Source organism: Oncorhynchus gorbuscha, linkage group LG24 (assembly GCF_021184085.1).
Source record: "Oncorhynchus gorbuscha isolate QuinsamMale2020 ecotype Even-year linkage group LG24, OgorEven_v1.0, whole genome shotgun sequence".
NCBI classification, from domain to species: Eukaryota; Metazoa; Chordata; class Actinopteri; order Salmoniformes; family Salmonidae; genus Oncorhynchus; species Oncorhynchus gorbuscha.
Window position 1 is genome coordinate 32,679,387 of NC_060196.1, and position 72,089 is coordinate 32,751,475.

A 72,089-nucleotide genomic window follows, 5' to 3' on the forward strand; every position below is an offset into this window, starting at 1 on the left:
ATCACATTGTAGGATTCTTAATGAATTTATTTGCAAATTATGGTGGAAAATAAGTATTTGGTCAATAACAAAAGTTTATCTCAATACTTTGTTATATACCCTTTGTTGGCAATGACAGAAGTCAAATGTTTTCTGTCTTCACAAGGTTTTCACACACTGTTGCTGGTATTTTGGCCCATTCCCCCATGCAGATCTCCTCTAGAGCAGTGATGTTTTGGGGCTGTTGCTGGGCAACACAGACTTTCAACTCCCTCCAAAGATTTTCTATGGGGTTGAGATCTGGAGACTGGCTAGGCCACTCCAGGACCTTGAAATGCTTCTCACGAAGCCACTCCTTCGTTGCCCGGGCGGTGTGTTTGGGATTATTGTCATGCTGAAAGACTCAGCCACGTTTCATCTTCAATGCCCTTGCTGATGGAAGGAGGTTTTCACTCAAAATCTCACGATACATGGCCCCATTCATTCTTTCCTTTAACAGGGATCAGTCGTCCTGGTCCCTTTGGAGAAAAACAGCCCCAAAGCATGATGTTTCCACCCCCATGCTTCACAGTAGGTATGGTGTTCTTTGGATGCAACTCAGCATTCTTTGTCCTCCAAACACGACGAGTTGAGTTTTTACCAAAAAGTTATATTTTGGTTTCATCTGACCATATGACATTCTCCCAATCTTCTTCTGGATCATCCAAATGCTCTCTAGCAAACTTCAGACGGGCCTGGACATGTACTGGCTTAAGCAGGGGGATACGTCTGGAACTGCAAATCCTGCGTCCCTGGCAGCGTAGTGTGTTTCTGATGGTAGGCTTTGTTACTTTGGTCACAGCTCTCTGCAGGTCATTCACTAGGTCCCCCCGTGTGGTTCTGGGATTTTTGCTCACCATTCTTGTGATCATTTTGACCCCACGGGGTGAGATCTTGCGTGGAGCCCCAGATCGAGGGAGATTATCAGTGGTCTTGTATGTCTTCCATTTCCTAATAATTGCTCGCACAGTTGATTTCAAACCAAGCTGTTTACCTATTGCAGATTCAGTCTTCCCAGCCTGGTGCAGGTCTACAATTTTGTTTCTGGTGTCCTTTGACAGATCTTTGGTCTTGGCCATAGTGGAGTTTGGAGTGTGACTGTTTGAGGTTGTGGACAGGTGTCTTTTATACTGATAACAAGTTCAAACAGGTGCCATTAATACAGGTAACGAGTGGAGGACAGAGGAGCCTCTTAAAGAAGAAGTTACAGGTCTGTGAGAGCTAGAAATCTTGCTTGTTTGTTGGTGACCAAATACTTATTTTCCACCATAATTTGCAAATAAATTCATAAAAAAATCATACAATGTGATTTTCTGGGTTTTGTTTTCTCATTTTGTCTGTCATAGTGTACCTATGATGAAAATTACAGGCCTCTCTCATCTTTTTAAGTGGGAGAACTTGCACAATTGGTGGCTGACTAAATACTTTTTTGCCGCACTGTAGGTTTATTACGGGTTGTAACGTTCGTCGTTGGGAGAAAGAGAGGAGGACCAAGGTGCAGTGTGGTAAGTATTCATTATGCCTTTTAATGAAAACGAATACTCAAACAAAACAACAAAAAAACAATAAACAAAACAGTTCTGTATGGTGAACATACACTACAGAAAATAATCACCCACAACTCAAAAGTGAAACCAGGCTACCTAAGTATGGTTCTCAATCAGGGACAACGATTGACAGCTGCCTCTGATTGAGAACCATACCAGGCCAAACACAGAAATCCCAAATTATAGAAAAAAGAACAGACTGCCCACCCCAACTCACGCCCTGACCATACTAAAACAAAGACAAAACAAAGGAACTAAGGTCAGAACGTGACACGGGTGCTAGCTACAGAACTCACCACTGTCTTTTATATAAAAATGTAGGTTGGACTTCGCTGTCCATGAGACGAGAACAACATGCTCTCGTGTTTGTCTATAAAGCACTTCTGAATAAGCTACTTTCTTATTTATCATCACTCATCAACATTAAAATTATAATTCCTAAAACCAGGTCTCAAGCATGGATTACACTTGAGGCCCACAGAGTTGCGTATGGCTGCCTTTTCCTGTTACGCTCCTTGCTTATGGAATAGCCTACAGACTAAACTTAAACTGGATACTCTTGTCCCCTTTGCCCATTTTAAATATTTATTGTAGCATTTTTATTTTTGTATTGCTTGTAACTGTTTCGGGTAATGCAAGTTCTTGTGCTGTTAGTAGAATAACCTGTGTGTAAATTAAATATGTTGCTGTATTTTTGTTTCGTTTTTTTGTATTATCTGTGATCGTTTTGTTTGTCTTGTTCAGTTTTTAAAATCATTGTACCTCATGTCAACAACTACAGACCAGTATCCCTTCTTTCTTTTCTCTCCAAAACTCTTGAACGTGCCGTCCTTGGTCAGCTCTCCCGCTATCTCTCTCAGAATGACCTTCTTGATCCAAATCAGTCAGGTTTCAAGACTAGTCATTCAACTGAGACTGCTCTTCTCTGTATCACGGAGGCGCTCCGCACCGCTAAAGCTAACTCTCTCTCCTCTGCTCTCATCCTTCTAGACCTATCGGCTGCCTTCGATACTGTGAACCATCAGATCCTCCTCTCCACCCTCTCCGAGTTGGGCATCTCCGGCGCGGCCCACGCTTGGATTGCGTCCTACCTGACAGGTCGCTCCTACCAGGTGGCGTGGCGAGAATCTGTCTCCTCACCACGCGCTCTCACCACTGGTGTCCCCCAGGGCTCTGTTCTAGGCCCTCTCCTATTCTCGCTATACACCAAGTCACTTGGCTCTGTCATAACCTCACATGGTCTCTCCTATCATTGCTATGCAGACGACACACAATTAATCTTCTCCTTTCCCCCTTCTGATGACCAGGTGGCGAATCGCATCTCTGCATGTCTGGCAGACATATCAGTGTGGATGACGGATCACCACCTCAAGCTGAACTTCGGCAAGACGGAGCTGCTCTTCCTCCCGGGGAAGGACTGCCCGTTCCATGATCTCGCCATCACGGTTGACAACTCCATTGTGTCCTCCTCCCAGAGCGCTAAGAACCTTGGCGTGATCCTGGACAACAAACTGTCGTTCTCAACTAACATCAAGGCGGTGGCCCGTTCCTGTAGGTTCATGCTCTACAACATCCGCAGAGTACGACCCTGCCTCACACAGGAAGCGGCGCAGGTCCTAATCCAGGCACTTGTCATCTCCCGTCTGGATTACTGCAACTCGCTGTTGGCTGGGCTCCCTGCCTGTGCCATTAAACCCCTACAACTCATCCAGAACGCCGCAGCCCGTCTAGTGTTCAACCTTCCCAAGTTCTCTCACGTCACCCCGCTCCTCCGCTCTCTCCACTGGCTTCCAGTTGAAGCTCGCATCCGCTACAAGACCATGGTGCTTGCCTACGGAGCTGTGAGGGGAACGGCACCTCAGTACCTCCAGGCTCTGATCAGGCCCTACACCCAAATAAGGGCACTGCGTTCATCCACCTCTGGCCTGCTCGCCTCCCTACCACTGAGGAAGTACAGTTCCCGCTCAGCTCAGTCAAAACTGTTCGCTGCTCTGGCTCCCCAATGGTGGAACAAACTCCCTCACGACGCCAGGACAGCGGAGTAAATCACCACCTTCCGGAGACACCTGAAACCCCACCTCTTTAAGGAATACCTAGGATAGGATAAAGTAATCCTTCTCACCCCCCTTAAAATATTTAGATGCACTATTGTAAAGTGGTTGTTCCACTGGATGTCATAAGGTGAATGCACCAATTTGTAAGTCGCTCTGGATAAGAGCGTCTGCTAAATGACTTAAATGTAATGTAAATGTATGTGTAAACATGTACATGCAGGGCCCAGCTGTAAAAGAGACCTCAGTCTCAGTCTGTGTTCCTTGTTGAAATAAAGGTATAATAATAATATACCACACCGCCTCGTGCCATATTGCTTATATATATACTACAGTAGACCTATTATAATCAGCATTGTTATTTCCAAAAACCTAGATATGTGGAACAAACAGAGTGTCAAGTAATATGTCTGCCAGAATGCTCTGCTGACGTTAGTAGTGGATGATACTAGTAAAAGCCAGAATGGGCTTTAAAGTTGACAAAGGCATTGAGAAAAATGTATTAACATTAATTGTAATGAAGGGAAAATGTAATGATGTGACCACAAGCAACATAGTGGATTTGATCTGTATAACCTATAATATTGTGTTATCAACAGCAGAGGATAATACAATCTTTGGTTATAGTCTTACCGGTTTCCACCTATAGATGGCGCCTGTTGATCAAGAGAGATAGTCTACGATAATCTGTTGATCAACCGTGTGTTCACTTTGCTGAGCGGAGGCCATACAATTATATGGGAGGAGGCAGGCCAGGCAGACAGGCGTTTTTTCCACTGGGAGCTCCAAGAGCAAATGTTTACGGTCAGCGGTTTCCTTTTGTGGGCACGACTTATTTCGTTCGGAAGCGAGAGCAGAGCTTGCTACCTGAGCGGCGTAAACTACTACACCAATCCAGCCTACCTGAACGCAAGGGTGCGCTGGATAGAACAACGCCGGGAGAAGACACGCATAAACGCATTCCGTGAAGATACCTTGTTCTTTGCCCTTTGAGATGTAGGTAAGAACACTGACGAGTAGGCACTTTTAGTAGGCTTTTTCTATTGATTTGCAGTAGAGCACGTTAGATAGGCTAGCTATGTACTTTAAATTAGTACATTTGAACCAGCACAACCACTTAACGTTGTTAGCCGGAACATTGTTGCTAGTTCAGCTTTTCATTCAGTGAACGTTTTGATTGTAAACGGCCCATGTTACAGCCAGCATAACGTTGCTTTCGTGGTAGCCTTCATATGTTTTGTCGAATTTGCATTGTGAATGGGAACGGAACAAAACAAGATTTGTGATAATACACGCTTGTATTTTGCAAACGATTCTGAATGCCTTTTGCGCGCTGGGTGTTGTAAACCGGGAGAAAGCAACAATTATGGGATGAACTTTGGAAAACACGTGTTTTCCTCTGGCTGACTCGCGCTGTGGAATGTTTTGGGAGTGGAATGTGGGGATTGTTTTCCATTTGTCTTGTACTTTTGTTGTTTTTACTGTTATGACACTCAGTTGCAGCGTTCACTCTGGAATCCAATGTTTGTGGGTGTCGAATAATATCAGAAGTGGAAAAATAAGCTATATTCACTAGTTCATAACCTTTGACTTGGTTGTCTGTCTGTGTTTGCCCAGCGAAGTTGGCCAACCAAACTCCTACAGCTTGGTGAAACTTTTCAGTTGTTGATATAATGACCAACCGTATCAGACCTAAAACACTCATTAGCTAGTCTGTTCATTTTCAAGCAGTTAGGCCGATTAACCTGTGACCCCCCCAGCACATTGATTCTGTACCGGTACCCCCTGTATAGCCTCACTTCTGTTATTTTACTGCTGCTCTTTACTTATTATATTATTTACTTAAATTATTTTTTCTTAAACGTATTGTTGGTTAAAAGCTTGTAAGTGAGCATTTCACTGTAAGATCTACTCCTGTTGTATTCGACACATGTGACATATAAATCAATTTTATTTGACTGGGTCAATAACATCTTAAAGATGTAGGTTAGGATTGTCTACCTCCTGATTCCATTGTCACTGCTGCTCGGAGATGGAGAATGCAGAATACCCATGCAATATAGGCTAACCCATGAAATGGCTACATTTGTGTTTCAAAGTGATTTTAATGCATTTTTGTTATTCTGTGACAGATCTAATGCCAACGGAAAGCCATGCTTTGCTGCAAATATGAAGGAAGTCGTTGACTGACTGTTGTCTTTGTGGTAAAGGGATGGAGAGGGAGGGTTGTCTTGCTCTTACCCACTCAAGTGGAAAATTGGATAGATGGTTGAAGTGTGCATCAGAGGCGCACAAACTAATTATTCTGTCTAGGGTTGGGTGGTATCCAGATTGTCGTAGTTATACCGCTTCTGTACCATAACAGGATATACTGTATTACCGAATGTGCGCACAAGGGGTGCTATTTCACAAAACAAAAAAAATTGGACACACACACAGAGACAAAGGCATGAGGGGATTGAATGTCTCTGCTCTAACCAAGAAGCTTGATCTTGACATCTAGCCTCGTAACTATCAAGTTAGCAAAGCAAATGCATAGCTGGAGCCCTGCGCTGGATATAATTTGTGTGACACATTTTATATATGCCACATGACCTACAGTTTGTGGACACCTGCTCGTCTAACATCTCATTCCAAAATCATGGGCATTAATATGGACTTGGACCCCTCCCTTTGCTGCTATAACAACCTCCACTCTTCTGGGAAGGCTTTCCATTAGATGTTGGAACATTGCTGCAGGGACTTGCTTCCATTCAGTCACGAGCATTAGTGAGGTCGTGCACTGATGTTGGGTGATTAGGCCTGGTTTGCAGTCAGCGTTCCAATTCATCCCAAAGGTGTTTGATGGGGTTGAGGTCAGGGCTCTGTGCAGGCCAGTCAAGTTTTTCCACACTGATCTAAGTTGGAAGCACAGAATTGTCTAGAATGTCATTGTATGCTGTATTTGTATTTGACAAACAGATTTGTTGTGAAGTTGACGGTGCCACGTTGAGTCAATGAGCCCTTCAGTAAGACCATTCTACTGACAATGTTTGTCTATGGAGATTGCATGGCTGTTTTAAATAACTGCCATCAACGGGTGTGTCTGAAATAGCTGAATCCACTCATTTGAAAGTGTCTACATATATATATTTATTACACACACTATATACTTTTTAAAAATGGTATTGAAAATCATACCATCTGTATTTTGGGGAAAAAACAGTGTATCGCTCAAGCCTCCTTCTGTCATTGGTGGAGGATCTCCACAGCTCTTGAAACCAAAGCCTGCACAGCACAATCATCTTGTTTGAAGTCAGCTTCAGCCTCTGGACATGCTGATGCTTTATAGCCTGGCTGGTAGTCTGAAGTTCTCCAACCCTTTCGTCTGACAGTATTGTTCATAAATGGGGGCTTTTCCCTCAGATCTTCATATCATGAGTCAGTGAGGAGTATGTGAAAACAGATAAAGGTGCGTGGTAGGCAGAAGTGCAGGTGTCTAGTGGTTTCTGTCTATTGAAGAGGCTTTGTATGGGGGGGGGGTGTGCTATTGCAGCCTAGTTAATTGGCTTGTTCTTGGAAAAACAATTGTGCACACACACACCGATACACGCCATTAGACATGCAGATAAACACACTCGACCTCAGCTAGACACACGCATGAACGCATGCATACCCGCACACTCAACTAAAACCCCAAACCCCTCGTCAGACCTGGTAATAGAGTGGTGAGGAGGAGGAGTCTGCTGTGTATGGAAGTGACTTTGCCATTTCTTTAATGTTTTCAGGTTCACTTAAACATAATTTGAAGCTTTGTTTGACTGACAGTTATGTGCGCCCAGCTATATCCTGTGCCAAGCTTGTTTTCCTTGGCTGGCTAACTGAACTATGCTAATTTTCACCCTCATTGCTAAAGGTCATAAATACTGCACCCTACACTTCAAAACTCTGTTGCTAGGTATAAAATCATGTAACCAAGAAATCTGCTGGAAAGAAACTTAAGTGATTTATTGAAATAGTCATGACTGGTTTGGGGTATCTGTCGTGTAAGACAATGGCGGAGAAGGATATCATTGCTCCTTAACACAAATCCAAGTTCGGTTTTGATATACATAGTTGTAAGGTTAGCTGAAAGTTTCTGTCTGTTCTTGGAACTGTGGCAACGGGTAGCCTCTTACCGCTTGGCTCAATGGGATTTGTAGTGATTTTGCCAACACAGCCAGATATGTAAACAGTATTGTACACTTAATCTTTTTTAAACGCATCATATTTGTTGCGGACCTTTTTAGTTCAATGAGTAATCCAGTAATGGCACAAGTTAATTGACATTAACTTAATTGATATGAGGGTCTGCGGAGTTGCTCCTCCTCGCCATTCTACGCTCCGGGCTGGTCAGATCTGCTGTAGTCATGGCAACCCCACGGGCCTAGGGGGATCAAAGCTTTCGCCGGAGATTTGCCTTTGTCTTTTGCCTCGCTCTCGCTTGCTCTTTCTCTCTCTCTGTCCCACTCTCTCGATGTCACATCTGTAGCCTGGCTTGGACAAAGACGAGTCTTCTCTTTCTTGTCTTCTCCTCTTTCTTTGCAGCTGGGGTTACCCCTACCACAATGAGTCCTAGTGACGTTTTCATATAACCCTAGTCCCCAATTTTGTCTCTGATTATACCGGGCCAGGACTTTGATTTTGACCCGCGCATTTTTACATTATAACCATATGAACGATTGTCGCTGTGGACGCAACTCGCATTCTTAATGAAGCAGTTCTCACACAGAAAAGCTTTGCTTCTGTTTGCTTTGCTTATTCACCTCATCCCTTTGTTTTGGTGGCTCTGTTTTGCACCGTTATCGTTTGACTGATTTGGGAAAGCTGCATACAAAATGTATTTTTATTTAAAGATAAAGTTCTGCTCGATTTTTTAAATATATTTTTATACACCTGTCAGCAACGGGTCTGGCTGAAGTAGCCAAATCCAGTAATTTGAAGGGGTGACCACATATTATTGTATGTGTGTAGATATATCTATATCTATATATATATGTGTGTGTGTGTGTGTGTGTGTGTGTGTATAAACGCAACATGTAAAGTGGTTGTCCCAGGTTTCATGAGCTGAAAAAAAAGATCTCAGAAATGTTCCATTAGCACAAGCTTATTTCTCCATATTTTTTTGCACAAATTTGTAGACATCCCAGTTTTGCCACAAAACACAATGCCATAGATGTCTCAGGTTTTGAGTAAGCGTGCAATTGGCTTGCTGACTGCAGGATTGTCCAACAAAGCAGTTTCCAGATAATTGAATGTTCATTTCTCTGGTCTGCGGCCTCACAACTGCAGACCACGTGTAACCATGCCAGCCCAGGACCTTCACATCCGGCCTCTTAACCCTCGCGATCGTCTGAGACCAGCCACTGGGACAGCTGATGAAACTGGGGGTTTGCACAACCAAAAACTTTCTGCACAAACAGTCAGAAACTGTCTCGGGGAAGCTCATCTGCATCCTTGTTGTTCTCACCAGGGTTTTGACCTGACTGCAGTTTGGCGTCGTAACCGACTTCAGTGGGCAAATGCTCACCTTCAATGGCCATTGGCACTCTTTAGAAGTGTGCACTTCACCGGTTTCAACTGTACCGGGCAGATAGTGTGTATGGTGCCATGTGGGTTAGAGGTTTGCTTATGTCAACGTTGTGAACAGAGTGCCCCATGGTGGTCATGACAAGACCCTGATGTCCGTTGTCAAATATTCAACCCTTTTAATATGGCAAGTCTACATATGTTTAGGAGTTAAAATGGAACAAAAGGAACATTTGTTGTCTAACTGGGAGTTTCGTGAGTGAAAACATCCAAAGATCATCAAAGGTAAACGATGAATTTGATTGCTTTTCTGATTTTCGTGACCAAGTTACCTGATGCTAAGTGTACTTATTGTTTTGTCGAGCGATCGATAAACTTACACAAACGCTTATTGCTTTCGCTGTAAAGCATCATTTCAAAATCTGAGACGACAGGTGGATGAACCAAAGGCTAGGCTGTGTTTTGCAATATTGCACATGTGATTTCATGAATATGATATTTTCTAGTAATATTATTTGACTGTGGCGCTATGCTATTCAGCGTTGCTGATGACAATTATACCGGATCCGGGATGGGTGGTTCAAAGAGGTTATTAATCAAGGTATTTGGGCTTCTCCAAGCTCTGTTGCTAGTATTTTCAAGTCATCAGTAGCCTACCAAACTTTCTGACTGCCTGGTACTCAACACTCTATTGTCCCTCTAAATCACTCATTCACATAAATGCAAATGTTTTCAAAAATGTTATCAAATACTTCACGAGATCTCATGTTGCGCAACATTTCTGTAGGCTATGCATTTCCGTGAGAAAACAGAGTGATGGCCTCTACTAGAAAGAGGATCCCATCAGCTAGGCTTAGTGTATTTATTTTTCAACTTTCCTATAATATTAAGCACATTGGTTATTTACAACCAGAGTATAGCCTACCTGGCTGGCATGAAAATGAACCACGGGAAAAGTGTCCTCCATTTGCTATATAAGTGTATAGGTCACATATTTTTTTTCCCCGCTGCACCTGTATCGAAACAGGTGCATCATAATAGTCCATTCTAAATCAAAACAAATTTCTCACACACGTGTATATTTATTATATGGTATATGTAAAGACAAGATTAAATCAAGAATAGTCTGATGGGTGACTATTTCCCTATCGCCTGTGAATGATATATTATCAATTGAGAATGATGCCCAGCATTAGAAACAATGCCCATTTTTCTCTCGATTTGTCCAAATCATAGTCGCACACCTCATGTAGCCTCACCCATAGGCCTATATTTTAATAAGGTCTGTATCACAGCTAAAGTGGCCAAATCACTTCTTAAAATTAAGCACATTAGGCTCTACACACCTTGTAAAGCTGATTAACTGGCATACAGTACCAGTCAAAAGTTTGTAGTTAACCTCTTAGGTCGACCCGACACGCAGGCGTCCCATCTAGACGCCTGCGCTAAATGCTAATAGCACTCGTTAAAACTCAAACTTTCATTAAAACACACATGCAGGGTACTGAATTAAAGCTACACTCGTTGTGAATCCAGCCAACAAGTCCGATTTTTAAAATGCTTTTCGGCGAAAGCATGAGAAGCTATTATCTGAGAGCATGCAACACCCCTAAAGACCCGCAGGGGACGTAAACAAAATAATTAGCATAGTCGGCGCTACACAAAATGCAGAAATAAAATATAAAACATTCATTACCTTTGACGATCTTACATTTACATTTAAGTCATTTAGCAGATGCTCTTATCCAGAGCGACTTACAAATTTCTTTGTTGGCACTCCTAGATGTCCCATAAACATCACTATTGGGTCTTTTTTTCGTTTAAATCGGTCCATATATTGCCTAGATATCGATCTATGAAGACTGTGTGATCAAGGAAAAAAACAGCGTTTTATAACGCAACGTCATTTTTTTAAATTAAAAAAGTTGACGATAAACTTTCACAAAACACTTCGAAATACTTTTGTAATGCAACTTTAGGTATTAGTAAACGTTAATAATCGATCAAATTGATCACGAGGCGATGTATATTCTATAGCTCTACGTCTTGAAATAATGTCTGGATAAATCTCAACCAAAATATTTGGTCGGAGACCGGAAGAAATGGGCTGTCTCTTCTTCGTTTGACCTAGAAACAAAGCCTAGGCAATTGACAAGACTGGTGACATCGTGTGGAAGCTGTAGGAATTGCAATCTCTGCTCCAGGTAATGTGGTTCCCATTCAACAATACATTCAAGTGGCGCATTGATATATTTTCCAATTTTCAGTGATCAGATTTTCCTGCGCTTTTCGATGAAACGCACATTCTGTTATAGTCACAGCCGTGATTTAACCAGTTTTAGAAACGTCTGAGTGTTTTCTGTCCACACATACTAATCATATGCATATACTATATTCCTGGCATTAGCAGGGCACTGAAATGTTGCGCGATTTTCAACAGAATGTTTGAAAAAGTAGGTGGTAGGATCAACAGGTTAAGGGGTTTTCTTTATTAGTGAAGACATCAAAAATATGAAATAACACACATGGAATCATGTAGTAGCCACTCTTTTCCTTGATGACAGCTTCGCATTCTCTTGGCATTCCCTCCCAGCTTCATGAGGAATGCTTTTCCTACAGTCTTGAAGGAGTTCCCACACATGCTGAGCACTGTTGGCTGATTTTCCTTCTCTGTGGGCCAACTCATCCCAAACCATCTCAATTTGGGTTGAGGTTGGGTAATTGTGGATGCTAGGTCATCTGATGCAGCACTCATCACTCACCTTCTTGGTCAATAGCCCTTACACAGCTTGGGGGTCTGTTGGTTCATTGACCTGTTGAATAATAAATTATGGTCCCACTAAGTGCAAACCAGATGGGATGGACTATCGCTGCAGAATGCTGTGGTAGCCATGCTGATTAAGTGTGCCTTGAAATCTAAATCAATCACAGACTGTGTCACCAGCAAAGCACCATCACACCACCACCTCCACACATGTGGTCTACAGCTTATCATGGGATACTCTACTTCAGGCGAGCAAAATCCAGAGACTTCCTAAGATTTGTCCAATGATTGTATGTTGGCAAGTAATTATTTTTATTTTATTTAACTAGGCAAGTCGGTTAACCTGAAGTGACATCCCATCCCGTGAACGGGACCATTGTCATCATCTGACACTAATTAGCATAACCCAACAGACATAAATCTTCCTAGAAAATATTCCTATTCATGAAAATCACAAGTGAAATATATTGGAACACAGCTTAGCCTTTTGTTAATCACCCTGCCATCTCAGATGTTCAAAATATGCTTTACAGCCAACGCTAGACAAGCATTTGTGTAAGTTTATCATAGCCTAGCATAGCACTATGCCTTGCTAGCAGCAGGCAACCTTGTCCTGGAAATCAGAAAAGCAATCAAATGAAATCGTTTACCTTTGATGAGCTTCAGATGTTTTCACTCACGCGACTCCCAGGTAGACAGCCAAAGTTCATTTTTTTTCCCAAAAGATTATTTTTGTAGGCGAAATAGCTCCGTTTGTTCTTCATGTTTGGCTGAGAAATCGCCCGGATATTGCGGTCACCCATATTCCAAATTAGCTCCATAATATCGACAGAAACATGGCAAACGTTGTTTTAGAATCTATCCTCAAGGTGTTTTTCTAATATCTATTCGATAATATATCCATCGGGACAATTCGTTTTTCACTAGGACTGATTTGGAGTAATGGCTACCTCTATTTTACGCGAGAATCTCTCTCGGGGCCACCATGTGACCACTTACGCAATGTGTCCGCCTACGGCTATTCTTCAACAGAAATGCGTAAAACTACGTCACAATGCTGTAGACACCTTGGGGAATACGTAGAAAGCGTAACTCGTTGATGGTACGTTCACAGCTGAACAGGGAGTCATTGGAACGCAGCGCTTTCAAAACCTGGGGCACTTCCAGATTGGATTTTTCTCAGGCTTTCGCCTGCAACATCAGTTCTGTTATACTCACAGACAATATCTTTACAGTTTTGGAAATGTTAGTGTTTTCTATCCAAAGCTGTCAATTATATGCATATTCTAGCATCTTTTCCTGACAAAATATCCCAATTAAAACCGGAACGTTTTTTCCCCAAAAATGAAAATACTGCCCCCTAACACCAAGTGGTTAATTAAGAAAAAATTCTTATTTTCAATGACGGCCAGTGGGAACAGTGGGTTAACTGCCTGTTCAGGGGCAGAATGACAGATTTGTACCTTGTCTGCTCGGGGATATGAACTAATATATACTGTTAAAAAAAATAAAGGGACGCTAAAATAACACATCCTAGATCTGAATGAATGAAGTATTCTTATTAAATACTTTTTTTTCTTTACAAAGTTGAATGTGCTGACAACAAAATCACACACAAATTATCAATGGCAACCAAATTTATCAACCCATGGAGGTCTGGATTTGGAGTCACACTCAAAATTAAAGTGGAAAACCACACTACAGGCTGATCCAACGTTGATGTAATGTCCTTAAAACAAGTCAAAATGAGGCTCAGTAGTGTGTGTGGCCTCCGCGTGCCTGTATGAACTCCCTACAACGCCTGGGCATGCTCCTGATGAGGTGGCGGATGGTCTCCTGAGGGATCTCCTCCCAGAACTGGACTAAAGCATCCGCCAACTCCTGGGGACAGTCTGTGGTGCAACGTGGCGTTGGTGGATGGAGCGGGACATGATGTCCCAGATATGCTCAATTGGATTCAGTTCTGGGGAACGGGCGGGCCAGTCCATAGCATCAATGTCTTCCACTTGCAGGAACTGCTGACACACGCCAGCCACATGAGGTCTAGCATTGTCTTGCATTAGGAGGAACCCAGGGCCAACCGCACCAGCATATGGTTTCACAAGGGGTCTGAGGATCTCATCTCGGTACCAAATGGCAGTCAGGCTACGTCTGGCGAGCACATGGAGGGCTGTGCGGCCCCCCCAAAGAAATGCCACCCCACACCATGACTGCCAATCGCCAAACCGGTCATGCTGGATGATGTTGCAGGCAGCAGAACGTTCTCCACGGTGTCTCCAACTGTCACGTCTGTCACCTGCTCAGTGTGAACCTGCTTTCATCTGTGAAGAGCACAGGGTGCCAGTGGCGAATTTGCCAATCTTGGTGTTCTCTGGCAAATGCCAAACATCCTGCACGGTGTTGGGCTGTCAGCACAACCCCCACCTGTGGACGTCGGGCCCTCATACCACCCTCATGGAGTCTGTTTCTGACCGTTTGAGCAGAAACATGCACATTTGTGGCCTGCTGGAGGTCATTTTGCAGGGCTCTGGCAGTGCTCCTCCTCGCACAAAGGCGGAGGTAGCGGTCCTACTGCTGGGTTGTAAGACCTCCTACGGCCTCCACGTTTCCTGATGTACTGGCCTGTCTCCTGGTAGCGCCTCCATGCTCTGGACACTACGCTGACAGACACAGCAAACCTTCTTGCCACAGCTCGCATTGATGTCCCATCCTGGATGAGCTGCACTACCTGAGCCACTTGTGTGGGTTGTAGACTGTCTCATGCTACCACTAGAGTGAAAGCACCGCCAGCATTCAAAAGTGACCAAAACATCAGCCAGGAAGCATAGGAACTGAGAAGCGGTCTGTGGTCACCACCTGCAGAACCACTCCTTTATTGGGGGTGTCTTGCTAATTGCCTATAATTTCCACCTGTTGTCTATTCCATTTGCACAACACCATTTGCAATTTATTGTCAATCAGTGTTGCTTCCTAAGTGGACAGTTTGATTTCACAGAAGTATGATTGACTTGAGGTTACATTGTGTTGTTTAAGTGTTCCCTTTATTTTTTTGAGCAGTATGTGTGTGTGTGTATGTATATATGTGTGTGTGTGTATGTATGTATATATATATCTATTCAAGCCTATTTTTATTTGTCACATGCGCCGAATACAACAGGTGTAGGTAGACCTTACAGTGAAATGCTTACTTACAAGCCCCTAACCTACAATGCAGTGTAACATTTTTAGGGGATTCCTCTGACATCGCCTGGTATAGAGGTGGCTGGAAGCTTGGCCCCGGTGATGTACTGGGGGGGGATGACGTCATCGATGCACTTATTGATGAAGCCAGTGACTGATGTGTATGCCTCAATGCCATCAGAAGAATCCAGGAACATATTCCAGTCTGTGCTAGCAACACAGTCCTGTAGCTTAGCATCTGCTTCCTCTGACCACTTTCTTTTATTGACCTGAGTCAGTGGTGCTTTCTGCTTTCATTTTTGCTTGCAAGCAGGAATAGGGAGGATATAGTTATGGTCAGATTTGCCAAATGGAGGACGAGGGAGAGCTTTGTACGCGTCTGTGTTGTAAAGGTGGTCTAGTCTTGTTTATTTTTATTCTCTGGTTGCATGTTTAACATGCTGGTAGAAATTTGGTAGAACGGATTTGTTTCCCTGCATTAAAGTCCCTGGCCACTAGGACCGCCACCTCTGAATGAAAGGGGCATACCTAGTCAGTTGTATACCTGAATGACTTCAACTGAAATGTGTTTTCCTGTTTGATTATGGTGGTATGCAGCTCATTGAGTGCTATCTTAGTGCCAGCATTGGTCTGTGGTGGTATATAGATAGCTACGAAAAATACAGATGACAACTCTCTAGGTAGATAGTGTGGTCTACAGCTTATCATATGATACTCCACCTCAGGTGAGCAAAACTGTTTACAGCTGTTTACAAATATACATAGACCACCAGCCCGTGTCTTACCAGAGGCGTCTGTTCGGTCCTTCTGATACAGTTTAAAACCTGCCAACTGTATGTTATTCATGTTGTCGTTCAGCCACGACTCTGTGAAACATAAGATATTATAGTTTTTAATGTTACGTTGGTAGTTTAGTCTTGCTCGTAGGTCATACATTTTGCACGTTGGCCAATTGAACAGATGCCAGTGGGGGTTTACTCGCTCTCCTACGAATTCCTAGGAGGCAGCCCAACCTCCGCCTCCCTTTTTTTTCTCCGTCCTCTCTTCGCGGAAATGACAGGGATTTGGTGTTGTTTCTGGGAAAGCAGTATGTCCTTACCGTCAGACTCATCATTAAGTAAAAAGCTTCTACCAGTTCGTGGTGAGTAATTCCTGTTCTGATGTCTAGAAGTTATTTTCGGTCATAAGAGATGGTAGCAGCAACATTATGCACAAAATACGTTTTTTTTATTTTTAAAGATACAAATATCGCAAAGAAACTAACAAAATAACACTTGGTTAGAAGCACATACAGTGGGGCAAAAACATATTTAGTCAGCCACCAATTGTGCAAGTTCTCCCACTTAAAAAGATGAGGCCTGTAATTTTCATCATAGGTACACTTCAACTATGACAGACAAAATGAAAACAAAAATCCAGAAAATCACATTGTAGGATTTGTAATACATTTATTTGCAAATTTATGGTGGAAAATAAGTATTTGGTCACCTACAAACAAGCTAGATTTCTGGCTCTCACAGACCTGTAACTTCTTCTTTAAGAGGCTCCTCTGTCCTCCACTTGTTACCTGTATTAATGGCACCTGTTTGAACTTGTTATCAGTATAAAATACACCTGTCCACAACCTCAAACAGTCACACTCCAAACTCCACTATGGCCAAGACCAAAGAGCTGTCAAAGGACACCAGAAACAAAATTGTAGACCTGCCCCAGGCTGGGAAGACTGAATCTGCAATAGGTAAGCAGCTTGGTTTGAAGAAATCAACTGTGGGAGCAATTATTAGGAAATGGAAGACATATAAGACCACTGATAATCTCCCTCGATCTGGGGCTCCACGCAAGATCTCACCCCGTGGGGTCAAAATGATCACAAGAACGGTGAGCAAAAATCCCAGAACCACACGGGTTCCCAGAACCACACAGGACCAAAGTAACAAAGCCTACTATCAGTAACACACTACGCTGCCAGGGACTCAAATCCTGCAGTGCCAGACGTGTCCTCCTGCTTAAACCGGTACATGTCCAGGTGTAACGGATGTGAAACGGCTAGCTTAGTTAGCGGTGCGCGCTAAATAGCGTTTCAATCGGTTACGTCACTTGCTCTGAGACCTTGAAGTAGTAGTTCCCCTTGCTCTGCAAGGGCCGCGGCTTTTGTGGAGCGATGGGTAACGATGCTTCGAGGGTGACTGTTGTCGATGTGTGCAGAGGCTCCCTGGTATGCGCCCGGGTATGGGCGAGGGGACGGACGTGAAGTTATACTGTTACACAGGCCCGTCTGAAGTTTGCTAGAGAGCATTTGGATGATCCAGAAGAAGATTGGGAGAATGTCATATGGTCAGATGAAACCAAAATATAACTTTTTGGTAAAAACTCAACTTGTCGTGTTTGGAGGACAAAGAATGCAGAGTTGCATCCAAAGAACACCATATCTACTGAGAAGCATGGGGGTGGAAACATCATGCTTTGGGGCTGTTTTTCTGCAAAGGGACCAGGACGACTGATCCGTGTAAAGGAAAGAATGAATGGGGCCTTGTATCATGAGATTTTGAGTGAAAACCTCCTTCCATCAGCAAGGGCATTGAAGATGAAACGTGGCTGGGTCTTTCAGCATGACAATGATCCCAATCACACCGCCCGGGCAACAAAGGAGTGGCTTCGTAAAGAAGCATTTCAAGGTCCTGGAGTGGCCTAGCCAGTCTCCAGATCTCAACCCCATAGAAAATCTTTGGAGGGAGTTGAAAGTCTGTGTTACCCAGCAACAGCCCCAAAACATCACTGTGCTAGAGGAGATCTGCATGGAGAAATGGGCCAAAATACCAGCAACAGTGTGAAAACCTTGTGAAGACTTACAGAAAACATTTGACCTCTGTCATTGCCAACAAAGGGTTTATAACAAAGTATTGAGAAACTTTTGCTATTGACCAAATACTTATTTTCCACCATAATTTGCAAATAAACTCATTAAAAATCCTACAATGTGATTTTCTGGATTTTTTTTCTTCTCTCATTTTGTTTGTCATAGTATAAGTGTACCTATGATGAAAATTACAGGCCTCTCATCTTTTTAAGTGGGAGATCTTAAACAATTGGTGGCTGACTAAATACTTTTTTGCCCCACTGTATAACGTCAGCCATCCTCTCAGGCGCCGTTCTACCATTCATGGAAATACTTTGGAACAGATTTCCAACATTTTAAAAATATATATTTTTTAAATGCTCAAACTTCGGGCGCCAAATCAAAGCACTGCCAGTTGGGGCACCCTGACTTAGGACATCAAATGTTGTTTTTCTATTAAAAAAGTATGATTTTTTTTTAAAGAGCGAATGCCTGAATACAGGGAAAAATCTAGAACCTGGAAAACAAAGTGGAATTAGGCAAATATGAACTTTGTTATAGGTCCTTAATTAGCTTACACGATGGATATCAGTGAACATGTTGGTAATACCTTTCCTTTGATCAAAAGGTTCATATTGTTGTGAGTAGCAGTCATTTCAACCTAGAGTAAAGTAGTTATCTGTATTTCTCACTGAATCTCCATGATGTTCCTTATGTCAAATAGAATTTCAAAGTGATTGTTAAGTGATATCAGTTTGTCAGGTGTTTCTCTAGTTGTTCCCGAAATGATTTCACACTGCATGAATCATTCATTTAATTAGGGTTTTTCCTTGAGGTTTCTTGTAATGTTTTTTTTTCGCTGAACAGCCTGTGCAGGTAGGTGGTGCCTACTTGTACATGAAATATACTAGTCCATTAAGTAATTCTGGGATATCCCAGAAGTTATTTGTTCCTCTTAGTGCAGACTTGGGAAATTAGTCATTCCTTTGCTGGCAGGTTTTCTGTCCACCCACAACTCTACAGTGCCAAGGGAGTTCTGCTTTTCTCTCTGACCCTCCCTCCCCTGACTCCATCTCTCTCTCTCCTCTCTTTTCTCTCTCCCTCAGATGCGATGACGGCTGGCTCCAGAGACAAGAGGAAGTGGCTTTTGCCTCTGTGCTCCCCCGACAGAACCAGTCTTTAACACAGACAAACAACGGACACTTTTCGCCAGACGCTTTCTCCCAAGCACTGATTTTGCTCTCCTCCCTCTTTGGGACATCATGGAACGCCAAGGCCCACTCCCTATAATCGTGGTCATTCTAGGGGTTATGGGTACATGTTTGGCCAGGCTTACCCCCCGGGTCTCGTTTCCTATGGGTAAGTCAAACACTTTTTATGATCCTGTTAGCTCCTCGATTATGAGTATGAACTTTTGAAATCCAGTGATGCATTCCAAGACTTTCATTTAGCCTCGCTGTCTTAAAGTGACAGTGGCTTAAAGCAAAGTACTTTTCAGCTGTGAATACTCTCCAGTGACTGTATCTAGCTATGGATTATAAAATATATATATTTTTAAACTTAAGAACAGATCAAAAAGACACTCTTGGTGTGAATGCTTGTCTATCATGCCCTGCTTGGGCTGGAGAGACCCACCCATTCCACAGACGTTTGTACATCCAATTGAACTATGCTCCTATACTCGGTATCATGATATGAAAAATGACAATGACTTGGAATGGCACGGTAAGTATTGTTCTCACCATTGTAGCTCTGTTAGTAATTGCATCCCTAATATGACTAGATCGAGGTTCAACGGGACCAACGGAAGGGTCAGAAGTGCAACAGCGCTAACAGGGGGGAAATGCGACCGTGAGTGACAAGCATTGCTAAACATTGCTCTAACTGGGTGAGGCCGATTTCAGTGTTGAGTTTGTTTTCAAGAAATCACTTACGAATGATCAATGCTCGTTGTATTTAACCTTTATTTAACTAGGCATGTCCGTTAAGAACAAATTTGTATTTACAATGACGGCCTTCTTGTCTCTGAGCAGAGATGATTACTTCAGACCAAAATACACATCTTTGCCATCTGTATATGGTGACGCTGTCATTATGTGCACGTTGTATAGTTGGTTCCAAAGTTGTCTCACATGAGCCTTTCACAGGCTCACATGGCATAACTTTGAGTGGTCTGTTGCCATCCATCATTTGTGGATATTCTGGAGAGGGGAATGAAAGTTGAGCTGAACCGATGCGCTGTTGTCTCTCTCTAGTACAAAGCACTGCTCTCTGCGGTCGTAATAAGAAGAGCTCCCGAGTTTTGCCCCAACTAACGACGTACTAATGAGACGTGCATTATGGTTAACGAAGCAGCCAGCGGATGACATCACAATGATTTTGAACTGTTCGGTTGCATGGTCTTCAAAGCGTGTATTCATTACTATTGTTAAAGTGGAACTGACAGCGTTTGAACTACTTTTCAGATATGAAAGGTTTTTATTAGGTTTTATTTACTGCAGTGCTTTCCCACACTATATTGCCATAGAATATTCACAAATGCCTTACACTGTCATTCCCAAAAATTCGATGAAAATGTGAAAAGGAACGTACAGCGCTCGCTTTTCAGGAAATATAATACAATAAAAAGGTATATTCTTCCAAGGTGGTTATTATGAACAGATTTTAATAAGATTTAGTGTGGCTAAAACGCTGTCAGTTCCACTTGAAGGGGCTGGGCAGTAACATAAAAAAACCCGGAATGTTGTAATATGGTTTTTAAACTTTCAGTTTGTTTGCTCCAGTTGGAAGTTGTAACAAAGTATATCCAACGTTGGCCATTTGTTTGTATAACACTACGGTTCCTGCCTTAGTTTGCACTGAAAATGTCTCCATTCCTGCTCAAATATCACGCAAAGCACAGTTTCCAATAGAAATGTAGCCTATCCTCTAAGCTTCTAGTTCTTTCAGCTGTTGAATCTATGTTTGGAATTTCAAACTGTATTCCTTATGTTTAAGATGCAGATAACCTCAAGGGATTGCCAGAAGGTTTCAGTTCAATGTCTCTTCAGTGTTTACTGTGCAAATTGCTGAACCATTTTCACCTATCTCTGCTTTGCTTTTCCTATGGCCATTTCAGTGGCTTGTGTTTTGTTTAAAAGCTGTGTTGGCAATTGAGTCCGAGGCCCTAATGGATTTATACTTAACATCGGAAGTGAGTTACGAGAACTACTCAGTAAAACAGGGTAATAGTCTGCAGTGTCATCAATGGATTCGAGTAGGCCCCTGACTTGCAAATATTACGGGGTAAGACGAGGACACTGGCACCATTTGGCAGACTGTTTCAGGTCCTATAATAATGTGCAGTTCATAGGGCCCTATCATATGTTTTTGTTTTTTGCCTGATTACCTTTTAGTTTTTGCCCAAATTCTGTTTTCTCCCATTTTTGTTTTTCTTTGATTCCATTTGCATCCCAAAAATGCAGGGGTTTGCTCAAAATCCCACTTTTTTTAAATAGGTCAGCCAATGTTAGGGATGCACCGGTATTACATTTTTGGCCAATACAGATATCCTAAATTTTCCTTGCCAAAAAACCTGATACTGATAACCGGTATTTAACATTTTTGTGGCCTTCTAAGCACTCTAGTACAGTTAAATAGTTGAAACACACACACACGGACCAAAAAGTCCCCATCACCAGTAAAACATAATCAAAACCTATTTCTTTCATTTACTTGCTGTGCTGTTTCGTTGTTAATTTGTTCAGTCGTTTCATTAGCAATCAGGATTTCATCATACATGTCAAGCAGTGAAGTTTCAGCTCTGTCTGTGGCCTGTCGTGGGTCCTCTTCTTCTGTGCTTCACTGTCACTGTGTCCATTTCTATCTTATCCAGCTGTGTCTAACATTTCACATAAACCCTGTTTCTTGTCTGCATCAAAGTAGCGGTCCTTGTACCTAGCATTGAGCATGGTGGCGACATATTAAAGAGGCTCAGAGAATGCCACCGAATCACTTCTTTACAGTAGAGGTCCCACCAATTTAATTGGAATGGCCCATTTTAATTAGGGCCAATTTCATGTTTTCATAACAATCGGTAATTGGCATTATTGGACGCCGATAATATTGCAATCCACGAGGAGACTGCGTGGCAGGCTGACCACCTGTTACGTGAGTGCAGGCAGCAAGGATCCATGGGAAGTTATCTATCTTATCTTATAAAAAAACAATCAATCACAGCAGAGCAAGTAAGGGAAAGAAATAGGTTTTTGATTATGTTTTACTGGTAATGGGGACATTCGTAAATGCCAACAAAATAACTTGTTGGTGTGTGTGTTCAACTATCTAACTGTATATCGGGTATGGGGTAAAAATGGCATATCTGTGCATCGCTAAGCTACGTTATATAGGTTTGCACGTAAGCATTTTTAGCTATCGGCCAATTCTGAGATATTGTGCATCCCTATCCAATGTAGTTGCTTTTCTAAGTCCACAACATTGCTTAAAAACATATCAGGAGACTACTTTGGAAGTCTGGGCAAAATATTAGTGCATTTAGATTGTGTGTGTAGTTACACTTTTAATGCCAGTGCACACCAACAAGACACCGTTGTTTAGTTAGCAATGTTGCACACACGTGATTGCAGAGTTTGCAAAACAAATGGCCACTGGATTGATGCAAATAATCGTATTCTGCCAAATGTAAACGTTTCAATGAGAAGGTTTTTTGGAAGCGCCTCCATCTCTACCATAAGAAGGTTATCATTAGCATCATCGCTAATGGCTACACCAGTGTTGACACACACACAGACCGAGGCATTCCTGTGCCTGTTTCAGAAAGTTGCAGAAAATACCATTTGTTCATGTCTTATTATTAACTTGGGAAAATGAATTCTAATAATTTAGCTTAATACGTTTAGTTGATGTCTTAAGTTAAATACATTTTTGAAAAGTGTTGAATTCTGTTTTGTCTGGATTCCGTGATTTCGTCCGCAACACATATTTTATAGGGCCCTAAATTCACATTGAAGAGGACTCGCTGTATAACACAAACGGAAGCCCAAACTGTGTCTGACTAGAAGAACAGGAAGCGAAGATGACCTGATTGAGAAAAATACACGTGAAAGCGGATACATTTGCAGACTTAGGTGAAGCCTTTTTGTTTTGATTCCTCTCTGTGGCTTTGTCCTGTTTGGGCACAGTATCAGATTAGGTTGCGTGAGTGTTTTTCGTATGTTTTGCTCAGGAATAGTACCAATGGGGTCACTCACCCTTTTTTTTACAGTTTTGTGCCGTCCCAAACTGTTTTATTTTTCCTGGCTCGGATGCATCTAATCACATTGTCCTTTTTCAGCATGGTTTCAGCAACAGGCCATAGCAGTACAGCTAAGCTCGGCTCAGTAGTGTGAAAAGGGTTAACTTTAAGGCTTCCCCGGAAGCCTGGATTGAACTACTGGAAAAATGTCCATCCTCTTAGATGATGCCAATACCCCCTTCAAGATCCATTTTTTCCCCACCCTCAATGAAACAGCACAAACGCTAAGTTTAAAGTTGACAACACTTCCTCCAACTCGGGACCCAAGATCAGCATCTCCAATAATGCTTATTGTTTAGGGTCAGAAGGGATTGGGGTCTGGGGTGCTGATCTTCTATAATTTTGGGAGAGGTGAAAGTAAACACAGCTGCTCCAGGGTCTTTTTCCTTTCAGAGCTCACTTAAGGAGTGTTGGAGGCAGGCAGGGAATTAGGGGACTTAATAGAAGCCCGTGGTGTTCCCGTCCTCCCATGCAGCTGATGCCTTAAAACCTGCCTGCCGCTTTAAAGGTTTGTTGTAAGTCCTATCATTTTCTCCCAATAACATTGCGTTATTTGGAGTTTGTGTTCGGGAGTCGCCTAACTTACAAAAGGAGTTTGTCTTATGTTAGACCAGTGGTCAGACCAGTATGCTAGGTCATTAATGTTTTTCTTCCAGTTTGCCAGGCATAGCCTATTGACCTCAGTATCTGGTCTAACTTTGCTGTAGTTGGATACATTAAAAAAAAATATATAATAATAATGATGTTTTACAAATGCAGGAGAATTGCCTGGCTTTAAGAATGTGGTGTAGAAATGTTTTACCTCAGTTTCTGCACCGGCCCTGAACACCTAAGTTGTGAAGAATGTGCTTTCTGCTCACGGTTTGTTAGCAAAATGAGTTTACTCTTTTCTGATTGAGACAGATGACCATTTTTGCGTGTTTACAAACTAAACCGCTCGTGACTCCATTCTGTGCTGTTTAGAATTCCACAGAATAGTGTTTGAGTTGGCCATGGACGAGGACCTAAACCGATCACTTTTCATTAAGCTTTACAGAACTCGCTCATTTTCGTTATGCTGACATGCGGATATTTGGAGTTCCTCGTCTCATTGGTTTTGAGGAAGTGTCCTCTGGTAGCACATTTCTGCCTTTAGCAAACTCTCACATCCCCATTTCCAGCAGACTTTAGTTAACCACTCAGCCTCAGGCAGTGGGGCCTCAGTCAGCTGGAGCCAACCACTAAGATGGTTGGCGTCATGCAACATGCACAACGCGAGTTGTGTACAAATGTGTGCGCACACACCCACACACATTTTCTAGATCCATACTTTTTAATGAATGAGTGACGCAATGAATCACACGAGTGTCGATGTCATTACAAATGGATGGCCGTTATGGTAGTTATTTAGATTCAAAATGACATCAAATTGCGGTGAGAAAGGCAGAAACATATTCACAACCGTGTGAGAATCTCTCAGGATTAACTTCCACTGAGGTCTCTTCATCTCCTCACTGAGATGAGCCTCAACCCCGTGTGTGCAGGCAGCGGAGGGATGATGACGCGCGCTGACAGGTACGGGACGGGATCCCTAATCCCCAGGATGGCAGGTTTTATCTGCCGTGTTGCGCAACACCCACCCATCCCCCACTTCACCTTCTTTCTAAATGGACGACTGCTCACACAGTAGCCCAGTCCGTTGCTCATTCATGAGTAACCCACCCATGAGACATGACCCATAGAGCCACACCGTAGTACGGAAATGCAGTAGTCACTCCCTCTGCCAAATGTCTCACATGGCCAACTCTATGGTGTGAAGTGTCTAAACTCTAATCAACGTAAGTGTGTACTAGTTTTTCATTTTTTTAAAATTCACAGTTGAGGAGCTGAGAGGTTTTGGGCTTCTCTGTTTTTGCCAGCACACTTGCCTTGACACAAATGTTGGATCTTTTACTATTTCGAGCGAAGTCTTTAAACTTAATTCCTCGCTTTAGCCCTGTCTTCCACTCCAGCTGTGTTGAGTTAAAATACTGTACCTGCTCCCCCCTCGCCGTGGCATCTGATATGGGCTCTGAGTGCTCAGTTCTGGTTGAGCCAGTCAGAACTGGATTCAGGCCAAGTCATTTGTCTTCCAGATCTGTGTTCTAAGTGCCGTCTACACACACACACACACACACACTGAACATTTGATCAGCACCAAACATCAGATATAATATTATTAGTCACATGTGCCGAACACAACAGGTGTAGACCTTACGAGCCCCTAACCAACAATGCAGTTTAAAAAAACAAAGATAAAAGTAGCACTTAATTAAAGAGCAGCAGTAAAATAACAATAACAAGACTATATACAAGGGGGTACCGATACAGAGTCCATGTGTGGGGGGCACCGGTTAGTTGAGGTAGTATGTACATGTAGGTAGAGTTAGTCACTCAGAGTGGCAGGGGTGTAAAGGGGGGGAATGCAAATAATCTGAGTAGCCATCTGACTAGATGTTCAGGAGTCTTATGGCTTGGGGGTAGAAGCTCTTTAGATGACTCTTGGGCACAGACTTGGCGCTCCAGTACCACTTGCCGTGCGGGAACAGAGAAAACAGTATGTCTAGGGTGGCTGGAGTCTGACCATTTTTAGGGCCTTCCTCTGACACTGCATGGTAATGAGGTTCTGGATGTCAGAAAGCTTGGCCCCATTGATGTACTCGGACATTCGCACTACCCTCTGTAGTGCCTTGCGGTCAGAGGCCGAGCAGTTGCCATACCAGGCAGTGATGCAACCAGTCAGAATGCTCTCGATGGTGCATCTAAAATCTTTTGAGGATCTGAGGACCCATGCCAAATCTTTTCAGTCTCCTGATGGGGATATGTTTTGTTGTGCCCTCTTCACAACTGTCTTGGTGTGCTTGGACCATGTTAGTTTGTTGTTGATGTGGACCCCAAGGACCTTGATGCTCTCAACCTGATCCACTACAGCCCTGTCGATGAGAATGGGGGCGTGCTCGGTCCTCTTTTTCCTGTTGTCCACAATCCTCTCCTTTGTATTGATCACGTTGGAGGTTGTTTTCCTGGCACCACACAGCCAGGTTTGACCTCCTCTCTATAGGTTGTCTCGTTGTCAGTGATCAGGCCTACCACTGTTGTTTCATTGGCAAATTTAATGATGATGTTAGTCATGCCTGTTAGCCGTGTTTAGTCACAACCAATGGTCTCTTCTATGGCCTTGCCTGGGAGGATGAGATCAGTGGTTCCCAAACTGTTTTTGCCCAGGACCCCATTTTGATAACAAAATTATTTTTGTGTAATTTTTACCCCCCGTTTCTCCCCTATTTCATGATTATGACCATGTCTCATCGCTGCAACTCCCCAACGGGCTCTGGAGAAGCGACGGTCATGTCATGCGTCCGCCAAACCACGCTTCTTAACACCCGCTCGCTTAGCCTGGAAGCCAGCTGCACCAATGTGCCAGAGGAAACACTGTTCAACTGATGACCGAATTCTGTCTGCAGGCACCCGGCCCGCCACAAGGAGTTGAGCCAAACCCCTCCACTAACCCGGACGACGCTGGGCCAATTGTGCACTGCACCTATGGAACTCCCGGTCACTGCTGATAATGAGACAGCCTGGGATCGAACTCCAGACTTCTGTGACGCCACAACACGGCAATGCAGTGCCTTAGACCGCTGCGCAACTCAGGAGGCCGTATGTCTCTCTTATTCATTCACGTGTATTGACATACACACATTTCCTGGAGCAACCACTTGCGTGATTGAGCAAGAAACCCAGTGGAGGACCATATCCCTTTTTGAAGCACAGGCCTCTCAGACCACACTCATCACTGGGCACATCTCCCTCTCCCTGGGGTGGGCAGAAAGCACACTAGGAGATTCTCCCACAACCTCAAAGTTCATCTACACTCAGATCGAACATTCACACACCCGCACACCTGCACAGTTTCTTCTGACTCACTGGGGTGGTTATAAATGATGTCCGTTGGCTGATATCCCTCACAAACCTTGAACACAAACACGCTCTTGCACTCTCTCACACCCCCATGCATGGCCACATTAATCGTCAGACTTAACACCCTTGCAGGCCCGCGCCGAGACGTAAACTCTGCAGAGCACAACTTCACACAGATCAAGTCTCATGAGGTCCGAAAGAGTGAAGCAAACAGTCCTTGGCAACCGTTCAAGCTAAATGTGGTCAGCAACTCCTTCTAAGCTTGGCACGGGACACACGGGGTTCCTGAGTAAGGCTGTGTAGAGAAGGCCTTGCCCAGACAAACAAGCAACAGTTTGATTTTGACGTTTCACGTCCCCCCCACCAACTCCTCAGCTGATGTGGTTTTCTCATGACCTCTGCAACAAAGGAGCACTGTGTCTCCATGGCCTGGAAAGAGCCACTTCATAGGTGGGGTGGGCATGGGGGAAAAACAATGACCTTTATCCCTGAGCCTGCACTTTTGCGAGATGTCTCCCGCTAACAGAGCTTTGAGAAGGACTAAGTGGAGTGGTGAAAGGTGACTTTCCACACAGTGCAACTGGTGTTAAACTAGAGAGGGATGGCAAAGCTCCTGAAGCAATCTAGGGCTGCCAAGTTAACCCACTGGATGTTACATCTGGGTCGTCAGCGTGACTCGACCGCACAAGTTCTTTTTGATTTAAAGAATTGGCATTAGCAGTTACCACTAGGAGCTTGCATGAGTCATCAATTATCAGTCAAAAGTTGCAGACACAAGCTTAGTATTTTGCCTCAGAGTTCCATAGTTATCTTTCACTTCCTCTGCAGCAAATATTGCGGCTAAGGAACATCAACAGTTTGCTAGTCACGGCACCAATGTGACTGATCATTTAGGGCTGTTGGTGCAAGTTCAGAACCTGTTAGTGTGCTGAGCTGTACTTGCATTGAGTTACTTTGCCCGAGGCCTAAAGACAGGTGTTGACTACCTTTGCTACACTATCACAAACATTTTGAAGTCACACATTTGTCATGGTCTGTTCAAAACATTTATTGGCTGAATACACAACTAATTTGCTTAAATTATTAAAATTGCTTTACCATTTGTGGACCCAGAGTTTGTCTTCAATGCAAGGGAATTCAAATTTAAAGACGAGAATACTTCTCAAAAATCCCTGCATAATTTTAAACATCCTTATGATTCAGTCGTATGATCATCGCACTGATTCTAGGGTGATAAGTATAGTGGCTGACGTAAATGGTTCCCCCAAACTCTGTTTCAATTTCACAAACCAGTTCAACATCGCACTATTTTCACTGCAACTCATATATAGTAAACCATCATTTGGTCAAACTTTGGACTGTTCCCTTAAAAGGTTACTATATATCACGTACTGAATCAGACACTGCTCTTTAGAGTTCAAGCAGAACTAGTCTTGTCCGCCAGTCATGTGTCTGACAACTGTGAACCCGGCAAGCCAGGCAAAAGCAGAACAAATGCATTCACAACTCTTCAAAAAGCACAGTTTCTGTGAAAAGTGTGAAATGGGCCTAATCAATATAATCAGTTTGGCCGTTGACTGGTTTTGAGGAATTTCCTAGTTCTATTAATTTGGTTCACTCACGGTCATTACTTTTCAAGTGTCATTTAATGTTGTCACTGTTTTGTTATCTAATGTTGATGGTGTACTAGGGAAATGTCACAATGTTTCATTCATATCCAGCACCACCCCATCATTGACATATTTGAAAATTTAACTTTTTTTTTTTTTTTTTTTTAAAGATTGTCATTGTAAATACTTAAATCATCAACCAATTAGTAGGAAATACCTATTCATAATTGGTCAAAAATCACACAATACCACACAGTTGTCATTGGAAACCATTATCTTCCGCTATATTTTTACCTCAAAACATAGAAACGCACTATTTTCACATACTTTTGGCCATGTAGTATGCTCGTTGAACATCTCATTCTAAAATCATGGAAATGATTATGGAGTTGGTCCCCATTCCAATTCATCCCGAAGGTGTTCGATGGGGTTGGCACTATGCATTCAGGCAGGTAGTGTTCTCCCGGCATCCACCAAACCCATGATTCATCACTCCAGAGAACGCGTACCCACTACTCCAGAGTCCAATGGCAGCAAGCTTTACACCACTCCAGTCGACGCTTGGCATTGCGCTTAGTGATCTTAGGCTTGCGTGTGGCTGCTCGGCCATTGAAACCCATTTCATGAAGCTCCTGGCGAACAGTTCTTGTGCCAATGTTGTTTCCAGAGGCAGTTTGGAACTCTGTACTGAGTGTTGAAACCGAGGACAGATGATTTTTTTACACACTTCAGCACTCTGTGGTCCCGTTCTGTGAGCTTGTGTTGCCTACCACTTTGCGGCTGAGCAGTTGTTGCTCCTAGACGTTTCCACTTAACAATAACAGCACTTACAGTTGACCGGGGCAGCTCTAGCAGGGTAGAAATTTGACTAACTGACTTGTTGGATAGGTGGCATCCTATGACGGTGCCACATTGAATGTCATTGAGCTCTTCAGTAAGGCCATTCTACTGCTAATGTTTGTCTATGGAGATTGCATGGCCAGAGCATCAGGTGAGGCTGAAATAGCAGAGTCCATTAATTTGAAGGGGTGTCCACATCATTTTGTGTTTATAGTTGATGTGGAAATTATGAATATGAAAGTGAAAACTGTAGACTGACCTAACTACTGATGCCCTAGGGCTTATACGTTCTCTCTTGACAGGAGCAATGTAACGGATGATAACAGCAGTTTTCTGTGGTCAAGCAGAAGTTGTAGAACAAGTAACGCTGTACTGATGTACTTGTCAGGCATCCACACATACACGCAATGTATACAGTGAGGTATTTAAATCAAGGCCTGTGTGTTAAATTTGAGTCCATTTTGTGGGCCTATGCATGTGTGCATACACCTCTGTTTTATATAGTGCATTCGAAGTATTCAGACCCCTTGACTTTTTCCACATTTTGTTAGGTTACAGCCTTATTCTAAAATTTATGAGGAAAATATGTAATTCAATCAATCTACACACATTACCACATAATGATGAAGCAGAAGTACATTATTTACATAAGTATTTAGACCTTATGCTATGAAGCTCGAAATTGAGCTCAGGTGCATCCTGTTTCCATTGATCATGCATGAGATGTTTCTACAACTTGATTGGAGTCCACCAGTGGCAAATTATTTGGAATGGAACACACCTGTCTATATAAGGTCCCACAGTTGACAGTGCATGTCAGAGCAAAAAAACCAAGTCGAAGGAATTGTCCGTTTAGCTCTGAGACAGAATAGGATTGTGTCGGGCACAGATCTGGGGAAGGGTACCAAAACATGTCTGCAGCATTAAAGGTCCCCAAGACTCACTCTCTCTACCGCGCGTGCTGTCTCGAACTCTGAATGCTCGGCTATGAAAAACCAACTGACATTTACTCCCGAGGTACTGACCCTTTTCCCCCTCAACAACCACTATGATTTTATTATTTGACCCCGCTGGTCATCTATGAACCTTTGTTCCTCAAGATGTTCAATCTGGCATTAAATGGCCACATACTCATCTCCCCCTGTCACAGCCAGAAGAGGACTGGCCACCCCTCAGAGCCGGGTTCCTCTAAGTTTCTTTCAAGGACCCTGCTTTTCTAGGGAGTTTTTCCTAACCACCGCGCTTCTACATCTGCATGGCTTGCAGTTTGGGGTTTTAGGCTGGGTTTCTGTATGGCGCTTTGACATCTGCTGATGTGAAAAGGGATTCTAAATCAATTTGATTGAAAACAGTGTTTGGAACGACCAAGACTCTTCCTAGAGCCGGCCGCCTGGCCAAACTGAGCAATCAGGGGAGAAGGGCCTTGTTCAGGGAGGTGACCAGGGCCTGATGGTCACTCTGACCGAGCTCCAGAGAACCTTCCAGAAAAGCCTTTCTGGTAGAGTGGAAAGATGGAAGCCACTCCAGTAAAAGGCACATGGCAGCCCGCTTGGAGTTTGCCTAAAGGCACCTAAACGACTCGAACCATGATAAACAAGATTCTCTGGTCTGATGAAACTAGGATTCAAATCTTTGGCCTGAATTTCAAACATCACATCTGGAGGACACCTGGCACCATCCCTACGCTGAAGCATGGTGGTGGCAGCATCATGCTGTGTGGATGTTTTTAAGCGGCAGGGACTTGAAGACTAGTCAGGATCGAGGGGGAAAATGAACGGAGAGAAGTACAGAGAGATCCTTGACAAAAACCTGCTCCAGAGTGCTCAGGACCTCAGACTAGGGCAAAGGTTCACCTTCCAACAGGACAACGACCCTAACCACACAGCCAGACAACATATGAGTGGCTTCAGGACAAGTCCCTGAATGTCCTTGAGTGGCCCAGTCAGAGCCCGGACTTCAACCCGAACGAACGTCTCTGGAGAGACCTGAAAATAGCTGTGCAGTGACGCTCCCCATCCAACCTGACAGAGCTTGAGAGAATCTGCAGAGAGGAATGGGAGAAACTCCCCAAATACAGGTGTGCCAAGCTTGTGCCAAGAAGACTTGTGGCGGTAATCGCTGCCAAAGGTGCTTCAACAAAGTAGTAAAGTAGTAAAGGGTCTGAATACTTATGTAAATGTGATTTGTTAAAAAAAAATCTTAACCTGTTTTTGCTTTGTCATTATGGGATATTGTGTTCAGCTTGATGAGAAGTTTTAATCCATGTTAGAATATGGCTGTAATGTACCAATGTGGAAAAAGTCAAGGGGTCTGAATACTTTCCGACTGCACTGTATGTGTGGTCGTGTTTTTAAGTATGGCCTGTGAATGTTTCTGTGCACGTAGACAGTAGCTCCTATAATTGTGCCGCGGTACACCGATGTTTCCGCTGTTGTTATCGCATCACTGTAAATGTCTTTATCGCATTGCTTAGAAAACCCAGAGATCTCATCTCTCTAGCGATACTGCCTCAAGCAAGGAAGTGGCTTTGTTCATTATTCATCAGCTCACAGGCACCTTTCACAATCACTGAACAACACAAAGCTGTCAGTGTAGGTCTGTGCCCATTTTAATATCCAAGCACAACCCATTTTTTTTGTGTCCCCAATGGTGCCACGGGTATGGAAACCATAGCGACAGCACAGGATTATGCTCGTCATGTGCTCATGCCCTCTCTGTAGAGCCTCTGTCTAAAATTCTGCTGCCAAGTCTTGATTAGACGAAGAATCACACCATCATAATAAAATGTATAATTCCAGACAGTCCTGCTTGCTGATTTTGATTTGGTAGCATTTGAGAAGTAGCCAATATTCTGATTATGAGAGAGGTTAGGTTGATTGTTGTGCTTTTTGCCTCCAGCGAACAATCTGTTCAGAACAATAAAACATTTCAAACGTTTGACAATTTCTCTGACCATGTTTGTTTGATTATGCTACACCAAAATGTCGTCTTTGCTGTCGTGTTGCCCCATATCATCTTAACTGTGTTAGTCTTTGATGTGACTAGTAGGGGTTACAGAAAGTCAAAATCATGACCTTACAAGGTCACACAACCTGCCATCTATTGAGTCTCTCACTCACTCGCATATCCCCATGTTGGAAGGGAATTCAATCATGACAACCCTGTTCAGTGCTCAGAGGTTTTTCCAGAATATTCCTACAGAGTTTGAAATGGCTCTACGTAATAGGCAAGTGGGTTGATTTATTGTAATTGGTTAAACGCCATGGGGATGGTCTTTAAGAGTTTCTGGGCTTTCTTCAGTACTATGTGCGTGTGCATGTGCTTTTTCCCATCTTTCATAGCGCCCTGCTTGAGGGCCTCCAGTCCAAATGAAATTGGAGAGTGGAACGAGGGGGTGACGCCCCCTGTTATTGTATGGAAAATGTCAGTTCTGTCTCGACACTCCATCTGAGCAGGTTAATGTAGGCTAATTATTACGCCAGTATATTTCATGTCGTCGTGTGAAAATAGCTGCAGTTGTTCAACATTGAACCATTGGAGTGACACTTTTTCCATTTTACTTTCCCTGGATTAGACCTAATCCTAAATCTTTCTAAATATTCTGCGCTGAATAATGATTTATTCAAAGCTTAAAAATATGTAGGCTTTTTATGTAGGCTATGCTATAAGGCCTACGTTCAGTGCCAAGTTTGCCCTCTTGTGGTTAGAGCAGTTCAAAATATATTTTTCTGGGTGTTTGGATGCTGGGTGCGGACTGTATTGGGATATTAATCATATGTAATCTATATTAAGTCTATTTTAACCTAACCCTTAATCTAGTGTCTTTTGAGGACCGGTGTATTGTCATGTTTTTAAAAGCCCTCTGTTCAGAGTCGTTTGAGTTTTGTTGCGTTTCTGCTGCTGAGAACGTAAGCCTATGTGAATATTATTCACTCCAATCCAACATGGATAGTTTATGCATGATTCAAACCCACAACCTTTGGTGTCGACAGCATGTTCCAACTATCTGAGCCGAGTAATACTCGTTGCTTTGTGTGGAAGTCCGCATGATATGAAGGTTCAACTGTATCTTTATGCGCTTTATTTTGAATGGGAAAGGGAAACCTAACGCCTGCCACTTTAATGTCTTGCATAACAGGTACACCCGGGAGGTCTCTCAGCCACTTCGACAGCTCGGACGTCGGCAACACCACCACACTGTTGCTAAGCGACAACGGAGACACGTTGTTTGTGGGAGCGCGGGATGCAGTGCTCTCATTGGATGTCAGCCAGGAGGATGTCATTGTGATGAGGAGCAAGGTGGGGTGGTTGGGTTGACCTTTTACCTTTTTAACATTGACATTTACATCCATCTCATCACAAAGTTGTTAATGAGTATGATCAGCTTTGAGACTTCCTGAATCTGTATAAACCCTGTAAGTTCCTGCATAAGACCACCAGATTTGGTTGGAAAATACCTAAGCACTACATTTCATACAGGCTGTATTGGAAATATTAAACACTGGAGAAAATGTCCCCCTTCCAGTGGTTTAATTCAGCGGTTGTCATCTGAAACACAAACACAGCTGGTTCAACAGTCGTAACACTGACCTCTCTCCCTCCATTCTTCTCCCAGTTGGACTGGTCCCCCTCAGTGAAGGACCTGGATGAATGCTCCATGAAGGGCAAGAAAAAGGCAAGTTAACCCTAGCTCAGCCAATCCACTCATTAGCATTATTAATGCCGCATGCTGCCAGTGTTTCCCCTAGATTTGATCTTAGACGGGCAGTTTAGGCCCCTGAGTCAATATCTGGGGCTTCCGTTGCAAAAGTTTTCAATAGCACTTCATTTGAACATCGATTTATACCTTAATCCATTAGAATAAGAAATTAATACAACTACACAAGTAGGTGGGGGGATAGGATGAGGCTGTGCACGGGGGTTCTGGTCTGTCTAGTAATTGGAGGAGAAGCATTACTTACTGGAGGCACAGCTGTCACTGCATTCCACCAACAGCCACCCCACCAAGACTGTAATTCTCTAATGGAATTGTTTAGCTATTTAATTGGAAAACTTTAACCGTCTTTCTGGCCGTCAATGTGCCAGCGATACAAAAGGAGGAAGTCGATACCAGATGGTCTTATGCCAATCGGGATTTGCAGACCTACAGAATGGGCCTGTACCTAGCATCCGTGGCAGTGGGTTTAGCCACATTTGAAGCATCTTCAATTCGAAACGCAATGGCGTGTTATGTTTTGATGGACACGTTTTTAAAAAGAGCTATTTTAATTTCTCAATCTCAACTCGTAATTCAAGTATGGGGTATTGCGTGTAGATTGAGGGTGGAAAAAACAATTGAATACATTTGAGAATAAAGCTGTAAGGTAACAAATTGTGGATTAAATCAAGGGGTCTGAATACTTTCCAAGGGCACTGTATTGAGGAACTGCTTTTGGCTTGTGAGCGCTACTTTCACACCTACCGGCTAAAAGTATACAAAAGTACCGGAGAGTCCCTTTAATGTAATGTAGGCCTCCCTTGATGTAAGCCTCCACGTGTGGCCCCATTTAAAACTAAGTAATGAGATCAGGGTTACCAGAGCTATTAGCTCACCGGTGCTAACGGTGCTCCCTCCCCCTGACCTGCTCTCTCTAGACAGACTGACCCAAGCTTTTCTGCAGGGTCACCCAGTTCTGGTTCTGAAGTTCATTGGATTTTGAAGGTTTATTTATTAGGTTTGGCTTTCACCTATCAAACTTGGCAAAACGTTTATATTCTACAATTCCTAGAACATGAGTATTGTTTAGACTGGAGTGACCAGCTGTGTAGCACACAGTGTACCTCAAGGACCAGGATTAGGAAAATGTTTTACAACACTGTCTACCCGCTTTCTCCATCTCGCCCTGCACCCACATTTCTAAGGACGATACCTAGTTATTTGCACCGTCTTAACACGTTCTCTGTCTTGTGTTCCCTCTCTTTCTGCCCCCCCCCTCCCCTTCAGGCGGACTGTCCCAACTTCATCCGGGTGCTGCAGTTCTTGAACTCCACGCACATGTACGCCTGTGGAACCTTCGCCTTCAGCCCACGCTGCACCTACATCGTAAGATGCGCTTCTTTCGAAGCAATCCTTTTCTCTTTTCACGTTTCTCTTACTGTAACTAGCTTTTACTGGCATGACATATATTTGTACAGTGTATTGGAACCCACACCTACATAATATTATTTCCTCAATACTTTTCTCATACTCCATATTCAAATAAAAAACGAGCTTTATCGTCACCAAATGTATGATTCAGTGTACTCAAGGACAAATACAGTGAGGACAGCAAGAAATGAACATGTTTGTACTGTTCCTCCCACACAATCTTACATTTATCACTCTAACTTGTTTTATTGGTTGTTTATCCCTATTTGCTCTCTCCTTCTGTGACCGCCTCCCTCAATCCTCTTTGTATTGTTTTTGTTCCATCCAGCCCTCTGAGTATCTTCTCCAACTCTGTTAAGAGGGTAATGGTGCTTGGTCATGGGCTGTACAGTAAACCCATATTAGATATTAGCTATCCAACGGCGCAGACATTAGTGTCAAGCACATCATGGCAGTAGGTAATTTTCTTGGCCCAGAAACGTGCTTCACACGCGATTGATCAATTCTTGAGCCAGTTATGTGCGGTACTGAGCTCAACGACCAGCCCCGGCAATGTTTTCGTACTCTGCTGGCTCGTCCCCTTCGTCTGATGCCCACAGGCTGAGAGTGTGTGTGTGTGTGTGTGTGTGGAAGAGCATTTCTGTGTGATGATTAAGAAAATGGATCCTCAAGTAACCCCCAGTCAAGCCTGTGTTAACTCTGGTCATGTTGATGCTGACAGCTTTATTGTACTACTCACATAGCCAACGCCGGCCAGGCCACTCAGACAGGACATCCCTCACATATAATGATGCCCAAAACAGGGCAACACCTGTATGTGTCTGTGGTATAGATGATTGAAAACATATATACTTTATATACTTAGCTAGAACAAAGCGTACTTTAGCCTCAGATGCCTGTCTCTGTCTTTAGTAACCATTTTACATTTGGGCCCATTTTACATCGAGGTAATGATCTCGAGCAGTGTAGCACTTGCAGGTTTTTAGCTGCTACATTGGAAGTGTATCCCCGAGGAAGTACAAGCCACTTAATCAAGTATTTACCCTCGTGAGCCAATGGTCAATTAGCAGAAAGTGGACACAGAGCAAAATTTCAAGGTTCAAAATGACACTTTGCTAACCACGGCCATTGTAGCAGGATTCATTGACTACAGTATCACTCGTGGTTAATTACGAATCCAGTGTAGCGCGTCTAACTTATGATGTTAGATAAAACCGCACTACACTCATAATTTTGGCTCCCTCTTGAGTAATTTGGTGTATTTTTCCCCATTTAGTTCCTGTCAATGCAGCTGCTACTCTTCCTGGGGTCCAGCAAAAATAAGGCAGTTATACCATTTTTAAAAACATTACAATACATTCTCAACAAATTTCACAACACACTAAGTTTGTGCCCTCAGGCCCCTACTCCACTACCACATATCTACAACACACAAAAAAATCTGTGTATAGTGCGTATGTATCGTGTCTGTGCCTATGTTTGTGTTGCTTCAGTCACCGCTGTTCCATAAGGTGTTTTTTAAAATAAAATGTTACTGTTTGCATCAGTTACTTGATGTGGTATAGAGTTCCATGTGGTAATGGCTCTATGTAGTATTGTGCGCTTCACATAGTCTGTTCTGGACTTGGAGACTGTGAAGAGACCTCTTGTGGTGTATGGATGGGTTTCCTTGCTGTGTGCCAGTGGTTCATACAAACAGCATTCAACATGTCAATACCTCTCATAAATAGAAGTATTAATGAAGTCAATCTCTCCTCCACTTTGAGCCAGGAGAGATTGGCATGCATATTATTGTTAGCTCTCTGTGTACATACAAGGGCTAGCCGTGCTGCCCTGTTCTGGGCCAATTGCATTTTTCTTAAGTCTTTCTTTGTGGCACCTCACCACACGACTAAACATTAGTCCAGGTGTGACAAAACTAGGGCTTGTAGGACCTGCCTTGTTAATAGTACTGTTAAGTATGTAGAGTCGCACTTTATTATTTTAAGTGGTCCTGTAGCTCAGTTGGTAGAGCATGGCGCTTGTAACGCCAGGGAAGTGGGTTCAATCCCCGGGACCACCCATACGTAGAATGTATGCACACATGACTGTAAGTCGCTTTGGATAAAAGCGTCTGCTAAATGGCATATATTTTATTATTATATTATATTATTATGGACAGACTTTGCCCTATCTTAACTACTGTTGTATCAATATGTTTTGACCATGACAGTTTACAATCCGTGTAGTCACCTCAACTTACTCAATTTCCACATGATTCATTATGAGATTTAGTTGAGGTTTAGTGAATGATTTGTCCCAAATACAATGCTTTTAGTTTTTGAAATATTAAGAACTAATGTATTCCTTGCCACCCATTCTGAAACTAACTGCAGCTTTAAGTTCTGCAGTCATTTCATTCACTCTTGTAGCTGATGTGTACAGTGTTGTCATCTGCATACATAGACACTGGCTTTACTCAAAGCCAGTGGCATGTCGATACTAAAGATTGAATTCAAGTAAGGGGCCTAGACAGCTGCCCTGGGGAATTCCAGATTCTACCTGGATTATGTTGGAGAGGGTTCCATTGAAGAACACCCTCTGTGTTCTGTTAGACAGGCAACTCTTTATCCACAAGCTAGCAGGGGGTGTTTTTCCAGCAGCAGACTATGATCGATCATGTTAAAAGCTGCACTGAAATCCTAACAAAACAGCCCCCACAATCTTTTTATCATCAATTTCTCTGTCATTTGTGTAAATGCAGTGCTTGTTGAATGTCCTTCTCTATAAGTGTGTTGAAAGTTTGCCATTTTGTTTACTGTGAAATAGCATTGTATCTGGTAAAACATTTTTTCCAAAAGTTCACCAAGGGTTGGTAACAGGCTGATTGGTCGGCTATTTGAGCCAGTAAAGGGGCCTTTACTGCGGCGGCAGGTAGCCTAGTGGTTAGTGTTGGGCCAGTAACCGAAAGGTTGCTGGATAGACTCCCCAAGCTGACAAGGTAAAAATCTGTCTTTCTGCCCCTGAACAAGGCAGTTAACCCACTGCTCCCCGATAGGCTGTCATTGTAAATAAGAATTTGTTCTTAACAGACTTGCCTAGTTAAGTAAAGGTTCACTTACTATTCTTAGGTAGTGGAATTACTTCTGCTTCCTTCCAGGCCTCACTCTACTCTGCTCTTTTCCCTACAGAACTCTGAGACGTTTTCCCTGGTAACAAGCCCCAGCGGAAAGCCAGAAGAGGGCAGAGGTCGCTGCCCCTATGACCCCTACCAACGTAACTCGGCCATCACCGTTGGTAAGAGATGACTCACAGGAAGTGGAGGGTAGTTAAAGAACCACAGGACAGAGCCTTTAGACAAGGAAATATAATTGGCTATGGGCAATGATGACATCATAGCTTTAAACATTCTACAGGAAGTGTGCCATTACCAACCAATGATATCAGACATGTTATGGTATACTGGTGTCTACTCCTTTTAGATCTGAAAGGATTTGATAGGTCTGAGTTGTATGGTGAAAATTTCACCCAACCTATGAGAAGGCAACATCAAGCAATTAAAAACATTGCTTGAAAAAAAAATCCAATCCTTTCAGATCTAGAGGAGTGCCTAGGGCGATAGGGATCCATGTGGGATTCTTAGTCTCTTCGATGTCGTCACATTTGTCCCATCTCATTGTAGGGTAGGGCTTACGAGAAGTGTGCGGTGTAGGTGGTGGTAATGTGGTGATGCTTTTAATCTGTGATGAGGTCTGAGAGAGAGGAGGAGCAGATGCTAATATTGCCCATAAACCCTTGGCCTGATGTCTTTGCCTTTATGTGGGCGGCATGTGACTGCTAGCAAACATTTACAGTACCTGGTGGAGGGGGTTTATAGGTAAGATATGTATTTACTTATGTATCCTGATTAGGCTTATTGGCTACTTTCATTGGCCATAATTAACATTTTATGTTTTCGAGATTGTGATTTCACTGACCAAGAGGGGGATGTTTTAATTAAATGTCCCTGGATATGACTTTCATAAATTGTCATTACGCCTGTCACAACAGGTTGTGAGAATCTGTCCCCAGCAAAGCTTGCTGTTATGACAGCTGAGACGTACTACGCAAGGTTAATGGTTAACAATGTACACATCTTGTATTTGGGTCATGTCCCTTGCAATAAATATCACGTCTTGACAGAATCTCTCGTCACCTGCTAAGGCATTGTGTCTCGGACTGTTCAATAATACTTTTTCTTTCCTCTGAACATGACCTTGTTGTCATCCAAAGCCAGTACATTTCTTTAACTCTGTCATTTAATAAAGGTATTGGACTCTGTTAATGGTGGAGGAAATTTTCAGCTTTGGCTCTTGTGTCATTCTCCTGTATGTTTACTCAGATTCACATGCCTTGTACTGGATGACACTGTGTGTGTGTGTGTGTGTGTGTGTGTGTGTGTGTGTGTGTGTGTGTGTGTGTGTGTGTGTGTGTGTGTGTGTGTGTGTGTGTTCAGATGGAGAGCTGTACACTGGAACAGTTGCGGACTACATGGGAAACCGGCCGGTCATCTCCCGTCACCTCAGCGAGGGCAGCCATGTTGATCTGAAGCTGGATGACACTTTGGGCTGGCTGGAGGGTACGTTTCTGCAACAAACTACTCATGATGTATTACACAGATCCCCAAGGCACTTACATACACTGAGTGTATAAAACATTAGGACGGCCTTCCTAATATTGAGTTGCAACCCCCCCCTACTTTGTAGAATCTCAAATCTAAATATATTTTGATTTGTTTAACACTTATTTTGGTTACTACACGAGTCCATATGTGTTATTTCATAGTTGTGATGTCTTCACTATTATTCTACAATGTAAGTAATAGTAAGAATAAAGAAACCCTGGAATGAGTAGGTGTCCACTTTTGACTGGTACTCTACATGTGACCTATTCCACAAAGTACAGCTAAAAGGAAATGTGCATTTTAAAGAGCTACATTTAAGGAAGTAGTTTATAAGTCTGTTGGTGTTGGTTAAGCCTCCTAACCAATACGTCTGGACTGCGTTCAAATGATTCCTTTGTTAATTAATTTGCCTAACAAGCTTTCAGTAACACACTTATCTCTCGATTAGTCTAGCCAATTGTTCAATCTTTTTCTCCAGATCCCACTTTCATCAGCTCCAACTTCGTCCCCAGCGAGGAGAAGATCTATTTCTTCTTCAGCGAGGTGGGCCGGGAGTACGACTTCATCGACAAGTTCACTGTATCTCGCATCGCCCAAGTCTGCACGGTAAGAGATGCATTATTGTGTGGTTGTACTTCGAGTGTGTGTAAGATGCGTGTTTAATGATAATCCTCTCAACCATTTCCTGTCTGTCCCAGAGTGACATTGGGGGCCAGCGTACCCTGCAGCGTCGCTGGACCACCTTTGCCAAAGCCCAGCTCCTGTGCCAGTCTGACAACGAGCTGCCCTATAACGTCATCCAGGACATCGTCACCCTCCCGCCACCTGAGGGCGCCCCTGTGGACGACACTCTCTTCTTCGGCATCTTCAGCTCTCAGTGGTCAGTAGTTTAGACATTCGCTATGAATGGGATTAAGTCAGCTGACATCTCCTGTACGAATGGCAACCGTTGTTTCTTGTTAGCAGGTCTTTCAGGTCTGTCACCAGATCTCAACCCAATTGAACACTTTCTGGAGCGGTGCCTGAGACGGCATTTTCCACCACATCAACAACAAAATTATAGAATTTCTTCTGAAAAAATGGTGTCCCTCTAATAGAATTGTAGAAACTATGCCAATGAGCATTGAAGCTGTTCTGACAGCCCTTGGTGGACAACACACTATTTAAGAATGTTGGTGTTACCTGTACCTTGCTAGAGGATGACCAGTCCCGGTCATGTATAGTATTATGAACTCCAAATTATATTTGAATCCCAGAAAAACATTTGTCAAACAAGAACACCTTTAAAAAATTGCATGACAAGTTCCTTTGCCAAGTTAAGTTATTTACTTTAGCTGCTACCAGATTGTAGCACGGTTGTGACCGCAAGTGTCTGATGTTTGTGCACTACTAGGTCAGTGAACTCAGGGCGGTCGGCAGTGTGTGCGTTTCGCCTGGGCGACATCAAAGCAGTTTTCGCAGGCAACTACAAGGTCCTGAATCGGGACACGCTACGGTGGAGCATGCGGGTTCAGGAAAAGGTCGCCAACCCAGGAGAGGTAAGCTGTGTCTCCGTCTCGAATGACAAGAGGTCACCTGAGGGTCAGCAGAAATAAATTACCTTGTTAGCAAATTGACTTCTTCAAAGAGATTGGATGAAAGGAAAATATAATTAAGAATTAAAAACAACTTCTGAAGACCGAACGGAACAAAAGCTACTCAGACCAAACAATGCCGGGTGAATGCCTTGTTTATCCTTGCCTAGGTAAATGTTAGTTACGTTTCTGATTTGTTTACACAGTGTTGTCTCCCCATGATGTATTGCATTGAGGATCAATCAGCTATGCCTAAGATCATAAGCGTGGCCTGGTTTGATGTTCAGTAAAGAAGAAACTTCCACACATTTAACTTGGCATAACAAATGTGATATCGGAGATGTACGACTTTAATCTCCTTTTATTCAAAGTTACTTCAATCTCCTTAGCATACTTGTTGTGGATGACTCCCACACAGGCCAATTGACATACAGCTGGATGTAAAATCCCTCCCTCTCCGTCCTCTCAGTGTGGCCTGCACAACGCCTCGGACAACACCCTTCGCTTTGTCAAAGAGAACTTCCTTGCGGACGACAGCGTACACCCTGTGGGGCGGAGCCTGACCATGGTGTCACCTGACCAGCGCTACAGCCACGTGGTCACCCAGCGTGTACAGGCCGCCAACGGCAAGGACTACACCGTCCTCTTCCTGCTCACAGGTACTGGACGTTGTTTTCAACCGGAATCAACCTAAATATCAATGTGTCACTCGGTACATGTATGCACCATTACCGTGTTTAGTAATTTCTGCTCAAACGCTTGCTTTCAGAATCGGGCTACCTCCACAAAGCAGTGCTGCTGGAGAAGGGTGCCCACATCGTTGAGGAGATCCAGGTCTTCGAGCAGCCTCAGGCCATGAAGAACCTCCTGCTCTCAATAGCCAAGGTACCTTTCTCGTCATTAGGTATTCTCCATCTCAAGTCAGGTACTCATCCCACTTTACCCTTGCCTCGCTGTCACATTACATTTGAAGTGGCCTCTACACCACAGGGGCCTGCTGGCACTTAACATTAGCACTTCAGCCGCGAACGATGCAAACAGTGAATCTCCCTATCGCCAAAGCTCTCAGGAGATGTAACCTTGACATTAACTTTGCCTGTCACATTCCTGTGTGTGCGCTGGGTTTGTCTGCTCTCGAACCCCACCAATATGCCCAGAGGTCTAAATCAATCACGTCACATCTGCTGGTGACTGACAGGTGGACATGGCCTGGGGAGTGTGTGTGTCACTTAATGGCTACATGCCTTCTGTGAAGTGCGAGATGGTTGGTTAGCAAGGAATAGACACAAAGTCAATTACACATGCAGAAACTCTGTTAAACATCTTTATTACCACTGCATATAATATTTCAAGGTTTTATCTAACAGCCTTCCTCGCAAATAATGAAATGCTGATGACAAATACAATTGTATTTTTTCTTACTGTTTGTTTTACTATTGTTAAGTGTACACTGTAGACTATAGTGTAGGCTAAATGAACAGAAGCTGGACAGGTTTTGCAGGACGGTGTGTCCGAGGCAGGATGACCGTAGAGAAGGCCATGGTATTAGCACCGATAAGCCCGCTCTCTCTCGGATCTGCTGCACGAGAGAGCGAGTGAGAGAAATAAGCTGGAGAGCTGTCTGTCTATGATGTGTGTTCATGACGCTGCACTTCAGTGTGACAAATGTATTCAAGGTGTGCATGCGTCTGTGCAGTATGGTTCAGTGTGTGTGTGTGCGCCGTATGGTTCAGCGTGTGTGTGCGTGCAGTATGGTTCTGGCTCAACGTGTGTGTGCAGTATGGTTCTGGATCAGCGAGCGTGTGTTGTATGGTTCAAGCGCGTGTGTGTGTGTGTGCGCGCCGTATGGTTCAGCGTGTGTGTTCTGGTTGAAATCATAATTTATTTATGTAGCTAAGACATAATGTACTGTACATGTCACGTAGGGGTGACAACACGTGTTGCAGAGAATCTTTGTTCTCTGACTGAACCCGAAATATGGTTATTTAGCAGACACTTTTATCGGTTGAAAAAGTGCTTATATTCAGTACGTGACCTAGACCCGCAGCCCCAGTGTTGAGAGCAACACACTTCCAAGACTAACTGTCAAAATTTGCTTCAATGAATTGTTCTCGTAAATAATACCCAATAAATCAGTTTGTTTCTTTGTCCATGTAAGTGTATACTAATGCTAATATGTTTCTATCCTTATCCCCCTATGTTGTTTGCCATAGCTGAACACCAGTGGTCACCAACCGGGTTGATCTGTAGCTCAGTTGGTAGAGCATGGCGCTTGTAACGCCAGGGTAGTGGGTTCGATTCCCGGGACCACCCATACGTAGAATGTATGCACACATGACTGTAAGTCGCTTTGGATAAAAGCGTCTGCTAAATAGCATTTATTATTATTATTATTATTATTATTTTCAAAGCATTTCTGTAAAAAACAATAGTCTTGCTTTCCAAAAAAACAAACTTATTTTATTTATTTATTTTTTGTGCTGTTGGTGGTAGGTGCACTTCAATCAGCAACCCTAACGCCGGGAAGGAAAGCGTTCCCATTTTGAAGCATTTCATGTGTCTGACGGTAGATCTCCGCCTACCCGGCAGGCCCAGAGAACAAATCAAGTGCACTTATAGGCCTACCGTTGGACAATCAGATATCAGTGTCTGCACAGTTTCCTCGAGCCATAGACTGTAAAAAAATAAGCTTTGGACACATGGCAAAATTGATACTGTGAGATTTCAAAACTTTTAAAATCATGACAAGCTAGAGACTCAGTGAATACAGAAAAAAATCTGCTATTTTTATAAATAATATAAATAAAATAAAAATATATATATATAAGCCCCGACAAAAAAAAGTTCTCTCTACTTCTACTTACTACTGTACAACCAGCACTGCAAGTGCAATCAATGAGTACAGCAAAGTGCTCCGATAAGATTGCCTTGTTAATATTAGCGGCTTGTCTTTGTTAAAATCGAGGAATATGTAACTTTCTCTGGTCATCGGAGTAACATGAAATGCTGCTCGAGGCAAGAAAAGAATGCAGTGCGACTTGAGTTTCGCCATCAGCTGGAAGACTGTCCCCTTTTCTCAGCGGAGGAAGGGAGAGTGGAGAGAAGGTGAGTCCCGTGAGAGGCAGCCTCACCGCTGCTCCCTCCATCCCTCCCTACCCTTAGACTGACCATTCGATAAAAACAAACGTTAAAAATATAAATCAATCTGGGCGGTAGATCTCGGCTTGCTTTTGGACGCAAAACTCAAAGGTTGGTGACCTCTGCTGTACACTAACATTAGCGACTTAGTGCTAAGTAACATTAGCGACTTAGTGCTAAGTCGCTAATGTTAGTGCTAACGCTATTCCCCCCCCCCCCCAGGGTGTGGTGTTTGTGGGCTCATCCGAAGGTGTGGTGAGGGTCCCGGCCTCCAACTGCTCCTACTACAGGAGCTGTGCCGAGTGTGTGCTGTCCCGGGATCCTTTCTGTGGCTGGGACCCCTCCGGCAGAGTCTGTACCCACGCCACCAGCATCCAGGGCAACGTGTGAGTGTCACACCCCGTCACGTTCCATTACAACCACTCCACCCACCAGCTAAAACACCAATACACTGTAGGATTTATAGAATGTACCATGGCAAGCGTAATATACAACTTGCGTAGAGCCGGGTGTAAGGAATTACTTTTGGATAAAGGCTGTGACATTTTAGATTTGGTGGAATTCATGTATTTCCTTCAGGGCTGGATTCCCTGACGCACAAGTACAGGAATAGGATTAATGTTTCTCGAAAACCGGCACATACTATTTAAGAAAAAACAGATTATTTATTTAGGGTAAGGTAAAAGGACAAGGAAAAAAATCAGTCCTTCTGCCCCTGACCAAGGCAGTTCAGTTCAAGGCAGAATTTGTTCTTAACTGACTTTCCTAGTTAAATAACGGTTAAATAAAAAATTAAATAGACAAACTTTGACAGTAGAATGGCCTTGAGCGTAGTGACTTTCAATGTGGCACTGTCAGTTCGTCAAATTTCTGCCCTGCTAGAGCTGCCCCGGTCAACTGCAAGTGCTGTTATTGTGAAGTGGAAACATCTAGGAGCAATAGCGGCTCAGCCGCGAAGTGGTAGGCCACACAAGCTCACAGAACAGAACCGCTGAAGCGCGTATCGTGTAAAAATGGTCTGACCCCGGTTGCAATACTCACTACAGAGTTCCAAACTTCCTCTGGAAGCAACATCAGCGCAAGAACTGTTCGTCGGGCGCTTCATGAAATGGGTTTCCATGGCCAAGCAGCCACACACGAGTGGTGTAAAGCTCGCCACCATTGGACACTGGAGCAGTGGAAACGTGTTCTCTGGAGGGATGAATCACGCTTCAACACCTGGCAGTCCGATGGACAAATCTGGGTTTGGTGGATGCCAGGAGAAATGCTATCTGCACGAATGCATATTGCACACTGTAAAGTTTGGAGGAGGATTAATGGTCTGGGGATGTTTTTCATGGTTCGGGCTAGGCCCCTTAGTTCCGGTGAAGGGAAATCTTAATGCCTCAGCATACAATGACATTCTAGACGATTCTGTGCTTCCAGCTTTGTGGCAACAGTTTGGGGAAGGCCTTTTCCTGTATCAGCATGACAATACCCCATGCACAAAGAGAGGTCCATACAGAAATCCTTTGTCAAGATTGATGTGGAAGAACTTGACTGGCCTGCCCAGAGCCCTGACCTCAACCCCATCGAACAACTTTGGAATGCCGAATCGCCCAACATCAGTGCCTGACCTCACTAATGCTCGTGGCTGAATGGAAGCAAGTCCCTGCAGCAATGTTCCAACATCTAGGGGAAAGCCGTCCCAGAAAGGGGTGACCAACTCCATTAATGCCCATGATTTTGGAATGAGATATTGGACGAGCAGGCGTCCACATGCTTTTGTCTCTTTATTGGGTCATGTGTAATTTATTGGGCCCATTTTATTTTTATGGAGTTAATCAAGAAGTAACCATTGCGCTCTACCAGAAGTTTAGTTTTGTAAAACCTGTGGATTCAGATGAGCAAAAAAGTGTGATGGGTCCGCACTCAAAGGGGCGGCAGGGTAGCCTAGTGGTTAGAGCGTTGGGCTAGTAACCGAAAGGTTGCAAGTTCAAAACCCCGAGCTGACAAGGTACAAATCTGTCTTTCTGCCCCTGAACAGGCAGTTAACCCACTGTTCCTAGGCCGCCATTGAAAATAAACATTTGTTCTTAACTGACTTGCTTAGTTAAATAAAGGTACAAATAAATAAATAAAAATAAAAATATCACAAAGCTTACTTAATTTTTTTGTTACTAGATCAGGAATAGTGTACTCAGACGTTTTGGCTTTGCAGCCTTGTTCAGTGTGTAGCTACAAATCTCTTGTACAAAAAAACAGACATTAAAGTTAACCAGAATGTAAACAGGATCTTTGTATGAACAGACGCACAGAATATATCACACAAACTCACATACAGTGCATTCGGAAAGTATTCAGACCCGTTGACTTTTTCCACATTTTGTTACGTTACAGCCTTGCTGAGCGAACAAATGTTTTTTTCATCCATCTACACACAATACCCCATAATGACAAAACCTAAATAGTTTTTTAGAAATCTTTGCAAGTGTATTAAAAATAAATAACATACCTTATTCACATAAGTATTCAAACCCTTTGCTATGAGACTGGAAATTCTCGATCAGCTTTAATATTGCAGATTGTAGCTTGCATACAACTTGATTGGAGTCCACCTGTAGTAAATTCAAATTTGATTGGACATGATTTGTAAAGGTACACAAAGTACTGTGTAAACTGTCTGAATACTTATGTAAATGTGATATTTCAGTTTTGTATTTTTTTATAGATTTGCAATTTTCAAAAAACATGTTTTTGGTTTGTCATTATTGGGCATTGTGTGTAGATTGAAAAAAATAAAAATAAATCCATTTTAGAATAAGGCTGTAAAGAAGGCAAGATGTGGAGAAAGTCAAGGGGTCTGAATACTCTCCGAATGCACTGTACACACACGTAAAAACAAAAAAATGCACACACTGACAGCGTTTATCTCTTCTACAGAGGCCAGGATGTGGATGGAGGGAATGTGCAGGAGGCGTGTGCGTCGCCCATGATGCCCAGATCCAGGTTTGGACTGCACAAAGGAAACGCAGGTGAGAATCACTAGTGTAAACAGCCTTCATGCTTACAGGGAACTTTGTAGACAAACATCTCCATGCTTATCCTATTATCTATCTGCCAGACTAGTCTATAGATGGATACACACTGCATTGTATGTGTGTGGGCTAGCCGCTAACTGCCATAACTAGCATCTGGCTCAATCTGAACTTGGGCCTCAGTCAGTGACTCCTGAATTCTGTTAGACTCCTGTCCCCCAGGCGAGCTGGTGTTGGTGTTCCTGAATGAGGTGGTGCGACTGCAGTGTCCAGAGGCCTCGAGCCTGGCCCACCGCCACTGGGAGCGACCCAACAGCCGCCTCTCCCCGGAGCTCTACCTGCAGCTGGAGGACGGAAGCCTGAACTTCCTGGCCACGCCCACAACCCTGGGCCACTACCTGTGTCTCTCCACAGAGAACGGCTTCCAGCAGAACCTGGCCATCTACCAGGTAAAGCAGAAGAGCAGCCCCACCATTCAGGCCATTGCCCCTGGCGTGATGCCCACCCTCCCCCAGAGCCCAGCTCTCCCCACAACCACCCAGGCCCTGCCCCGAACCACCCAGGCCAGCTTGGGAGGATGGCTCACCCCGCCCTTGATGTTGCCCAAGCAGACCGAGCCGGAGCCCGCCGCGCCGGCAAGTGAGACTCAGGCCACCACAAGGTGGACCAGCAGGAACTTTACCTTCTGGGTGGAGCAGTCGGAGGAGACTGAGGTGAAGTCACTGGGAGGGGACAAGCTGCAGCTGGCACTGGGGCAAACCTACCTGAAGGAGCTGGTGGTGGTATCTGTACTGCTAGCATGCTGCGTCAGCATCCTGCTAACCATTGCGCTGTACGGCATGAGGCAGCGCTGCCGCAGTAGGACGGCTCCCCAAACCAACGCCCCAGGGAGGGACTTGGAAAGGGGTGGCCGTGAGGAGCGGGAGGCCCTCCGGGGGGGTCAGTCACCGCACAGCAAAGGCAAGCGGAACGGGCAGGCGGCTCACAATGGCCAAGCCAATGGGGTTGTGTGTAACGGCACGCCTAAGGGCTCCAACGGGCATCTGCCCAACATCCCTATCTGAGCACAGTCGACCGTATTCACACCCTAACTATTGACAGTATCCTATCCACTCTTCCTGAGAGCAATGAAGCTTTTACATGGTCGCTCTGAGCTATGGGATTTTACATCAACACGGCTAACTGCAGCACTCTGAATTGTGTGGACTGTCATGGCAGGGAGAAAGACTGTTTGGCCTGATAGACTGTGGTAAACTCAACTAAAAGGACACTGTTTTATTCTGGTACGATACCAGCCTGTGAATCAAATGGGCAGACTGATAAACATGACTCTCACTGCTCTTATGTAATATTGTGTATTATATTGTGCTGTATATACTTTGGATTTGAGGATCAATCGACGAGTCTGTTTTTGTGTATTTAATGAAAGAGCCAAGAAAGCCGATGTATCGAATGTACACGAAGGACTGTCTCTCTACACTGCCACCAAAAAAACTGAATTGGTTCCTAAACAGATTTCTCTTCCACTAACTAACTAATGTGTCCACTCAAATCCCAGGCAGTGTGGATGCATAACGCGAAGAACACAAAAACAGCCTTTTCTGTTCGATCAGTGTTTTTTTTTGTAGCATCAGGTCTACATTGCTAAACTACTTTCTTACTCTGCAGCTTCAGCGATGGTTACGGAGCACGTTGTACGGTACAAGTCTTTTTCCCCACTCTTATTTATTTTTTTCCAGTTTTGTCATTCTATTGAATGTGCTGCCAATGACTTCAAGTGTTTCCAACTTGCTTTTTCCCTCTCACCCAAACGCACATTTTTGGGAAATCCTGCGGTCTGTGAAGCCATGAGAACATGATGTTGATTTGACACTGTAGGCTGATCTCTTCCAGAACAAACAAGATTATTCTGGTGTTTAGAGACTTTTAGTTTTGTTCATGTGTTGTCAGTGTATTAACTGGACAGAAATCTGAAAATCACTTTAAACCTGTGAAATTGCCAAAATTTGCATTTTGGATGAAAACAAACATGTTTTTTTTGCTGGACAGCTATTCAGAGACTGAAAACAGATGAAAGGTGGTTCATTTTAAGCTGCTTTAAATGATGATGATGAGGAGGAGGAAGACTAATAGTTAAACAAATATGGTACTTATTGTCATTGGTACTGATCAAACCACTTTTCTTTTTTAAATAAGTTGTCTTTATTTTTATACAATCGTATCTTACCGTTCTAATGTTGCAAATAAACAGTTCAATTTGTGCAAAACCAAAATCTGTCATTTGTGTTGAATTTAGGCCTACTGCAGAAAATCTCATTATTTTAAAGCATTTGAACGCCTCACAGTATTATGTTATTAATGTAAGCTTCGTTGAGTAGGATTTAACAGAAAATGGCTCCAGGCTGTTCTCCATATAAATTGGCCATTGTGCTGTGTTGTGAAACAGTTTTTTTTCTCACAAAGATGTGCTTGTGTCCCGTAAGTCTTCATAGTCAAAAGACCGACTGTGTATCAATCTGTGGACCTGTGTAAACGCAGCCTCAGTACCACATGCAAGAAGGTACTTAATGGGCTTGATAGATGGATACATTTACATTTAAGTCATTTAGCAGACGCTCTTATCCAGAGCGACTTACAAATTGGTGCATTCACCTTATGACATCCAGTGGAACAGTCACTTTACAATAGTGCATCTAAATCTTAAAGGGGGGGTGAGAAGGATTACTTATCCTATCCTAGGTATTCCTTAAAGAGGTGGGGTTTCAGGTGTCTCCGGAAGGTGGTGAATGACTGCGCTGTCCTGGCGTCGTGAGGGAGTTTGTTCCACCATTGGGGGGCCAGAGCAGCGAACAGTTTAGACTGGGCTGAGCGGGAACTGTACTTCCTCAGTGGTAGGGAGGCGAGCAGGCTAGAGGTGGATGAACGCAGTGCCCTTGTTTGGGTGTAGGGCCTGATCAGAGCCTGGAGGTACTGATGTGCCGTTCCCCTCACAGCTCCGTAGGCAAGCACCATGGTCTTGTAGCGGATGCGAGCTTCAACTGGAAGCCAGTGGAGAGAGCGGAGGAGCGGGGTGACGTGAGAGAACTTGGGAAGGTTGAACACCAGACGGGCTGCGGCGTTCTGGATGAGTTGTAGGGGTTTAATGGCACAGGCAGGGAGCCCAGCCAACAGCGAGTTGCAGTAATCCAGACGGGAGATGACAAGTGCCTGGATTAGGACCTGCGCCGCTTCCTGTGTGAGGCAGGGTCGTACTCTGCGGATGTTGTAGAGCATGAACCTACAGTAACGGGCCACCGCCTTGATGTTAGTTGAGAATGACAGGGTGTTGTCCAGGATCACGCCAAGGTTCTTAGCGCTCTGGGAGGAGGACACAATGGAGTTGTCAACCGTGATGGCGAGATCATGGAACGGGCAGTCCTTCCCCGGGAGGAAGAGCAGCTCCGTCTTGCCGAGGTTCAGCTTGAGGTGGTGATCAGTCATCCACACTGATATGTCTGCCAGACATGCAGAGATGCGATTCGCCACCTGGTCATCAGAAGGGGGAAAGGAGAAGATTAATTGTGTGTCGTCTGCATAGCAATGATAGGAGAGACCATGTGAGGTTATGACAGAGCCAAGTGACTTGGTGTATAGCGAGAATAGGAGAGGGCCTAGAACAGAGCCCTGGGGGACACCAGTGGTGAGAGTGCGTGGTGAGGAGACAGATTCTCGCCACGCCACCTGGTAGGAGCGACCTGTCAGGTAGGACGCAATCCAAGTGTGGGCCGCGCCGGAGATGCCCAACTCGGAGAGGGTGGAGAGGAGGATCTGATGGTTCACAGTATTGAAGGCAGCCGATAGGTCTAGAAGGATGAGAGCAGAGGAGAGAGAGTTAGCTTTAGCGGTGCGGAGCGCCTCATGTTATGGCTTGCTACAATGAACTGATAAGATGACTGGACTAAACATGATCAGATTGATTTTCATCAGTAACTTGATGTAACAGACTTGTAGTCTGTCAACTGAACTGGCTCCATATCCTGTAGTTAGGTAATTTACAGTTTTTAAAATGTCTCTTTAAAATTGCTCACATTTGTCCACTGGGTGGCGACCACTACACAGAAACAGCCACTCAACTGACACCAGTTTAGCATTAGTCTTGCCATCTATCACAAAGTGATTCAAACTAGATGTATAGTAGGTCATCTCCAATAATCTGCACTGACATTAACCATGTATTTTATCATGGAACACCATTAATAGATAGTTATTACCTGGCATCCTTAGACTGTCTCTCACACACAAGATATCCTTAACTCTGTATACGGTTGTATTTTCACAGGGACATGAGACTGCTGTGAGCACTGGGGTGTTACAATCTATTGTCTAACATAATACCTGAAAATTGGTTGTGTATATTTCGAGAGGAGAGACTATTCACTGTGACCTAAGTAGTTTCAAAAGGTTAATGATCAATTCTATTATTTATTTGCAGCAAAGCATCGGCCCAACCAAGGCCACTAAGAAAGATGACTTTAGTCTAACCTGCAACAGGCATGCCTGCTGCTAGGCTCAAGGTGACAGAGGGTATCATCCCGATTAGTGAGTGGAAAAATGTACGAGGTGTTGACCGAAGAAAGGGGAAACCATACCGTCTGGATTCTGTGTGAGGGGGCAAGTAGAGATTCTAAAATGGACTGTCCCGTAGAGGAGTATGAGCAGACAGGCTGTCCTCTGGGACTGTTCCCCCTGAAAATTCTGGAATATTTCTGGAGAGATGCATAGGGGACAGGCTCCGTGGATAAGAGCGTAAACACCTAGAAGATATTACATTGTTTGCAGAATGTGCAGTAGAGGCCACAACACACAAGTTCTCGATCCCAAACACTCGACTCTGGATCTTTGCAGAGGAATCCAGTGACTCTTTTTATGCCAGGACCTGAAACAACTATTGGGAACTAGTTCTCATAAAACTTAAAGCATATATTTTGTTCATAAAACAATCTAGTTGTCTCGATCATTACAGCAAAAATAACTAACTAGTTCATTATGTCACAGTTTGTATTTTGATGGTTAAACATGGGACATGACATGAGGCTCGAGATGGTGAAGTCAGTAGGTTGGATATAGTCAAATGTCAAACCAGCCAATTATCAAAGTATGAAATGAAGAGTCCACAAACTGGGCAAATTGAGTGGAGACAGCATCCAGTGCTGAATGGCTTCGACTGGACATCTGAATAACGTTAAACAAAAGGATCACAATGGAAATAACTCTAGGCTTTGTGTTTCATTCATTATCATTCTAATGGATGTATTGTACACATGCCAGGACCTCTGCGGCTACGCTACATGTATTTTTTTTGGATTCATCATATGGCCATGTCCATGCCAGACTTGAGTAACACACTTCATTAATTTAAATGAATGGAAACATTTAAAGTGTTCCTGTCATTCCATGAATGAGTTAAATGCACTACATAACCAAAAGAATGTGGACACCTGCTCGTCAAATGTCTCATTCCAAAATAATGGCCATTCATTTGGAGTTGGTCCCCCATTTGCTACTCTTATCAGCCTCCACACGTCTGGGAAGGCTTTCCACTAGACGTTGGAACATTGCTGCGGAGACTTGCTTCCATTTAGCCACGAGCATTAGTGAGGTCGGGCATTGATGTTGGGCAACTAGGCCTGGCTCGCAGTTGGTGTTCGAATTCATCCCAATGGTGTTCGATGTGGTTGAAGACAGGGCTCTGTGCAGGCCAGTCAAGTTCTTCCACACCGATCTCGACAAACCATTTCTGTATGGACCTGGCTTTGTGCACGATGGCATTGTCATGCTGAAACAGGAGAAGGCCTTCCCCAAACTGTTGCCACAAAGTTGGAAGCACAGACTCGTCTAGAATGTAAACGAATGCTGTCGTGTTAAGATTGCCCTTCACTGGAACTATTCCGAACCATGAAAAACAGCCCCAGCCCATTCTTCCTCCTCCACCAAACTTTACAGTGGGCACTATGCATTCGAGCAGGTAGCGTTGTCCTGGCGTCCGCCAAACCCAGATTTGTCCATCGGACCACCAGATGGTGAAGCGTGATTCATCATTCCAGAGAATTAGTTTCCACTGCTCCAGAGTCCAATGGCAGCAAGCTTTACACGACACTTGGCAATGCGCATGGTGATCTTAGGCTTGTGTGCGGCTGCTCGGCCATGGAAACCCATTTCATGAAGCTCCTGACGAACAGTTATTGTGCTGACGTTGCAACCAGAGGCAGTTTGGAACTCGGTAGTGAGGGTTGCAGCCAAGAACAGCACTCGGCGGTCCCATTCTGGGGAAAAAGTAGCTGGACTCTTACAGTACCTGTATACATGGATGAATGCTTCACGGCAGACTGGAACCACTAACTAATTAAGGTGTCCTGTGTCTTTTCCGATCTTTGTCGATAACGGGTCCTAAATTCAGGGCAGCAATGTTGTTGAGAGCAGTAGCAACACTTTTGCAGTTGTCCATGGCAGACCAATCCGATCTCATCTCTCGGCATATCCAGCCCATCCATTATTTCAGCCAATCATGGCTAGCAGGGAGGTTTCTGTTTTTTTCCATGGCTAAACCAACTAGGCTCGTAATTTAAAAATGTATTTTTATTTACATATGACATACAAAATTGTTATTAAGGCACATGAAAGAAGGCATTTGTGCCCCAAAACGCATATGGATTTTTTTTTTAATGCCTCTTCTGTAACGTGTGACAATCGCCTAGCTTCTTGAAACGGGTCACATTTGTGTCAGTAAAAAAAGTATGAAAATGCACACATTTATTCACACAGGGTATACTTAAAAAACTATTTTAATCTATTTTATAATGTTCAACTTTTCATCATAGCAAAAAATGTGGTGATCAGCACATTTCATCTTATGTACCTAGCTAGCTAGGCCTATAATCACTATCTTAGAGATCCTAATTCTGTGGTGACTATACTGTTAGGTTCATGTATGGGCATCCATAATTAGGCTTTTGAGTAGTAAATGTTGCAAGATCATCACTTCTTTGTCTCCCTTTGATTTTTACAAGCCAATAAAGTAAAATTGTCTGTTTTTGAAAAGAAAATTGCCAGGAAAATGTGGTTAACAGCCGTACTGTCAATGGCTGCTAAGGCTGCCTTCCCTAAAGACTACCGCTACGGCACAAGTCGGCCTTGGACAATAGCAGCCAAGAGATTGAACCCACCAGGCAAGAAGAGAAGAAATGCGTTCATAGAGCCCATAGATTATGAGGACTGGTCTGTTTTCACAGGGGACACAGTAAGTGGTCATGAGACAAAAGGACATTGAAGACCTTTAGGATGTATGATACAGAACACTGATATCGCAGCTATGTGGCAAATTATTTTGCAGAGATACTAGACACAAAGAAACCGTTAACCATGGAGTTCCTTGCTATAAAATCAACACATGAAGAGTAATGATAATGAGGTGAATGTAATGTAGGACTGAGAGGGGAGAGTCCCTGTCAAGTTTTATTCAGCCATTAGCCTAACATTTTTTATTTAACCTTTATTTAACTAGGCAAGTCAGTTAAGAACAAGTTCTTATTTTCAATGACGGCCTAGGAACAGTGGGTTAACTGCCTGTTCAGGGGCAGAAGGACAGATTTGTACCTGCATTGGAAGTCCTACCTGATCTTTGTGGTTGAATCTGTGTTTGAAATTCACTGCTTGACTGAGGCATGTTAAACACAGAGTCCATACAACTTATGTGACTTTTAAAGCACATTTCTACTCCGGAATCTATTCAGGTTTGCCATAACAAAAGGGTTGAATACTTATTGACTCAAACATTTCAAAAACATACTTCCACTTTGACATTATGCGGTATTGTGTGTAGGCCAGTAACAAAAAAATTATTAATTTGATACGATTTAAAATTCAGTCTGTAAAACAAAAAAATGTGAAATAAGTCAAGGGGTGTGAATAGTTTCTGAAGGCACTGTAGGTGAGTTGGGTCAGCTACATGCTTGTATACTACACACACACACCCTTCCTTCTGAATTGACACCCCTAATTTTGTAATCCCCTTTTTTGGTTGGCGTCTGCCATCCCAGACGGACACCAGTCCGGAGGACACACTGGAGAAGACCCTCCCTCAAGACTCTGAAGGAGAAGGCGATGGAGAACACTTACCCGTCCTCCCTCAAGACTCTGAAGGAGGAGGCGATGGAGAAGACTTCCCTCAAGACTCTGAAGGAGGAGGCGATGGAGAACACTTACCCGTCCTCCCTTAAGACTGAAGGAGGAGGCGATGGAGAAGACTTACCCGCCCTCCCTCCCTCAAGACTCTGAAGGAGGAGGCGATGGAGAAGACTTACCCGTCCTCCCTCAAGACTCTGAAGGAGGAGGCGATGGAGAAGCTGGGCATCGAAGAGCCCAAGAGGAACCGGAAGACTTACTGGTACTGAGGGGCGAGACCCTCTGGGCCACACAGACACGGGTTGGGGAATTGCATCCATGGACTCCCTCCCCCTTCTTATTTCCACATTGGTCACAACGGGGGGGGGGGTGATTGACTGCTCTTTATGGACCTACTGTAGGCCTATAGATCTGTGTGTTAAAGGCATGTTACCAGTTCCACAATGCTCAGTCTAGATGGATATCAGTGGAAACAGGTTGAGGGAGTACAGTAACGTGATGGGAACCATCATGTGCGCACAGCCATGAAACTGGATTACTGGTCCCGTTTCAGGCAGAAATTTAGCAGAATTCAATATTCATGATGCTTTCAGAGTTTGTCTTCCATGTTTTGATTTGTATTCATGTCATGAATACGTGTTTAAGCAATACACAATCCTGTTCTTGATTTGACTTGACGTTTTTCTCAATAATGGGACATCGAAAATGAACAACAGAAATAAGCCTCGTGTTTCTGTGCTACAAATTGAGGATGTACAACGCTGTCAATGCTACATCTGCACTTGTCGTAGAATTGGCTCGTTTAGTTATCCATTCAGATGTTGAACAAGTGGTCTTGTCAAAGCATCCCTAAGTAAACCTACGGCTAAGACTTAGATGAACATGTGTAAAGCTGCAATGACGTCTCGTTGTTACCAAAACTGCACAATCAGCAACTAACTAAATCTTTTTAAACCGGGGTTTACTTTGCAGGGCAGAACTTGGCATTTGAGGGACAGATTGACTGATAGAGAGCTCGGAATTTGACAGACAGGTCTGAAATCAGAGTTAACAAAGATGTCATGGCTCTAATGGTCGGAGCCAAAGCAAACGCAGTGGCAGGGGAAAAAAACAAGCTGCCAGCCTCTTGTAAAAGGGTCTGGGAGGCTGAAGCAGAAAATACCTGTCATGACACATCTTGGGAAAGCTCACAGCCACTTTGGCCATTTATTATATGTTAAAAATAGATATATTATACTTCTGGGGCCAGGGTGTAATAATGCCCTTTAGCCATGTTAAGCTTTAAGACAAATATCTGTGTCTCTCTTTCCAATCCGTCTGGAGGAAAGAGGCAAAGGACCAAGTAATGAAGATACTCCAGAAGTAAATCCCGAGCTAGGGAGTGGCATGGAGCGAGAAGTCTTCTCAATAGGCCCACACTTGCCTCATTTGACTAGCAGGACTCTCCAACCCTGTTCCTGGAGAACTACTGTCCTGTAGGTTCACTCCAACCCCAATCTAGCACACCTGATTCAAATAATTAGCTGGTTGACAAGTTTAATTAGTTTAGTTACAACTGGGGTTGGATTGAAAACCTACAGCAGGGTAGCTCTCCAAGGAACAGGGTCAGAGAGCCCTGGACTAGGGTGTGTCGTTTTATATACGTCACCTCTATGGGAAGTTGGATATGTGTGACGTTATTCAAACTCTTACCACAAGGTGGTGCACAAAACACTCCAAGTTTTAGATGATGGCCAAGAAGGGGAAAGCCTCCATAAAAAACAATAGTGATGTACTAAACTGTTGAAAATGATTTACAATTAATTACTTGTTATTTTATAGAAGAGTAATGATTTTCTGTCGGTCAATAGTGGAAAACCTACTGTTTTCCTTAGTCAACTGAAAAGCAGTCCATTTCCATCCACAGTTTATGTGAATAAAGTCATACCATATAAAACAAGTCAGGACAGTTGTGATGAAAACAGGACGGTTCAGTACAATTTTATAAATGCCAACATATAATTTGTTGGTTTGATATGGTGGGATCTTTTTGTGTTGGTAAAATTAATTATGCGAGAAATGGCGGTGGAAATGCCTTCATGTGGAAATATGGATATAATAACCATCATATCAAAGATCATATGGAAGTATACTTTGGTGTCAGGCGATGACATAGTGTGTGGTGCTCCCAATACGACTCAGAAACCATGCCGTTTATTAGGCTACATAGGAAATAAGTTATGATGCACTTCACAGGGTTGTGAAAGTACAAGGTGATCTTGGTGCTGCTTTTCAATACATATCGAGGGTCTTATTCTGGTGACACGATGAACGATGCTTGACTGCCGTTTGACAAATAAAAATATGCTCGCTCTTTAATAACCTCATAATGAAGACCAACCTACCCGAACTGTATCTGCAAACTATTGGCTAGAGCGTAGATGTCAAGACCAGAGTAGGCACATTCGCAATTTAACGCAACAGATGTTGTGACAAAACTATCGGTTGAGTTGAAAATGCTATGGAAAACACATTGAACATTAGATTTTTTTATTCGGTTCATGAAAACGTTTTTTTTTTTAAGTACATTGTGTGCATTGCATCATCACGTACAGATTTTTATCTGCAACAAGTCCATTTGGTGGAAACACCATTGGTGGGAAAAAATGTGCATATTTTCCAGATCTCACATTATAATTTGCATTGTACTCCCTCCCTTTTTGTCAAGTGGCTTTCTGTGTTTCTTCTTGGTTATTAAACTTGTCCATTTTCGGGTTGGCATGTGTGTGTGTCTTTGATTAAATGCCTAGCTTGTCCTTGCACTTGAACAAAGGAATACAGCACATGCAGACTGCACACACCCACACTTTTTTGTGCCACAGTTTGCTATGCTATCGGGGTGGTCTGCCATGAACCCTCTTCTGTTTGACTCTCAGGATAAACCAGACGTGTGTGTGGCTATAAACCCTCATAACCCTAATGTATATTATTCCTCCAAACACCACCGCTGACATGTTATAGCCACTGGTTTCCATTTCCTCCCAGGGAAAAGTGCTTCCTAGGTTTCCAACTGCAGGAGAAACAATTATCGCCGCTAGCCGGCGAGACAAGAGAAATGATGTGTCACATGTCATATAAATACATTATTACCTCATTCATGGTCATCCATATCCTCCCTTGGCCAATGAAATGCCATCATCTTCTGGGAGTATGACTAGCCAGAGTTTTGGCCAGAGCAGTCAGCTTCTTACTGTAAGTGAGACAAGCACAGTTATTTGCCCAAGTTTTTTCCCCAGTTATCCAGTTTTCCACCGCTATTTGCATCCAAGGAAAAAGAACAGCGAGTCAGCTAAACGTCTGGCTTTGTGGTTTCTTTAAAAGGGAAGGAATGAACGGGGGAAAATGACTTAACAGCTGGCCTCTTTTCTCACTGTCGTGTGAGTGCGTTATGGATCGCAGCGTAGGAATATGGAGAGTCAGAGGAGGCCTATAGCAGACAGAACTCTTGTTCGCAATTGTATGCCTGTGTGTTGTGAGATCGCTGTCTCTCTTTCTGAATTTAATTGAAGAAGCTTTATTGGCATGGATACTGCATGAACTTACATTACCAGAGCAAATGTATTGGGAGGGACATATTGTACGAATCTGCAATACTCAATATTTAATTGGCATTACAAATGAAAATACACTTCCCAACAACCCATCTTTGAGCCTGCACAGTAATGACAAAAGTGACCTATAAAAATATGCCACCCTGTATTTTCCTTTATGTGGTAAATAAGCAGGAACTGTAACAGTTAAATAAGACCGCAGAGAGTGACTCAGATGGGCTAAATTACAGACTTCGAATATACACAACTCGGTTCCTTCTAATTTAGGTGGTATACTTTGGTAACCCTGCCTGTCCATGGAAAACAAAATGCATCCTACCTGTAGGCATGGATTAAGTCAAATGTTTGTTTACCTACTGATTGTGGGTTATTTGTTTCAAGGAGTTCCAGCATATTTCTGAAGCAATGTTGAACCGCATTTGAAATCACGCCCATGAGTCACTTAATGACCTGTGTGCTACCAGATGATGGTTTCTGTGTGTCTGTAGCTCAGGAAGTTGGTGGGACCTTAATTGGGGAGCACGGGCTCGTCGTAATGGCTGGATCGGAATAGGTGGAATGGCATCAAACACATGGTTTCCATGTGTTTGATGCCATTCCATTCGCTGTGTTCCAGCCATTATTATGAGCCGTCCTCCCCTCAGCAGCCTCCACTGGCTATGATTACTTGCATGTCAGAAAATGTTTATATTATAACTGAGGAATGCATATGGTTTTGTTTGGTCGGATCCATTTAACGTGGCTTCCCTCACCAAAGGGTATTTGGCTATTATTGGTCACGAATTGAAACTGAATTAATTCACAGTGGCAGTTTTTTCTGGGCACCTTCATTGGGCCTCGTGTAAGCTAAGAAACTGTCCTTATTTCTTAACATAATAATTCTCAAAGCTTTTTCACTCTGAGACGTGGCACAAACAGTCTTCTGCTTTAGGACCACCAATCACCCTCGTTCAATGTGTATTTAGTCGTCCACCTGGATGCCTGAATAAACCAGCCAGGTCCTCAAAAGGAAAACTCCTCTGTCCTTATAACATCGGGCACACAGCCATGCAATCTCTATAGACAAACATTGGCAGTAGAATGGCCTTACTGAAGAGCTCAGTGACGTTCAACGTGGCACCATCATAGGACGCCACCTTTCCAACAAGTCAGATCATCAAATTTCTGCCCTACTAGAGCTGCCCCGGTCAACTGTAAGTGCTGTGAAGTGGAAATGTCTAGGAGCAAGAACGGCTCTGCTGCGAAGTGGTAGGCCACACAAGCTCACAGAATGGGACCGCTGAGTGCTTAAGCACGCAGCGCGTAAAAATTATTGCATCACATGTGCAGTGCACTGTGCCAACACATGTACAGCTGATTCTCAAGATCTTGCACACTAATGAGATGCTATTGAGCCCACACTACTACACTGTCTGAGCCAAGGACTACATGCTTTCTGGTAAGTTTTGATTACAATACTGGGTGGGGTGAATATATTTTACATGACATACATGATAAGTAAATTGTAGCCTACAGAGAAGTGTGTTTAAATCATTTCTAACTTGTTAACACTTTCTGCTAGTAAGTTTTTGCTACCATGTGGGTTTTAGCTTGCTTGAGCCTGCTAACTGAGGAGTGTTAATTCACCTGTTTCCATACGTTTCATTTTAAAACATTTATTTTACAAAGGAGTTGTTTAATCTAACTGCTTAACTATTTATCTGTACATGGAATTGTATTTTGTTGTTTTTTTACAACAAAAAATCTAATCTTTACAGGAAAATGCCATGGGCACTATCTGATGTGTGGAGACATTTCACTGCAGCTAATGTAGAAGGAAAAGCTGTGTACATTTGCAAATACTGTGCCAAATCATTTGTGAAGAATGCAACAAAGATGCAGAATCATACAAGTACAGTCGTGGCCAAAAGAATTGAGAATGACACAAATATTAATTTCCACAAAGTTTGCTGCTTCCATGTCTTTAGATATTTTTGTCAGATGTTACGATGGAATACTGAAGTATAATTACAAGCATTTCGTAAGGGTCAAAGGCTTTTATTGACAATTACATGAAGTGGAGGCAAATAGTCAATATTTACAGTGTTGACCCTTCAAGACCTCTGCAATCCGCCCTGGCATGCTGTCAATTAACTTCTGGGCCACATCATGACTGATGGCAGCCTATTCTTGCATAATCAATGCTTGGAGTTTGTCAGAATTTGTGGGTTTTTGTTTGTCCACTCACCTCTTGAGGATTGACCACAAGTTCTCAATGGGATTAAGGTCTGGGGAGTTTCCTGGCCATGGACCCAAAATATCGATGTTTTGTTCCCCAAGCCACTTAGTTATCACTTTTGCCTTATGGCAAGGTGCTCCATCATGCTGGAAAAGGCATTGTTTGTCACCAAACTGTTCCTGGATGGGGCGGCAGGGTAGCCTAGTGGTTAGAGTGTTGTAAAGTTAGAGTGTAGTAAAAGGTTGCAAGTTCAAATCCCTGAGCTGACAAGGTACAAATTTCTGCCCCTGAACAGGCAGTTAACCCACGGTTCCTAGGTCGTCATTGAAAATAAGAATTTGTTCTTAACTGACTTGCCTAGTTAAATAAAGGTCAAATAAAAAAAGAATAATAATAAAATAAGGAGAAGTTGCTCTCAGAGGATGTGTTGGTACCATTCTTTATTCATGGCTGTGTTCCTAGGCAAAATTGTGAGTGAGCCCACTCCCTTGGCTGAGAAGCAACCCCACACATGAATGGTCTCAGGATGCTTTACTGTTGACATGACACAGGACTGATGGTAGCACTCACCTTGTCTTCTCCGGACAAGCTTTTTTCTAGATGCCCCAAACAACTGGAAAGGGGATACATCAGAGAAAATGACTTTACCCCAGTCCTCAGCAGTCCAATCCCTGTACCTTTTGCAGAATATCAGTCTGTACCTGCTGTTTTTCCTGGAGAGAAGAGGCTTCTTTGCTGCCCTTCTTGACACCAGGCCATCCTCCAAAAGTCTTCGCCTCACTGTGTGTGCCAATGCACTCACACTTGCCTGCTGCCATTCCTGAGCAAGCTCTGTACTGGTGGTGCCCCATCCCGCAGCTGAATCAACTTTAGGAGACAGTCCTGGCGCTTGCAGGACTTTCTTGGGCACCCTGAAGCCTTCTTCACAACAATTGAACCGCTCTCCTTGAAGTTCTTGATGATCCGATAAATGGTTGATTTAGGTGCAATCTTACTGGCAGCAGTATCCTTGCCTGTGAAGCCCTTTTTGTGCAAAGCAATGATGACGGCACGTGTTTCCTTGCAGGTAACCATGGTCGACAGAGGAAGAACAATGATTCCAAGCACCACCCTCCCTTTGAAGCTTCCAGTCTGTTATTCGAACTCAATCAGCATGACAGAGTGATCTCCAGCCTGGTCCTCGTCAACACTCACACCTGTGTTAACGAGAGAATCACTGACATGATGTCAGCTGGTCCTTTTGTGGCAGGGCTGAAATGCAGTGGAAATGTTTTTTGGGGGATTCAGTTCATTTGCATGGCAAAGAGGGACTTTGCAATTAATTGCAATTCACCTGATCACTCTTCATAACATTCTGGAGTATATGCAAATTTCCATCATACAAACTGAGGCAGCAAACTTTGTGAAAATTAATATTTGCGTCATTCTCAAAGCTTTTGGCCATGATTGTACATAAAGTTCCCTCAGCGCTCACAACAAGCAACCTCTGACAAAAGTCCTTCTACTTTTATTCAAGGTGAAAATGATGAATTAGACACCTTATCAATAGCAACAGCTCATGGTCCTCTTGGAATCAGTTTTTTTTGACTCAATGGAGGAAGGTAGTCAGAGAAATGCTGATGAATGTCTTGCTCGAGCTGTGAATTGGAAGAGATTTCTGAATGTTCTTCGCCCAGCATACACCCCTCCAACCAGACATGCTTTATTTACTCATTTGCTGGATGCAGAGTTCAACAGAGTTCAAGTGAAGTCAAGCAAATCATAGAGAAAGCAGACTGTATTGCAATCATCTCTGATGGGTGGTCGAATGTTTGTGGGCAAGGAATAATTAACTACATCTCCACCCCGCAATCAGTATTCTACAAGAGCATAGACACAAGGGACAACAGACACACCGGTCTCTACATTGCAGATGAGCTGAATGCAGTCATCAATGACCTTGGACCACAGAAGGTATTTGCACTGGTGACAGACAATGCTGCGAACATGATGGCTGCTTGGTCTAAAGTGGAGGAGTCCTGCCTTCACCTCACACCCATTGGCTGTACTGCGCATGCATTGAATCTGCTCCTCAAGGACATCATGGCACTGTAAACAATGGATACACTCTACAAGAGAGCCAAGGAAATGGCTAGGTATGTTAAGGGTCATCAAGTTATTGCAGAAATGTACCTCACCAAGCAAAGTGAGAAGAATAAGATCACCACATTGAAGCTGCTCAGCAACACCCGTTGGGCTGGTGTTGTCATCATGTTTGACAGTCTTCTGGAGGGAAAGGAGTCTCTCCAAGAAATGGCCATATCACAGTCTGCCGATATGGACAGCCCCATCAAGAGGATCCTCCTGGATGATGTATTTTGGGAGAGAGTGGTAAGCAGCCTGAAACTCCTGAAACCTATAGCAGTAGCCTTTGCATGGATTGAGGGAGACAATGCCATCCTGTCTGATGTTCAGACTCTGCTTGCAGATGTAAGAGAAGAAATCCGTACTGCCCTGCCCATTTCCCTGTTGCTCCAAGCAGAGGAAACTGCAGTTCTGAAATACATCAAAAAGCGTAAAGACTTCTGCCTGAAGCCCATACATGCCGCAGTGTACATGTTGGACCCCAAGTATGCTGGCAAGAGCATCCTGTCTGGTGCAGAGATCAACTAGGCCTATGGTGTCATCACTACCATGTCTCGCCACCTTGGCCTGGATGAGGGCAAGGTACTTGGCAGTCTGGCTAGGTACACTTCCAAGCAAGGGCTTTGGGATGGAGATGCAATATGGCAGTCGTGCCAATATATCTCATCAGCCACCTGGTGGGAGGGACTTTGTGGATCTGAGGCTCTTTCCCCTGTTGCCTCCATCATCCTCCAAATCCCACCAAGATCAGCCGCCTCAGAGCGCAACTGGTCCTTGTTTGGGAACACACACACCAAAGCACTCAACAGGCTGACCAATACAAGGGTTGAAAAATTGGTGGCCATCTGGGCAAATTTGCGGCTTTTTGAGCCTGACAACGAGCTATCGTAAACAAGGTTGAAAAGTGACAGTGAAGATGAGGCCTCAGAGTCTGATGTTCAAGACATGGATATTAAGGAGGTCCAGGGAGAAGGATGGAAGCCTGAGAGGAAGACAACCAAGCTTTAGTTTCTAGACTATCATTTTACAGATGTATGTTGAAAACGTTTTTGGTAGATGCGATGGATCATTGGGGATCATTCAATATTCCCTTTCTTTTGTTGTTCAGTGAAATCATCCCATGTGAAGAGTCAACTCATTTAATTAAAGTTCAATTCGTAACTAAATTGTTTTTATTTATTTATATTGGAATGATATAATCATTTGCAATTATGTCTACTTATGATAAGGTGAAAGGTTTCTGTTTCTGTCTCTATTTATATGGTAAATATATCCAATGCAAAAAACACCTACATTTAAATGGTATTAATATTAATTTGCATATATTTCTGTTAATTCCCATATATTCCCGTTAATTCCCACAGAAAGTTTCCACCTCTGAATATTCCCCAAAATGTGCAACCCTATTCAGGCTTCACCATATGGCTTTCAGATGGATAAATTTGGGTTTGAAGGATGCCAGGTAAACGCTACCTACCCCAATGCATAGTGCCATCTGTAAATATTGGTCGAGGAGGAATAATACTCTGGGGCTGTTTTCATGGTTCGTGCTAGGCCCTTAGGTCCAGTGAAGGGAAATCGTAATGCTACAGCATACAATGACATTCTAGACTATTCTGCGCTTCCAACTTTGTGGCAATAGTTTGGGGAAGGCCCAAACTGTTTTAGCATGACATTGCCCCCATGCACAAAGTGAGGTCCATACAGAAATGGTTTGTTGAGATCGGTGTGGAAGAACTTGACTGGCCTGCACAGAGCCCTGACTTCAACCACATCGAACACCTTTGGGATGAATTGGAACGCCGACTGCGAGCCAGCCCTAATTGCCCAAACTCAGTGCCCGACCGCACCAATACTCTTGTGACTGAATGGAAGCAAGTCTCCGCAGCAATGTTCCAACATCTAGTGGAAAGCCTTCACAGAAGAGTGGAGGCTGTTTTATCAGTTAAGGGGGGACCAACTCCATATTTATGCCCATGACTTTTGGAATGAGATATTCGACGAGCAGGTGTCCACATAACTTTTGGTTATGTAGTGTCCACCAAAATGTATATTGTTACAAAGTACCACCCAAACAAATGATCTGAATAAATGACCAAATACGGGTGTCAAATAAAATACACAATATATTGTATTTAAAATACAGAAAATACAAAAGTTGATTCCCATGTGGACCAAATTCACTGCATTATCCTTTCTCTGGAAGTGCATGACATTCATGGCACAAGCGTGGAGCCCAGCCAGCAAAGTTGCAAACCCCAGGTTGTATGTAACATGCAACCTGGGGTTTAAATCTACATTTGCAGTATTTGATACCTGTCACCCCAGTCGGATTAGAAGAACCCACCTGGCCACCTGGATCTCTCTGGAGCACCACTCACTCTCCGGTAGCAGCGGCTGATCACACAGATGGTCTTTCTGCTCCCATAGCTGGCGTCTATGTTGTTGTCTATGATGGGTTTGCCTGTGGGATACAGTTGCAAACCAATCCTTGGTAAGTACAGTGTCTGTGTCACTACTGTCCAATTTCCTGCTCTAGTCAAGAAATCCTATAGGATTAGTGATTTTTCCAATAGAACCCTATAGGAGTCTCACAATCCTATCGGATTTGGTGTCACCTTTCTCAAAATCCCTTTTGAATCCTATTGCACTACTTTTTTCCTAATGGATTAGTCTTTTTTTATCATATTGAATCCTACAGGATTCTCACAGTCCTATAAGGTTTTGTGGAACCTGTTTCGTAATCCTAGTGGAATTTTATTGAACTACTTTTTCTACTGGGACTCAAAGGTAATCATATTGGACTCTATATGAGTCTCACAATCCCATAGGATTTTGTATCACCTCTATCAGAATCCAATTGAAATCCTATTGGACTACATTTTTCCCTATTGGAAAAAATATATAATCTGATAAATAATCCTATAAATCTTGTAGGATTTTTTTTTTATACCCCAATTAGAATCCTATTAGAACTTTCTTCATTGAACCCAATAAATAATAGTTTGTTGTCAGAACTTCCAGTACAATACAATGACATGAATCACAAACTGTTTGCCGATCATAAACAACAGTTGTATATTCATTTCTGTTTTATTCACCTGTAAGAAAGCCTGCCCCTTTAAGAGTGAGTGATTAAGTCACAGCTAGCACAAGCCGGCAGTGTTTATTAGCCTAACTCCCAAGTTCAGCTCGCCAACTGTGGCTGTGCAAAGAATCTCAGTATTTCGAACATTATTATTCTGTTTTATCCTTCACTGTGCGTGAATGCAAGAACTGTGAGAAAAATATTTGTGTCCTTATGTTTCCTGATGAATTTGTCAATGTTTTTGTCATATTTTCGTCATTGTACATCATTTTATTCACACATTTTTATGCTACGGTGGTTCCTCCTTTAAATGTTGCGTCATACTGCGGGACACCCTGCGTGCTGCTGCAGCATTCTGTGGTACATCATTTAATTCTCAGCCATTTCTTCTGTTACTGCAAGTTATTGCTAGTTTGACCGCCAGAGGGCATCTTTGAGAAGCATTTGATAGTATTCCGTATTGGCATTACCAGAGAATTTATAACCTTTTTTGTAATAACATAGTTTATGGGATTGATTTTGAGAAATTTGGCTTAATTAATTTGATTAATATTATGGTGTTTCCATTCAGAGAAAATGTGTCAGTTTGTAAATTCAGCCCGTTTCGCTCTCGGAGTGCACACAGGACGTTCGGGCCGAGGAGTAGGGTTGATTTGAGCATTCTGGCCTTACAACGGCAGTCAAGCACCCAAGCTAACGTTGGCTGGCTACTTCCAGACACAAATGAGACCACTCTGACCATTTTACTCGCCCTAGCAGAGCTGGTAAGGCAGTTTTCGTGTTATCCAGAGCGTTGGTGACTGTAAATGTGCTGCTGGAAACAATTTAATTACGCTTTTTTTCCGACGTTTACTCACACCAGCCATATTCAACGGGTGTTGAGTGCTCGTAAAGTAATTACTCTGCGCTCTGGTACACTCAGATGAGAGTGCTCTGAAATCCGTGTAGATAGTAGGCTGGACACATGAAATTTTTAACAACGTTATTTTCTGACATAAACTAGATCATTTTATCCGCCGTGGAGCCCAGTTATGACTATATTTCCCAAGTGCTTGCCGTCGTTTTGAAGTATTCGTGAAAAAAACGGGCCTTATTTTAGTGCATTTTTCACCCTGCCAGCTCCTATTAGTTCTATTGAGCACTGTGGCACCAACTCGCCTTCCCGAACATTCTATTCCCAGCTTATTGTTCAACGTCACAATGCCTGATTCACTATTCTTTGCAGTGAGACCTGCTCACATTGTTTTATAGTTCAAATGTAAACAACAAAAATAATATTGGAACTCTGTGGTCTTCCCATTGTTTTCTATTAAAATTATCATAATTATAATGCATTTATAACACCTAGATAATGAACTTCCTTCAATACAGTGTTTCACATTCTCCACGGGTTGAAATTAAGTATCAAATTGAAATACTGTGTCCTCAGATTAATGCAGATGAAAGGAGTTAGATATGCATACCTTTTTTTCTGTATATATGAATTACAAATCAATCATGTTTCTAGTCTATTGCATAGTTACAATGTGATCAGTGAATATATTCAATGTACAGGTGTCACGCCCTGACCTTAGTTATCTATGTTTTCTGTATTATTTTGGTCAGGTCAGGGTGTGACGAGGGTGGGTATATGTGTTTTGTCCTGTCTAGGGTTTTTGTATGTTTATGGGGTTTTTCTGGTCTAGGTGTTTATATGTCTATGGTTGCCTAGATTGGTTCTCAATCAGAGGCAGCTGTTTATCGTTGTCTCTGATTGGGGACCATATTTAGCTAGCCATATTCCTTGGATAGTTTGTGGGTTATTATTCTATGTTTAGTTGCCTGTTCTGCACTAGCTATATTGCTTCACGGTTCGTTATGTTTAGTTCTGTTCAGTGTTCTCTCTTTATTAAAGAGTTATGTTCGCTTACCACGCTGCACCTTATAGTCTCCTCTTTATGACGACGTGACAACAGGCAACAATGTGGGAATCTCAGGCATGGTAGAACTACAGTACCTGTGTATTTCGGACTTGCATCCTTGGCACAATAAAGTTATTATATTCTACTCTATCCATAGGCTTCATTAATGCCATTCAGACTTGAAGTTGACACAACAACTATGATAGCTGAGGTTCATAAATTGGTATGAATATTAGTTCAGAACCTAACGTTTTAGGGTCCATACACAGATCGGCTACATACTGTAGATAGCTACAAATAGTTAGCTAGCTATGTTACTTCAGCTGCATTGCAAGGCAAGCTTGCACAATTGTACATTCAATTTGCAGTAAATGCTTTAGCTAGCTAGATTCTTTACATCCACTGTTTCACAAGACGACAGCCTGGTTTGCTGGTTTTGTCAGGAGTCCCTAAAACATTAAACAACACAAATGACAAATTCATTCTCCTACCATTAGCTAGCTGGCTAATGTTAGCTCGTCAGATAATTTACCAAAATCGCTATTTAACAAGTTAACTTTATGACGTAAAAATATTTCTTTGTCTCTACCTTTACTAACATATTCCTCTCAATTGTACATTTTTTGCTTGACTCGTTATGACGTTATAACAACTTACATCTGGCTCCACCATAATGTTTTGTCAGCCATCTTTGTTGAAGCACGCCATGAAGGCAAGGGTGGCTCGCGTCAAAATTAATCATTGGAACCACTCGATATGATTGTTCATATAAAAACCTTGGGACCCAAATGCATAATGAGTGCTCTAACTCCCCCTTGTGGTGGTCTGGAGCAATGAAGCCGTGACGCTGGGTACCTCTAAGTCCCGCAGTGCAAGCTCCCAACTTTTAAAGGAGGAACTATTGTAGCTAGGTGAATCACCCAGCAGGTAACATTGATACAATCATTTTCTGGTTGTAAACAGCTTTTCTGGTTGAGAAGACATATTAACCGATTACAACCAATGGGTTAATTACAAGCAGGCAAATACTTATACTTGTGGTGGGTGAGGAGGACCAAGGAAGTGGTGGAAATGAAGCAGAAGAAGCCTATGTCTACCCAATAGGAGTGGATGTCGAAGGTCCAACAGTTTATTGCCGCTTTGATCATACGGGGATTTGCAGACCAAGTCATGAGCATAAATAACTTGTCTGGCTATTGTTCTTCACCCACTGGATGAACCAAGCATTCCTGCAGTCACAGCCCACTGAACACACGCACTGGTTGAATCAATATTGTTTCCATGTCATGTCTAATGAAATGACATCGAACCAACGTGGAATAGACATTGAATTGACATCTGTGCCCAGTAGGAGGTAAAAGAGTTATCTTGCTTGTATGGGGAAGTCTAAAGACAGTTGTTGTCCATTGGTTAGGTGGAGCGGTGTTAGCATTGGAATTGGACGAAACAGCTCTGTAAGGAAGGCCTGATATAACTTCATAACTGATGTCAAGGTACACCGACTGAAGGGTCTTAATACCAAAACCTGCAATGAAAAATTATAATGATCTCCGAACTTCAATAAAACATTTTTGTTTGGTCAGCAGATGCTCCTATCCAGAGCATTTTACAGGAGCAATTAGGGTTAAGTACCTTGCTCAATGGCATATCGACAGATTTTTCACCTAGTCAGCTCTGGGATTCGAACCAGCAACTTTTCAGTTAATGGCCCAGGGCTCTTAAAGAACATGAATGTTGGGACCAACTTTATCCAGACCTTGGGTAATACTTTCAAGGAGGGTTTGCAGAAACTAGAGACATTGGACTTAAATCAATCTGAACAGAATACTTTAAAAGATTATGATCACTAAATAATTTAAATGGATCTGGAAATCACATTTTCCATTTGAAACCTGGGACCTTTGAGGGACTTGGCCAACCTTCAAATCAAATTTTATTGGTCACATACACATGGTTTGCAGATGTTATTGCGAGTGTAGTGAAATGCTTATACTTCTAGATCCGACAGTGCAGCAGTATCTAACAGGTAATATCTAACAATTTCACAACAAAACCTAATACACACAATCTAGTAAAGGAATGGGATAAGAAAAAATATATGGATGAGCAGTGACAGAGCGGCTAAGATGCAATAGATAGTAAAGAATAGATAGTGAAGGATACAGTATACATTATATACATACGAGATGAGTAATGCGAGATATGTAAAAATTCTTAAAGTGGCATTATTAAAGTGACTAGTGTTCCATTTATTAAAGTGGCCAAGGATATCAAGTCTGGTGGTGGTTGTTTTAACAATCGAATGGCCTTGAGATTGAAAAACAGATTCTATCTCTCTGTCCCAGCTTTGATGCACCTGTATTGACCTGGTCTTCCGGATGGAAGCGGAGTGAACAGGCAGTGGCTCGGGTGGTTATTGTCCTTGATCTTTTTTGCCTTCCTGTGACATCTGTTGTTGTAGGTGTCCTCGAGGGCAGGTAGTTTGGCCCCGGTGATGCGTTGTGCAGACCAGAATACCCTCTGGAGAGCCTTGTGGTTGTGGGCGGTGCAGTTCGCAGTTGCAAATGAGAACTTGTTCTCAACTAGCCTACCTGGTTAAATAAAGGTGAAATAAATAAAAAGTTGCCGTACTAAGCGTTGATACAACTCAACAGGATTGTACCTATAAAAGTTTGTGAGGGTTTTCGCCTCCTGAGATTGAAGAGGTGCTGTTGCACCTTCTTCACCACAACGTCTGTGTGGGTGAACCATTTCAGTTTGTCGGTGCTATGGACACTGAGGAACTTAAAACGTTCCATCTTCTCCACTGCTGTCCCGTCAATGTGAATAGGGGGGTGCTTCTTTTGCTGTTTCCTGAAGTCCACAATCATCGCTTTTGTTTTGCTGAC

The 72,089-nt window shown here is 43.2% G+C and overlaps 1 protein-coding gene across 3 annotated transcripts; it reads left to right on the plus strand.

Annotated features, from left to right (window-relative positions):
- The first annotated feature begins 4,328 nt into the window (after window positions 1-4,328).
- LOC124012680 (semaphorin-4A-like) lies at window positions 4,329-50,389 on the plus strand. 3 transcript variants are annotated; one of them, XM_046326549.1, is made up of 15 exons: window positions 4,329-4,612; window positions 19,050-19,302; window positions 33,761-33,921; window positions 34,238-34,297; window positions 35,606-35,704; window positions 38,920-39,025; window positions 40,224-40,346; window positions 40,870-40,997; window positions 41,090-41,271; window positions 41,785-41,929; window positions 42,435-42,624; window positions 42,735-42,850; window positions 45,326-45,489; window positions 48,026-48,117; window positions 48,343-50,389. In XM_046326549.1, the coding sequence occupies exons 2-15, from the start codon at window positions 19,206-19,208 to the stop codon at window positions 49,182-49,184; spliced, it is 2,505 nt and encodes an 834-aa protein (XP_046182505.1). In that variant the 5' UTR covers window positions 4,329-4,612; window positions 19,050-19,205; the 3' UTR covers window positions 49,185-50,389. The 3 variants fall into 3 exon arrangements, with proteins under 3 accessions (XP_046182505.1, XP_046182504.1, XP_046182503.1); XM_046326548.1 differs by having other exon boundaries at window positions 4,330-4,616; window positions 48,328-50,389; XM_046326547.1 differs by having other exon boundaries at window positions 4,330-4,612; window positions 48,328-50,389.
- The last annotated feature ends 21,700 nt before the right edge of the window (window positions 50,390-72,089 follow it).

Bases quoted from the DNA above. Each gene is read 5' to 3' on its own strand.
- LOC124012680 (XM_046326548.1), top strand. From the start codon at position 19,206: ATGGAACGCCAAGGCCCACTCCCTATAATCGTGGTCATTCTAGGGGTT. The intron at 35,705-38,919 runs GTAAGATGCGCT...TTTTCCCTACAG, and splicing joins GCCCACGCTGCACCTACATC to AACTCTGAGACGTTTTCCCT. The intron at 40,347-40,869 runs GTACGTTTCTGC...CTTTTTCTCCAG, and splicing joins CACTTTGGGCTGGCTGGAGG to ATCCCACTTTCATCAGCTCC.